Source organism: Cryptomeria japonica, chromosome 9, assembly GCF_030272615.1.
Source record: "Cryptomeria japonica chromosome 9, Sugi_1.0, whole genome shotgun sequence".
Taxonomy (NCBI): Eukaryota; Viridiplantae; Streptophyta; class Pinopsida; order Cupressales; family Cupressaceae; genus Cryptomeria; species Cryptomeria japonica.
In genome coordinates, this window is record NC_081413.1 from 74,632,456 (window position 1) to 74,704,544 (window position 72,089).

Genomic DNA, 72,089 nt, shown 5'->3' on the forward strand with positions numbered 1-72,089 from the left:
CTCTCATTTTATATCTCACTCCCCTCTCTCAATTATGGCCTCTCTCTCCTCTCTCTCCACCTGTCAAGGTATCGACCTCTATTGATCTTACATTGAGCTCTTGACTTATCCATATTCATCCATGTCCCATTACCCTTCTCTATGGACTAGATATCCCATTACCCACCTTTATCTCCCTTCACTCATAGTTCCATATCTCTCTATGAACCAGATCTCTTATTCTCTCTCCCCTTACCTCTTATCTCCCTTCATTCTTAATTCCCTACTCTTCTTTTCCCCTGCCCTCTCTAGCTTGCACAATTCCCTTATTCCCCTATCCCTCTATATCTCCCTCTCCATCCTTACACCCATCTCATTCCCTCTATCACCTCTTTCCCTAAGTCTCTCCCCCACTTTCTTCATGTTTACCTATCTATCCCCCCCACCCTCCTTAAATCCCCATGTCACCTCTCTCTCCCCTTTGAGCTTCTCACCTCCCTTCCCCTCTATGTCCTTTATCCCTAAGTATCTGTTTCCATTCACATTTACCTCTCTATCACCCCCACCCTCCTTAAACCCTCATCTCTCCTCTCCCTCCCCTCTAGGCCTCCCAACTCCCCTCCCCTATATGTCCTTTATCCCCAAGTCTCCCACCTCTCTCTCCCCTCTATTCTCTCACCTCCCTTCCCCTATATGTCCTTTTATCCCCAAGTATCTTATTCCCATCATGTTTACCTATGTATCCCCCTCATCCTCCTTATTATCTCATCTACGCCTCTCACATCTCTTCTTGTCTATGTTCTACATCCACAAATATGTCTTTTCCTTCAGGTTTACATCTCTATCCCCCAACCCTCCTCAAACCCCTATCTAACCTCTCTCTCCCCTCTAGGCCTTTGACCTCCCTTTCCCTCTATGTCCCTTATCCCCAAGTCTCTTTTTCCCTTCATGTATACCTCTCTATACCCTTCAACATCCTTAAACCTCAATACGTATCTCTCCCCTCTAGACCTCTTAACTCCCTTCCCATCTATACGCTTTATCACCAGGTCTCTTAGTCTCTTTCAATGTTTACCTCTATATCCCCCCCACCATCCTTAAACCTCCATATCACCCCTCTCTCCCCTCTAGGTTTCTCACCTCTCAAAATCTACCTCAGTAGTTAAATCTCCTTAGATTGGCCCATTTTTATCTCCCTTCACTCGTAGTTCCATCTCTCTCTATGAACTATATCTCATATTATCTCTCTCCCCTTACCTCTTCTCTCCCTTCATTCTTATAGATACATACTCTTCCTTGTCCCTCTCATCTCTAGCTCTCAGAACTCCCTTATTCTTCTATCCCTTGATCTATCTCCCTCTCCATCCTTATACCCATCTAATTCCCTCTCTCACTTCTTTCCCTCAATTTCTTTCTCACTGCCTCCTCTCTCTAGGTCTCTTCATAGTTTCTTCATGCTTACCTCTCTATCACCCAGAACCTTCCTTAAACCCCCATCTCATATCTTTGTCCCCTTTGTGCCTCTCACCTCCCTTCTCCTCTACATCTCCTTTATCCCATCCCTCTCTCTCTCTCTCTCTCTCTCTCTCTCTCCTCTAGGCCTCTTAGGTCTCCCTTCCCCTCTATGTCCTTTATGCCCAAGTATCTCATTCCCTTCATGTTTACCTTTGTATCCCCCTCATCCTCCTTATGGCCTTTTACCTCCCTTCCCCTCTATGTCCTTTATACCCAAGTCTCTCGTTCCCTTCATGTTTACCTCTCTATCCCCTCCACCTTCCCTAAACCTCAGTACCTATCTCTACCCTCTAGACCTCTCAACGCCCTTCCCTTCTATGCCCTTTATCACCAAGTCTCTTATTCCCTTTAAATGTTTACCTCTATATCTCCCCCCACTATCCTTAAACCCCCATATCACCCCTCTCCGCCCTCTAGGTTTCTCACCTCTCAAAATCTATCTCACTAGATCAATTTCCCTAGATTGGCCCATCTTTATCTCCCTTCCCTCCTAGTTCCATTTCTCTCTTTGAACTAGATCTCATATTCTATCTCTCCCCTTACCTCTTCTCTCTCTTCATTATTATAGATCCGTACTCTTCTTTGTCCCTCCCTCTCTAGCTCTCGCAATTCCCTTATTCCCCTATCCCTCTCTATCTCCCTCTCCATCCTTACACCCATTTAATTCCCTCTCTCACCTCTTTCCCTTAGTTTATTCCTCACTCTCTCCTCTCTCTAGGTCTCTCCCACACATTCATCATGCTTACCTCTCTATCACCCCCAACCTTCCTTAAACCACCATCTCACATGTCTCTCTGCTTTGTGCCTCTCACCTCCCTTCCCCTCTATATGTCCTTTATCCCACCTCTCTCTCTCTCCTCTAATACTCTCAGGTCTCCCTTCCCTATATGTCCATTATGCCCAAGTATCTCATTCCCTTCATGTTTACCTTTATATCCACCTCATCCTCCTTATGGCCTTTTACCTTCCTTCCCCTCTATGTCCTTTATACCCAAGTCTCTCATTCCCTTCATGTTTACCTCTCTATCCCCTCCACCCTCCTTAAACCTTAGTACCTATCTCTCTTCTCTAGACCTCTCAACTCTCTTCCCTTCTATGCCCTTTATCACCAATTCTCTTAGTCCCTTTGAATCTTCACCTCTATATCCCCCCCACTATTCTTAAACCCCCATATCACCCCTCTCCCCTCTAGGTTTCTCACTAGTTAAATCTCCCTATATTTACCCATATTTCTCTCTTCCCTCGTAGTTCCATCTCTCTCTATGAACTAGATCTCATATTCTCTCTCTCCCCTTACCTCTTCTCTCTCCTAGTTCTTATTGATCTGTACTCTTCTATGTCCCTCCCCTCCCTAGCTCTCACAATTCCCTTATTCCCCTATCCCTCTCTATCTCCCTCTCCATCCTTACACCCATCTAATTCCCTCTCTCACCTCTTTCCCTCAATTTATGGCTCACTCCCTCCTCTCTCTAGGTCTCTCCCACACTTTCTTCATGCTTACCTCTCTATCCCCCACAACCTTCCTTAAACCCCTATGTCACATCTCTCTCCCCTTTGTTCCTCTCACCTCCCTTCCCCTCTACATGTCCTTTATCCCACCTCTCTCTCTCCTCTTAGCCTCTTAGGTCTCCCTTCCCCTCTATGTCCTTTATCCCCAAGTATCTCATTCCCTTCATGTTTACCTTTGTATCCACCTCATCCTCCTTATGGACTTTTACCTCCCTTCCCCTCTATGTCCTTTATACCCAAATTTGTCGACCTCACTTTCTTACTCACACCCTTCCCTCTCTAGGTTTGTCCCTCACTTTCTTCCTCACTCTCTCTTCTCTGTAGGTATCTCCCTTTCTTTCTTCCTCATTCCTTCCCCTCTCTAGGTATCTGCATTCCCTCCTTACCCCTTTCTCTAACTCTCCCGCAATCCCCATTCTCTCTCTCTTTGTTCTTTTATCCATTGTCTTCTTTCTCTCTCCTTCTATAAGTGTTGTACCCCCTTTATTCCCTGCTCCCTCCATATCTCACCCTCCATCCTTACCTCATATGTTTTAGCATATCGAGTTATAGGCTCTATGGTTATTGTATAGGGTCAAGGATTTAGCAAATTGGATCATATGATCTAGGGTATTTGTTATAGGTTTTAAATGGTTTAATTGTTATGGTTATGGCTATCAAACTATAAGGTATATATTATAGATTATAGGGTTAATGGTATTGATTACATGGCTTATATTATTTGATGTATACTTGACTTTTTGGAGTATTTGTATAGAGTTTGGAGTTTTGATTGAGGACAAAAGGCTTATGGGTGAGGGTCACGTGTCTCTCACTTTTCACCTCCCTTCTCTATTTTTTTTTTCCTATCATAACTCTCCAAAAATTTTCCAAATTTATCAAAGGTTAAAAAATTTCAATGGAAGTCATTTGGCACTAGCCAAATGCGCTGCACTAAAAAATGGTTATATGGGACTCTTGACCTGTGATCCAAGCCCACATTCTCTCATTTTGTCTGCTTTCTGTGCATGATAAAACAAAAGAACGCTTTTTGCATGGTGTTGACATTTTATGCAAGGTTATTTTATACATTCCATCAGCTCTCCACCACCTTTTTTTTCATTTGGCAATGTTGAAGAGGAAGAACATAGTTTTTTTATTAAATTTGAATAATTGAGGTAATATTTTCTTGTTTTCAGAATTCATATACTTATTAAGTGTTATTTTTTTTAAATGTTAGAATAAAAGTGTTTTGTCAAAATTGATTATAATCCTATTAGATTTACATTAGATTTAACAATGCATTTGGAGGAAGTTGCATAAGAAAATTATTTATTTAGTGGTTTAAAACAAAATTTGCAATTTCATACATCCTTTTTAAGATCTTATGAAATAATTTAAAAAAGGAATACATGAAATAATTTCAATTTCATATATCCATTTTAACATATGCATAATTAAGATAGTCATAGATGCATTAGGACTGCCCCTTACGCCTCTTGAAATCTCTTTATGAATTAGCTTTATTCTCTTTTATGTGCATGTACATGTAGAAATCATCATCATGTCGAGGAAACGACCAAAAAATGTAACATTAGACAAGCATGAAGATAAGAATGTAGAAAAAAAGAGAAGGGATGAAGAAACTTTGTGAAGCAAAGAAATTGAATACCATAGAAGAAGAGGTGCCAATTGAATAGGAACATGAAATATCCATCCAATCTAAGAGAGAGACAAAATTGGCCACACAAAGGCAACAGATGCAAAATATTCCTGCAATGAGACAATTGAATCCCGAGGTTGAGAGCATTTCATCTACCACAATTCAAGTTGAAGGCACCCCATCTCTTACATCTCAAGTTGAAGGAACAAAATCTCATATTGAATGCACTCCCTCTATGACATTTGACGTTGCAATTACTTCATGATTGATATCAAATATTGGAGCTACACCATCTTGGACACCACAATTTCAAGGTATGTCATCATTTTCATCTCCGGTTGAAGGTATGCCACCTATCCCTAATGTTGTTGGCATTCCTAATCTTGAGGTAACTCAAAGTTTGAGAACACCTCCTAGAGTTTTTCATAGAAATCCTAAGTATTTGATTGATATTGATGCCAATTTTTTGAAACCAATGGTTGACAAGATTCTGAAGCGTACTTGTCAAAGACATCCTAACCGGATATGGAAAATATTTTTTGAGCCTTTAAATGAGATGAGAAGATATCAACTATTTGTTGAAATGATGAGAAATAAAAAAATTAGGCCCATAATGAAGATTTTTGGGCTAAGAACATTGATTGAATCAAGCAACAAATCTATTGTGAAGAATCTAATGAATGCATATGATACTATTGGTTCTAACTCACGCACAAAAGATAATAATGCCACACAATGTGTCATTACATCAACAATTTGCTGGCATATGTACAAGAGTATGATGACATGATGATATTGTATGTTGTCATTGATGTCAATATGCTGAGAAGTGAACCAGTATGTGTGCAATAAGTGAAGCGGTATGATTGTCCAAGTGAACCAGTATGATGTTGTGAACCAAAACTGGTAAGTCAGAATGAGAACCAGTACATGGAATGAGGTAGGACTACCGGCTGGTAGTCTTAGCTTCAGGGTTTTTGATTGAAGTGTTCCAAGGCTGTGTGATTCAACTGATGGCATTGTGTGATGAGTTAGCATTATAATGAAGATTAGATCATGTTTCCACATCAGCCTCATGGACGTGAATGATCTTGCATGAACGAGATTGATCCTATCTACCTCGGGAATGTGTGAAGTCTTTGCAAACGATGGGGAACATGTGATGGGTTATCGCCTCCATGAAGCGGTGAAGAATGAACGATGGAGAATGTCTTGAGATCTATTCAAGAATGTTGTATTCAAATGCAAAGTGCTCAATGGTTAGGAATGAACTGATCAATTTCTTAACCTAAGTGTTTAGGGCTTAGGGTTTATGTTGCTGACCTATCTGTGTTCTATAAGGTTGATGTTCTATTTCATGTTGAGGTTGTTGGAAAATGTTGTGTGTGTATCTAAGTGTAGAGATACGTGATTCTTGCCAAACTAGATAAGAGGATTGATACCTGCATACTGTGTGTGCAGAAGGAAGGAACTAAAGTGGATCTACATTGGCTTTGAGTGCTATTATAAGATCATTGTAATACTTGTTGATCTCTAACTACTTCAACAGTTGGAAAATCCCTTAACCGGGTAGCTTTAACCAGCTTGCTGTAAATCCTTTAATAGGGTGACTCAAAGCCATTGAGTTCATAAAATCATCTAACAAGGTAACCTCTAACAGGGTTTAACCCTTAACTAGGTATTCTAGCCATCCCTTAACCGGGTGATCCCTAACAAGATTGGTTCCTAACAGAACATGTTGTAACAGTCTTTAATTGGACTAGGCTCCTAGCAGAGTGAACATCTAAAGAGTTCAAAAATAGCTTGTGGGTATTCATCCCCACCATGATTTTTCCCAATTGGGTTTCCACATGGAAAATATGTGTGTCATGTGTGATGCCTCTTTCATGTGATGCTTTGTTATTTTTTGTCAAGCGGTGAATCATGTTATGCTAGTAAATTATTGTATCTCTGATGATAGATTATCTATTTATGCATAAGGATAAAGTAGAAATGAGGGATTAGGTTGTATGGAAAGATAAGTGTTGCCAGTTTATGTCTTTCTCTGTAGCATTGTGTTTAATCAGTAGTAATCTAGTTCTGACCAGTGTTAGTGATTGCCAGTCAAGTTCACAGTTTGTAGGAAAACCAGTTAAGAAGAAGTTATTATGCCTGTACTAATTCACCCCCCCCCCTCTTAGTACCAGTTTGGTACTCACCATTCATCATTGAGTTATCAATTGGTATCAGAGCATCCTCCAGGTCCTCTGTGTTGTAAGCTTAACCGCTTGGGGGAAAGATCCTATTGTAATGATGAAGAGGGAAGGTCCAAAGTTCAATAGAGATAACTTTAAAATATGGAAGGATAGAATGAAGATATACATTAGAAGCATGGGTGCTCAACATTGGAGCTATGTTGAGAACGTTTATGTTATCCCTACCGGTACTCTCACCGATGACCAAAAGAGAGAGATTCAAGAGAATGGGCAAGTCATGGAATCCCTAATCAGTAGCTTATCTGACATTTGAGTTTATTGATGTCTAGGATAAAGACAATCCCAAAGAAGTATGGGATACTCTTGAAAATATCTATGGTGGTGATGAGCATGTAAAAAAAGCTAAGGAAGAAAGCCTTAGAGGGAAGTTTGAAGACATGCAGATGGTTGAAGGTGAGACCATTCAACAATATGGAATATGAATCAAAACCATTGTTGGAGATATCAAGAGTGTAGGTGGTAAAATGGAAGATTCCACTATTGTCAGCAAAGTTTTGAGATCCTTATTACTAGTCTATGCAATAAGGGTTGTTGTTATTCAGGAGTTGAGATCTATAGACAAGACTAAGGTATCCCTAGACTCCATCATTGTAAAGTTGACAGCCTATGAGCTAAATAGTTTTGATTGAAGTATTCAAAAGATTGAATCAGCTTTTAGAGAATCTGTTGCACCATCCAAAAAAGGAAAAGAAGCAAGCACCAGTGTTGAACCAAGATAGAGCAGAGAAATGGATGATGAGGAGATTCTAATGGAATTTGAAGCTCTTCTTGCCAAGAGACTTCCTAAGGGAACTAGAAATTACAGAGGTCAGCTTCCTTTGAAATGTTTTTCTTGTAACCAGATAGGACACATTGCTATAAACTATCTGAATGGTGACAACAAGGACAAACTGGAAAGGTTCAAGAAGTTCAAAGGAGGAAACCGGATAAACTATTTTGTAGCAGTTGATGAAGGTATCACTGATGAGGAATCTGAAGATTAAGAAAATGAAGATATTTTGTTTGTTGCAGTCAAGGAAGATGTGTCAGACAAAAAGGCTCTTGTCTCCCACTTTGATAATTCAAATGACTGGATTATTAACAGTGGTTGTTCTCACCATATGACTAGTGACCGGAGCAAGTTTATATCTCTAGAAGAGTATGATGGTGGTGAGGTTCGCTTTGGTAATGATTCACCATGTATGGTCAAAGGTTATGGGTCCATCTCTCTAAATGGAAAGAGAAGTGCTAACAATGTGTATTGGGTGGAAGGTCTCAGAAACAGTCTATTGAGTGTCACCTAGCTGAATGATGGTGGACTCACTCTAGAATTCAAAAATGGAGTCTACCAAGTCAAAGGAAAGAATGGTGAACTGATGGTCACTGGTATGCAGACCAAAGGTAACTTATTTCAGCTAAATGCAAATATAAGTACATGTCTTATAGCTAAGTTTGATGATAGCTGGATATGGCATACGAGAGTCTTCCATGTAAACTTTGATAACATAATAAAGGCCAGTAAGATCAAGGCAGTTAGAGCACTGTTGATGCTAAGAAAACCGCAAAATCCTTTGTGCAGAGAATGTCAACTAGGGAAAATGTCTTCCTCAACCTTCAAAGGTAAATCTTTCACTGTTGACAACTTACTTGATCTTGTGCATACTGATTTGTGTGGTCTTATGAAAACTAGGAGTGTGAAAGAAGATAGGTATTTTATGATTCTTATAGATGATTACTCAAGAATGATGTGGGTCACATTCTTGAAGGACAAGTCTAAAGCCTTTGGAAAGTTCAAATCTTTCAGAGCACTGGTAGAAAAGGAAAGTGGTAGAAGAATCAAATGCCTTAGAACTGATCAAGGAGGGGAATTCACTTCCAGTGAATTCAAGAAATATTGTGAAGAGAATGGCATCAAGAGGCAATTGTTTGCCCCCCGGACTCCACAATAGAATGGCCTAGCAAAGAGAAACAACTAGACTATGGTTGAAGTAGCTAGAACTATGTTGATCCAAGGAAAGGTTGCTCACACCTTTTGGAAAGAAGCGGTGAGCACTGTAGTCTACACAATGAACTAGGTACTCATCAAAAAGGGAAAGGATAAGACTCCTTATGAGTACTGGACCATTAAGACACCAATGGTAAGCTACTTTAGAGTGTTTGGTAGTAAATGTTACATCAAGAGGAGTGAACATCAGAGCAATTTTGATGCTAAATGTGATGAGGGAATATTCCTAGGGTATTCTACTAAGAGAAAAGCCCTCAAATGTTTTAACAATAGGACTTAGAGAATTGTTGAAAGCATCAATGTTAGGATTGATGAAAACTCTAGGAAACCTAAGGAAACCGACAATGAGCAAGTAGGAGATGAACTGGTAGTAACCTTTTGGGAACCGGTTGCAAATTAGCCTAGTACTAGTAATTGTGCTCCTACAACGGTGGATGCTGATGCTGAAGAAGATGAGTATGAAGAAGAAAAGCAAGAGGAATCTTTTAAGAACATACCTAGGTATGTCAAACTCAATCATGATCCAAAGAAAATCATAGGAGACAAGGATGCAGGAATCCTTACAAGAAGAAAGGTCAGAGAAAACTCATGTATGATCTCTGAATTTGAGCCTAAATCATTCAAAGAGGCACATAAACATGAAGATTAGATAATGGAAGATGAACTTGATTAGATAGAAAAGTATGGTACATGGTCCTTGGTACCCAGACTGGAGCATAAAAATGTCATTGGTACCAAATGGGTTTTTAGAAATAAGCTAAATGAAGATGGGACAGTGATAAGAAACAAAGCCAGACTAATGTGTAAGGAGTATGCTCAAGAAGAAGGAGAAGACTATGGAGAAACCTTTTCTCTAGTAGCCAGAATGGAAGGAGTTTGTATGCTTCTTGCATATGCAGCTTTTAAAGGATTCAAGGTAAACCAAATGGATGTAAAATCTGCATTCCTAAATGGAATACTTGAAGAGGACGTGTATATAGAGCAACCAGATGGGTTTTCCCTATCAAAAGACAATGACATAGTGTGTAGGCTACATAAAGCCTTGTATGGACTAAAGCAACCACCTAGAGCATGGTATAAACGCTTGCACTCCCATCTTGTGAAGATTGGATTTGAAAGAACAAGTGAAGATAGCAATATCTACTTGAAATCAGAAGGAGATCAGATTTTGATCTGTGAATTATTTGTTGATGACATCATCTTTGGAGGAGATGACAAGATGAGTCATGATTTTGCAGATGAGATGAAGAAGGAATTTGAGATGTCACTCATAGGGGAGATTAAGTTCTTCATTGGACTACAAATTCAATAAATCAAAGATGGAATATTTATTACTTAGTCCAAGTATGTCAAAGTGGTGTTGAAGACCTTTGGCATGGAAGATAGTAAACCAGTTGGTACACCAATGGTGACCAGTTGTAAACTATCAAAAGAAGATGACTCAGCACTAGTAAATGAAAAGGAATACCAATCAATGATTGGTAAGTTGCATTATGTAGTGCATAGCAGACCGGACATTGCACATGCAGTGGGTATTACCGCTCAGTTTCAGCAAAGCCCAAGAGAATCCCACTTGGTAGCAGTCAAGCAGATTCTTAGATATCTGAAGGGAACTATTGACTATGGGTTATGGTATCCATATAATAATGATTTCAACCTGAAAGTGTTCACGAATGTTGATTGGGTTTGTAATGTAGATGATTGGAGTAGCACAACCGGTGGTGAATTTTTTCTTGGTGGTAGACTGGTCTCATGGATGAGTAAAAAGTAGAGCTGTATCTCTTAGTCTACAACAGAAGCAGGGTATGTTGCATCTTTTATGAACTGTACCCAGAAATGGATGAAGCATGTATTGAATGGCTTCAAACTTCTTGTATCTCAACTGGTAAGTATATTTTGTGACAATACAAGTGCAATTAACATATCCAAGAATCCGGTTTTACATGCTAGAACCAAGCACTTTGAACTCAAGTATCATTTCTTGAGGGAAAAGGTTCAGAACAAAGAGGTGGCATTGGAACATGTTTCCAGTAAGGAGCAGTTAGCAAACATATTCACCAAGCCTCTACTGAAGGCTACTTTTACCTATCTAAGAGGTGAGTTAGGGGTGTTGCCCCTTCAAGAGGTGATGTAAAGGTTTGTGCTCCACATCAGTCAGATCTTACTTTGCTATATCTCTTCACGATTGATGTATTGAAGGATGGTACTCCTCAGGGGGAGCAACATAGTGGAACAGGGAAGCTTGTGCCTCCACTTTGGCATTGTTGTCAAAGGGGGAGAAGATATGAAGTGGGGAAGATATCTGTAGCAATAGGGAGAAGATGTGATGCTAAGCGATATCTTTGTATATTGCCATCAATTCCAAAGGGGGAGATTGTTGGCATATGTGCAAGAGTATGATGACATGATGATATTGTATGTTGTCTTTGATGTCAATATGCTGAGAAGTGAACTAGTATATTGAAGTTAAGCAACTAGCAAAGAAGAACTGATATGGTGGTGTAAATTGGTATATGTGCAATAAGTGAAGTGGTATGCTTGTCCAAGTGAACTAGTATGATGTTGTGAACCAGAACTGGTATGTCAGAATGAGAAATGGTACATGGAATGTGGTAGGACTACTGGTTGGTAGTCTTAGCTTCAGAGTTTCCAGTTGAAGTGTTCCAAGCCTGTGTGATTCAACCGATAACATTGTGTGATGAGTTAGCATTATAATGAAGATCAGATCATGTTGCCACATCAACCTTGTGCACGTGAAGGATCTTGCATGAAGGAGATTGATCCTATCTACCTTGGGAATGTGCGAAGTCTTTGCAAATGGTGGAGAATGTGTGGTGGGTTATCGCCTACATGAAGCGGTGAAGAAGGAATGATGAAGAATGTCTTGAGATCTGTTCAAGACCATTGTATTCAAATGCAAAGTGCTCAATGGTCAGGATTGAACCGATCAATTTCTTAACCTAAGTGTTTAGGGTTTAGGTTTTATGCTACCGACCTATCTGTGTTCTATAAGGTCGATGTTGTGTTTCATGTTGACATTGTTGAAAAATGTTGTATGTGTATCTAAGTGCAGAGATACGTGATTCTTAATAGACCACATAAGAGGATTGATACCTACATAGTGTGTGTGCAGAAGGAAGGAACTAAAGCGGCCGAGACTACGGCCGCCGCGAGGGTCACAGTGAGCCGCGGCCTGCGCGAGAAGGGGGAGGAGGAGGCGGGTGGAGCTCCGCTCCCTGCCCTCCAAACCCCAATCTACATTTTTCTTTTTGTTTTAAATTTCGCTTTACCCAAAAAAATCGATTTCTTTAAATAATAGAAATGAGTTTTTATAAATTTCTTCCTAAACAGCAAAACCCCCATTCTCTTTTTTTTTTTTTTTTAAGGAACAGTCTCATAATGAGACTTAAAATATTATTTTCCAGAATGATAAGGTTTCTAAATTTAGAGGAGTTTATTAAATAACCCTCCAAAATAACCAATTTGGGACAAAGAGGAACTCATTCTTCATACAAAATTATCAGCAATCAGCCAAACTAACTAATTTCCACAATAGTTCTAAATCTTGGCAATCAATGGAGAATCTGGAACCAAGATAGCATGAAAAACATTCAACCCCTCTTTTTTTTATTTTTTTTTATTTTAAACAATAACTAAATTGATAAACAGATCCTACCTCAATAAGCATTCTTGGAAGGGATCTGATGGAGAGCCCAAACCTGCAGCTCCAGAAATCCTTCTCCTTCCAAAACCCCCAAATTTCATCCAAAAAATATCTTTCCAACAAACATTTTTCCAAAAATATCCATCGCCAATATTTTCCAAAAGTCTAGGTTATATGGGAAGGGTTGACCAAAAATTTCATTTTTGGAATTAAAATTTTTATTTAAAATAATTCAAAAAAATAATTCTTTTAAACTATATCAACAAATTAAACTTGCCTTTCAAATTTAAAATTGATTTTCTCAATTAATTAAATTTAACCTTTCCATTTCAAAAATGCCAAGAAGATAAAATTAATTCTATTTCAATTAAAATTAGATCTTTCTTTTCTTAGGCATAAACATAATACATTTAATTTTTAAATTTAACCATTTAATTGAACTTGCTCCCAATTTAACTCGAGCAATTCAGATTAACAATAAATCACATAAAGAAATCCTGTTTAATTTAGTCCATTAATCTTTAATGCACAAACACATATTTAATCATATTAAATACTAAGGACTATTTACTTAATTTAACCATACACACCAAACACGCAAACCAAGAAGGTCAACTAGACAAACGACTCAGAAACCCAAACAAAAGGGGAATACCGACGATGACTAACGATGCTCACTTGAGCACGACTATGGTCAACTAGGGTCTTACGACCACCTAATCCAACTCTAAGGATTAAAGAGGTACACTCAAACCTGCAAATCAAGGTGAAGACGAACCTTGCACTCGTGCGATGTTGTACCTAAAATCTCTTGCAACCAAGAGTCATACATGCATACATATATAAACTTAATGAGAGAATTAGCCCGATTTTAATACCATGAAATAGGAACACTAAGCAACTTTCATACAACTAGTGTGAAAACACATCGACAGCTATGCATTAAATCAAACATCTGACTATAACATTATATTATGATAAATTAACCAAGATTAAATTGAGATTAGAAATTGATTAGGGCAGGGGTACTACACTTTGACCCTGATTTTTTATCATAATAATTTACTAATCTAGATATATTCTTAAATTTTTATATAAGATTTAATAAAAAGAATGAAATGAACTTGTAATGAAATTCTCCTGGGTATCAATGCTAAATGTTTTGTTCAGTAAGTATTCTGTCATGACAATGTTCTCTGTAGCAAACTCTGCTTGTGCACGTGCATTTTTAGTACTATTAGGATCATAAGTGCAAAGAGAACCACAAGATAGACAAAAATGAGCTAGAACTCGATTTCTAGAAGAATCACCATAATCACTCGCATCACCCTCTACTAGAGGCCTAGCATACTATATAAAGGTCTGAGTGAGTGAGCTAATGGAGTCTAGAGTTTCAACCTCAACACTCTCCTTCACAATGGAAGGAATAATAACATGATCCACCATAGTTCTGGCCAAGGGTCTTTTTAGGAGATTTGGTTCATGCTGTGCACCCTCTCTATCATGTGAGAAACCCCCACCTCTACCTTGGAAATCTAGAAAATCAAAATAGTTTGGGATCTAATTAAGGAGAAACTCATAGTACAATTTTCTCAAAAAGTATTGGGGTACCTCATGATTATTGCATGGGGATTGATCAAATACCATCCACCACCTATCCCAAAAATTGTTCTTAATCTCTTCATGATAACACCAATGAATAGGGAATCTCCTACATTCAGGGTGTAAAGGTTGATTCGTTCGGTGGTCTGTAAAAAGAGCACACAAGTTACATTTATTAATTTTCTTTTTCTTCACTGCCACATATGATAATTTGTGAGCATAAATTTGCTTTTGTTCTTCCTTCTCACTAGACAAAAAATTTATCTTCGCACTCACGATTGTATGTGAGATACAATAGATTGCAAAGAACCAACAATGTTTGTCTAATGGGAGTTTGTTCCAATGGGATCTTTTAGCCTTATGATTAAACCTTCAAGCTCTTTTTGGCTATTCTCTATTTGATCTAATAGGTTTTCTTGTGTACCTATGGAATGTCTAGGGATTGTAGGAGGTTTTGATGTGCTTCTTCTTCAATATGGTCTTCATGAGGAGGTGATTGAGTGTTTTCAACATTTTCTTGTCTAATCTCATTTCTTGATAATGAAAATAAATTTAAATCAAGAAACCTAGTTTAATCTTCAAATTAATAAAAAAATGACAATAAGAAAACAAAAATACATACCTCTTTGAGCTCTTCGATGGTGTGGCAGCATTTTGATGAGAGATGGACAACTTAGTACCCAATTTCAAGCTTCTACAAAGGGCGAGTGCAAGAAAATGGAACCCCAAATCACCAAATTGCTTGTTTGGGAGTGCAAAATGCATCCAAAATATGGACTTATGCTTTTTTATAGTTTGAAAAGGCCATATGGCGTGCGCCTTATGATAATTTAATTTATTTTTTAAGTGTGGTACCTTTTTGGTACCACAACTTCGTGCATAAACCTAGTGGTTGTTCACATCATATGACTAGAAATAAAGGGAAGTTTCTATCTTTGCAAGAATTTGATGGTAGTCTAGTTAGATTTAAAGATGACAAAGCATGTATGATCAAAGGAAAAGGAACTATATCATTGGATGGTTAAAAAAATTAATGAAAATGTTTATTATGTTGAAGGTTTAAGGCATAATCTTTTGAGTGTAGGAAAATTGGTGGATAAGGGATTTCAATTACAGTTCAAGGATGAAAAATACAAAATCATTAATAGATCTAGCTTGGAGATTGCAACCAGTACACAGACAAAAGGTAATATATTTCATTTAAACTCCGGTGAGAAGACATGTTTGATTACATAGATTGATGAGAGTTGGCTATGACATAAAAGGTTGTGTCATGTGAATTTTGATTGCATTGTGAAGATCAGTTCAACTAAGATAGTTAGGGATATACCTAAGATTATGAAGCCCTATAATCTGGTATGTAAAGAATGTCGAATCGGTAAACATGTTAGAACCTCTTTTAGGAGTATACAAGATAAATCTAATGATGTTCTTGATCTTATTCATACTGATTTGTGTGGTTGTGCTAGAGTTAAATTTTTTCAAGGTGATAAATATTTTATGCTATTCATTGATAATTATTCTAGAATGATGTGGGTTACTTTTTTAAAAGAAAAATCTAAAGCATTTGAAAAGTTTAAAATCTCTGAGGCAAAAGTGGAAACTGAGATAGGATTGAAGATTAAATGTTTGAGGTCAAATCATGGTGGAGAATTCACATCCAGTGAGTTTAATAAATTTTGTGAGAAACATGGTATAAGAAGACAATTTTTTGCTCCCCGGACACCTCAACGGAATGGAGTTGTGGAAAGGAAGAACAAAACTATCTTGGATGCTGCTAGAACAATAATGATGGAAGCTAGTCCACCTCATATCTACTGGAGAGAACCAGTGAGCACAATGGTTTATACATTCAACAAAGTACATATCAAAGGAGAAATCATTAACACACCATATGAATTATGATTTGGCAATACACCTATAGTTAAGTATTTCAGAATACTTGGTAATAAATGTTATATCAGGAGAGATGATATGATTGGGAAATTTGATTCTAGATGTGATGAAGTCATATTTCTTCATTAATCTAATGAAAGTAAAGCATATAGATGTTATAACAAGAGATTGCATATAATTGTGGAGATTGCTAATGGCAAAGTAGATGAGCTGAACATAACTCAAATCAAAGTTTATGAGAAGGAATCGATAGTGGAAATGATTATATCTGAACCAGTAGCACCTTTACCGGAACAAAGTGTTGAACCAGTTACTCTGATAGTATTAGGGAATTATACAGTAACTGAAGAACAAGGAAGAGGAATATAGAGTTAGAGGGCTCTTAGGTATGTGAGATTGAATCATTCAAAAGATCAGATCATTGGGGATAAGAGCAATGAAGCGATGACAAAAAGAAGATTGGCAATTAATGAGGAATGTTTAATTTCACAAGTTGAATTGGTATCAGTAATTTGAGGTATGTAAAGATGAATATTGGTTGAAAGCTATGGGAGAAGAATTAGACTAGATTGAGAAAAATAACACATGGACTTTGCTTGCCCGACCTAAAAATAAAAATGTTATTGGAACTAAATGGACTTTTTAGGAATAAATTGAATGAGGATGGTCAAGCTATAAGAAATAAGGCTAGATTGGTTTGTAATGGATATTCTCAGAAGGAAGGAATTGATTATGGAGAGACTTTTGCACCTATAGCTAGGATTGAAGCTGTAAGATTATTTCTTGCCTATGTTGCTTATAAAAACTATAAGGTTTATCAGATGGATTTTAAATGTGCATTTTTGAATGGGGATCTTGATGAGGAAGTTTATATTGAGCAACCTAATGGTTTTCGACTATCAGATGATAGAAATATGGTTTGCAGGTTAAGGAAATCTTTAAATGGATTGAAACAAGCATCTAGAGCTTGGTATGAAATGTTGGATAAATAGCTTTTGAAGCTTGGTTTTAGTAAGGGCACTACTGACAATAATTTATATTATAAGATCACTGATGATGATATAATAATTATTCAAGTATTTGTTGATGACATTATTTTTGGAGGTGAAGATAAGTTATGCATAGAATTTTCTTAGAATATGGAGAAAGAATTTGAGATGCCCATAATTGGTGAGATGGAATTTTTCTTAGGTTTGCAAATTATTTAGACTGACAAAGGTATTTTCATCTATCAAAATAAATATGCTAAGGAATTATTGAAGAAATTTGGTATGGGAGATTCTAAACCGATAAGTACTCCTATCGTTATAAGTGATAAATTGACAAGAAAGGATGTTTCTACACCGGTAAATCCTACAAGATACAAATCTATGATTAGACATCTATTTTATTTGACTCAGACTAGGCCTGACTTAATGAATGTTGTTTGTATTGTTTCAATATTTTATAGTGATCCTAGAGAAAATCATGAGATTGTGGTGAAAATAATTTTTAGATACTTGCAAGGTACATCATAATATGGTTGATGGTACCCTCAGGATGATAACTTTACTTTATGTCCATATATAGATGTTGATTGGGCTAGAGATGTTGATGAATAGAAAAGTAATTCTGATGGAGATTTATTTCTTGGAAAGAAGTTGGTTTCACGGATAAGAAAGAAACAATCATGTGCTTCTTTATCTACTGTTGAAGCTGAGTATGTTGTTTTTGCTACTGACTGTACACAAGTTTTATGGATGAAGAAAATGTAGAAGGATAGAAAGGTGGATTATGATGCACCAGTAGTTATTCACTATGATAACTGTGCTTCTATTGATATATCAAAGAATCTGGTATTTCATTCTAAGACAAAGCACATATCTATCAAGTACAACTTTTTGAAAGAAAAGGTGGAAAAAAATGAAGTTAGACTAGTTTATGTGATCACTAAATAGAAGATTGCAGATATTTTCACTAAACCTTTGCCCAAGGAATAATTTGAGTACTTGAGAGACAGATTGGGAGTTTCTACCCCTATAGTAGATACTTGATTGATGCGGATTGGCATCAGTTCGACATGTATTATCAAAGATACAATTCATTTCACCATAGATGTGGGATGCTACTTCTCAGGGGGAGTGGCCAGCTTTGTGATTAAGTGGTTTATGTTTTTGCTTTGATATTTTTGTCAGATTTATGGCATTGATGCCGAAGGGGGAGAGATATTAATGTGAAAAAGAAAAAGAAAGAAAAAGAAAAAGTCAAAGAGGGAGAGATATGAATAAAAAACATAAGGGGGGGAGATATTGATAGAGAGATTCAAAGTTGTATGTGGGAGATTGTTGGTTTTCTTCCATTGGGGGAGACTTGTTTGGCATTTCTTGGTACTTAGATGCCATCAATGCCAAAGGGGGAGATTGTTGGCCATTTGGTGGAGTTGATTATGTGTTGCATTGATGTTTTGTCATTAATTCCAACACTAGTTGTTTGGATGATTTACTGACACCCTTCATGTCCCGCTAGGTTGAGTGGTTTCTAGTTGATTTGGAACTAGCATGATCTAGTAGGCTCCAATATAGTTTGGTGATGGAATTGGCTTGTTCATAATACTCATGCTTATATTCAAACAATTGGTCTCTTTCTAGTGATCGGATACTATCTTGTTTTCTTAGAATCTTGGTTTCTAGTTCCGGCGAAGGTTTCACCAGTAGAGATTTTGATGAAGATATTTGATGAATTCCATAAGTGGTGTTGGTGCAGCTTCTGGTGGAGTTTCAGGATGATGTTGCTAATCATGTTTGAGACTTGGCAGATGGAGATCATTTCTATAGCGTGTGGACCTATACTGGGTCCCGGTTGATCTAGGTTATGGACCACCTTTAATGTAACATGTGGATTGGACGTCTCGATGCATTTCTAGGATGTCCTGTGTTGGTTATTATTTTTTTGGTCTAAGGCCGACATGGTTTATAATTATGTAATTTCTTTATTATCATGGCCAACCTAATTATTTATGGTCGAGGGTTTGTATATATAGATGTAAGATCTCATTGTAGATCATCATGGTTATATTAGAAGGAATGTAATGTGAGAATAATGTAATATCATTCAGGGTGAATTTTTGGTCAATCATTAGAGATCGAATTGGGTTTATGTATGAGGATTTACTCCTCGGGTATTGAGCTTAACTGAAACTATACTCAGGCATAGGAGATGCTATCTTTTGTAGTTCAACACTTCTCCGGATTGTAGTCTAGATTTCTATGTAGTCAATGAGGCTCCTTTTTTGATGAGAAGTGCTCTCTAGGGTGTTGGCCTTCCTGCAAGTGCAAGCCCCTCACTTGTAATTCACATACTTACTACAAAAGTATTATTTGACTATGGTTAGGCTTCCCACCATGGTTTTTCTATTTATCGGGTTTTCCATGTATAAAAACTGATGTCATGTGGATGGTATTTATTCTATGATTATTGTTTATTCTTAATTGGTTTAACTGGTATTAATGTATTAATGTTTTGGGTTCTGGTATTAAAGTTATAATTGCTAATGGTTCCGGTAATCTGCGACAACTGATTCCCCCCCCCCCTTTTCAGTTGTCTTCTAGTTATTTAAACTCTCTAACATTCCTAATTTAAACCCTACTTTAGGAGTTAACCTTCAATTAAATATTACAAATATTGAGATAAATGTTAAGAAAATATACCTCAAATCTGCAATTATTGATGATGATGCAATTCTCTTTGAATGTAATCACAAATGTTGAATGTAATGACATGAAAAATTCATGAACATGAAAAACCCTAATCGTACATATATGTTTTCATAAAGACTGATGTGACTTTGCTCCATAATACTTGAATGATGAATACATGGCCTTGAGTCTTTGAAAATACTTGATAATGGATGCTTCATGAGTGCATGAATATTAGGGATGCAGTCTTAAATTACTTAGATGAAAATAGATTCATAAAATATCTTTATATAGGGTTCTCTTGCTAATTTACCGATTAGGCTGACCTCCAATAGTCATGTGTAGCCATGGGGATCAAATTCTGGTGGAGAGATATAACACCCACCCCAATTCAAATTAAGGCCCCATTGAGAGGGAATATCAAATTTTAAGGTGCCATGATCCGGACTAGGGAATTCCATGCTTTGGTCCTTCTGTGAACAAGACCAAGATAAGGCACAAAGGTGAAGGGTACCTCACTATAGGACCCACCAATGGGTGTTTATGACCTTAAATCTAGATAATGGGGTCAAATCAAACCTTAAGAAGAAATTGGGATATGACACGCTAGAGTGGGAGCCCAAACATGAGGTGTAAATTGGACTCGTGATAATTTACAATTATATATTTATCCCCCACTTTAATAGGAGTATGGGCATATGTAAATACTTGCAGTAAAGTAGATGAAATATGAGAGATAGAGGAGAAAGTAGGAGCACAATCACAAAGAGATAAGACATTGCTAATTTTGAGGAACTAAACCCCAAATTTTAGGATATTAACTCACACAATCTTATACAAGGACACACACAATAAGGGGTTAGCACTAAAAGAAAGGATCCAACTCAACTAGTTGAAGAGACCTTATAATCAAAATATCTCAACCGCTAATATCATTTTTGGAATGCTATCACAACAACACAAGTGATCAGATAAAAAGAGCAAGAGAATGCATCAAATGATGAACTATGATCTACCAATAGCAATGCTATGAGCTCATGTGAAAGATAAAAGAGAGAGGACATGGATGCATAGGGCTATTTGTGTTTTTCTAGGTGATCCATGTTGGTGAGGAGAGTTGGAATAGTTTAACTATTATTTTCTAGTTCCACTTATCTAGATGCATATGCAACTATATGGTTTCAAGGATTAAGTAGCTTGCATTAGAGTTTTTTTCTCTAGTTTCAAGCATGCCACAACCTATATAAGACATAAAATTAAAATTAAAATGTGTGACTGGTTTACATTGTCACACATAATAAGATTTTCTCTATCATATGTTACCTTCATATCGTTAAGAGTTTGTCTCATCCCAATTACTTGAGTACAACAAGATGTTGCTTCAATATAGTATGCTTAAATAGTAGATAGGAAAACTAAATATTGTTTCTTCCTAAACCAAGAGACCAATTTGTCCCATAAAAAGAATGCACCACCACCAATACTCTTCTGGTTATCAACACTTCTAGCCCAATCAATATCTATATAGGATTTTAACATAAAGTCTCCACCCTTTTTATGCAAAAGTCCATAATCCACAGTGCCTTTCAAGTATCTATAAATTATCTTTACAACTTTCTCATGTGCCAACTTTGGATTCACCTGAAATCTAGCTACAAAAAAAATAGCCTACATGATATCTAGTCTAGATGTAGTAAAATACAACAATCCACTAATCTTCAATGTGTACTTCTTTTGTTCAACCTCTAGAGACTCCAAATTTAAATTTAATGGTTTAAGGAGTTGTAACCGGTTTGCAATCATCAAAACCAAACTTTTTCAACATTTCCTTCACATACTTGCTATGAGAATTTTTTTTTTGATCTTTTGATTGAATAACTTGCAACCCAAGAAAGAAAGATAACTCACCAATCATTGACATTTCAAATTCTTTACAAAAACTATCATCTCCTCCAAATATAATTTCATCAACATAAACTATTAAAATTAACAACTTATCTCCATCAATCTTGAAATAAATATTACTATCTGCTATACCTTTCCTGAAATTTTGTTGAGGCAAATACCTATCTAATCTTGCATACTAGGCTCTGGGTGCCTGTTTAAGTCCATACAATGTCATCTTTTGTCTTTATATCATATCCAAATCTTCTATGAATCTAAATCCATCTGCTTACTCAATGTAAACTTGTTCTAGATCTCCATTCAAAAATGCTAATTTGACAGATCTATTTGATAAACTTTAAAGTTGTTGTAAGCAAAATATGCAAGAAACATATGAATAGCTTCCATCATTACTATCGGAGTTTGTTTGTCTTTTTGTGGTATTTTTTATCTTTGCATTGTTTTATGTGTCCTTGCATGTGATTGTGTGAGTTAAGATCTAAAGATTGGGGCTTGGTTCCTCAAAATTAGCAATGTCCTATCTCGTTGTGATCTCACTCCTAATCTTTCAATTTTACTGCAAGTATTTGCATAGGCTCATATTCCCATTAAAGTGGGGGCTAGCATCCATTCCAATTTACACCTCATATTTGTGATCCTATTTAAGTGTGTCATATCTCCATCCCCTCTGTAGGTTTGTTTTGGCTCTATTTACAACCCCTAATGTAATCAATACCATTGAGTGGGTTCCATCTTCGAGGTACCTTCCCTATTTTTTGATTCGTAGGTCCTATTTGCAAGAGGAACGAGACATGGAGTGCCTTGGTATAGACCAAGGACCCTCAAAACACCTTGGTCCCCCTTAAATAGGCCAGAATTTGAAATGGGATAGGTTATGTATGTCCTCGATGGATTCAAGTCCTTGTGGCTATGATCTACTGTTGGTGGGACTAGCCAAATTAGTAATTTACCTAGGGAACCTATATAAGGATATCCTATCAATTTATTTAGACATCACTCATATACCTAAAGTATTTGCAAATCTACAAAGGATTCATCACTAAGCATTTTCATAGATTCAAGGCTACATTTTATCAATCAAGCATTGTGGAGAAAAGTTATATCAATCTTCATGCATGAATGTGTGTGTTATTGCAGATTTCCATATTCATGTGTTTGGCATGCCATTATATTCAACATATATGATTGCATTCAAAGAGAATTACATCATCAATATTTCTATCAACGATTGCATATTTGAGGAATGTCTCCTTAGCCTTTATTTAAATATTTACATTATTTCATTTAAGTTTAATTTCTAAAAGGAAGTTTGACCTAAGGCAAACCCCTATCCACAATCGTATTTCCTTTCTTTTTATTTGTAAGAAGAAGCTCAAGAGATATACTTGAGAATTATAGTATAGTAGACAATGAAAAATACGTTCAACTTTTGACGGATGAATATTTTGAGAACTAGGGAGATTTTGTACTACCTATTCGTGAAAAATTAGGCTAGACTTTTGGGAATAGGTTCTAAATATCTTATTTTTCCTAGATCTTAGTTTCAGGTTGTTGTTGGTGATCATGTTCGAGACTTGGCAGATGGAGATAATTTTTGTAGTGTGTGGACCTATACTAGGTCCTGGTTGATATAGGTTATGGACCACCTTTAATGTAATGTGTGGATTGGACTTCTCAATGTGTTTCTAGAATGTCTTATGTGTTGATTATTATTTGTTTGGTCTAAGGCTGCCATGGTTTATAATTGTGTAATTGATTTATTGTCTGGTGGCCGACCTCATTGTTTATGGTGGAGGGTTTGTAAATATATGTAAGATCTCATTGTAGATCATCATGGTTATGTTAGGGGTCATGGTCAAGGAATGTACCATGAGAATAATATAATATCATTTAGGGTGAGGATTTGGTCGATCATTAGAGATCGAATTGGGTTAATGTAAGAGGATTTAGTCCTCCGGTAATAAGCTTAACTGAAACTGTACTTAGGCATTGGAGATGCTATCTTTTGTAGTTTAACACTTCTTCGTATTGTAGTCTGGATTTCCATGTAGTTAGTGAGGCTCCTTTTGTGATGAGAAATGTGCTCTAGGTTGTTGGCCTTCCTGGAAGTGTAGGCCCCTCAATTGTAATTCACATACTTACTGCAAAAGTATTATCTAACTATGGGTAGGCTTCCCACCATGGTTTTCCCATTTATCGGGTTTTCCATGTATAAATCTTGGTGTCATGTGGATGGTATTTATTCTATGATTATTGTTCATTCTTATTTGGTTTCACTGCTATTCCGATATTAATATTTTGGGTTCCGTTATTAAAGTTTTAATTGCTAATGGTTATGGTAATCTGTGACAACTAATTTACCCCCTCCCCCCTCTCAGTTCTCTTCTGGTTATTTGAACTATCTAACACTCCTAATTGAAACCCTACTTTAGGAATTAAACTTCAATGAAATATTACAAATATTGAAATAAATGTTAAGAAAATATACCTCAAATCTACAATTGTTGATGATGATGCAATTTTATTTGAATGTAATCACAAATGTTGAATGTAATGGTATGAAAAATGCATGAACATGAAAACCCTAATCGTACACATATGTTTGCATGAAGTCTAATGTGACTTTGCTCCATAATGCTTGAATGATGAATACATGGCCTTGAGACTCTGATAATACTTGATAATGGATGCTTCACGAGTGCATGAATATTAGGGATGTAGACTTAAATTACTTAGATGAAAATTGATTGATAAAATGTCTTTATAAAGGGTTAGCTAGCTAATTTACCAAATAGGGTGACCTCCAATAGTCTTGTGTAGCCATGGGAATCAAATTCTAGTGGAGAGATATAACGACCACCCCAATTCAAATTAAGGCCCCATTGAGAGGGACCATGGCATTCTAGAGTGCCATGATCCATAATAGGGCATTCCATGCTTTGGTCCCTCTACGAACAAGACCAAGATAAGGCACAAAGGGGAAGGGTACCTCAATATAGGACCCACCAATGGGTGTTTATGACCTTAAATATAGATAATGGGGTCAAATCAAACCTTAAGAGAAAATGGGGATATGACACATTAAAGTGGGAGCCCAAAAATGAGGTGTAAATTAGACTCGTAATAATTTAAAATGATATATTTATCCCCCACTTTAATAGGAGTATGCACCTATGTAAAAACTTGCAGTAAAGTAGATGAAATATGAGAGAGAGAGGATAAATTAGGAGCACAATCACAAGGAGATAAGACATCACTAATTTTGAGGAACTAAACCCCCAATCTTAGGATATTAACTCACACAATCTTATACAAGGACACACACAACAAGGGTTTAGCACTAAAAGAAAGGCTCCAACTCAACTAGTTGAAGAGACCTTTATAATCAGAATATCTCAACTGCTAATATAATTCTTGGAATGCTATCACAACAACACAAGTGATCAGATAAAAAGAGCAAGAGAATGCATCATATGATGAACCATGATCTACCAATAGCAACACTATGAGCTCATGTGGAAGAGAAAAGAAAGAGGACATGGATGCATACGGCTAGTTGTGTTTTTCTAGGTGATCCATGTTGGTGAGGAGAGTTGGAATAGTTTAACTATGTTTTTTTAGTTCCACTTATCTAGTTGCATATGCAACTGTATGGTTTCAAGGATTAAGTACCTCACATTAGAGTTGTTTTCTCTAGTTTCAAGCATGCGACAACCTATATAGGACATAAAATTCAAATTAAAATGTGTGACTGGTTTACATTGTCACACATAATAAGAATTGATTTATCATGTGTTACCTTCATATCCTTAAGAATTTGTCTCATTCCAATTAGTTCAGTACAACAAGATGCTTCAATAGTAGATAGGAAAACTGAATCTTATTTCTTACTAAACCAAGAGACCAATTTGTCCCATAAAAAGAATGCACAACCCCCAATACTCTTTTGGTTATTTATCAACACTTCTAGCCTATCAACATCAATATAGGCTTTTAACATTAACTCTCCACCCTTTTTATGCAAAAGTCCATAATCCATAGTGCCTTTCAAGTATCTATAAATTCTCTTTACAACTTTCTCATGTGCCAACTTTGGATTCACCTGAAATCTAGCTACAAAACAAATAGCCTACATGATATCTAGTCTAGATGTAGTAAAATACAACAATCCACCAATCATCAATCTGTACTTATTTTGTTCAACCTCTAGAGACTCATCATCTTTTCTCAACTTTAAATTTAATGGTTAAAGAAGTTGTAACCATTTTGCAATCATCAAAACCAAACTTCTTCAACATTTCCTTCACATACTTCCTTTGAGAAATAAATTTTTTATCTTTTGATTGAATAACTTGCAACCCAAGAAAGAAAGATAACTCACCAATCATTGACATTTCAAATTCTTTACATAAACTATCATCTCCTCCAAATATAATTTCATCAACATAAAATATAAGAATTGACAACTTATCTCCATCAATCTTGAAATAAATATTACTATCTGCTATACCTTTCCTGAATTTTGTTGAAGCAAACACCTATCCAATCTTGCATACTAGCCTTTGGGTGCCCGTTTAAGTCCATACAGTGCCTTATTTTGTCTTCCTATCATATCCTGATCTTCTCTAGATCTCCATTCAAAAATGCTAATTTGACAGATCTATTTGATAAACTTTAAAGTTGTTGTAAGCAGAAAATGCAAGAAACATATGAATAGCATCCATCGTTGCTATCGGAGTCTGTTTGTCTTTGTTTGGTTTTTTGGTCTTTGCATTGCTTTATGCATCCTTGCATGTGATTGTGTGAGTTAAGATCTAAAGATTGGAGGCTTGGTTCCTCAAAATTAGCAATGTCCTATCTCCTTGTGATCTCACTCCTAATCTTTCAATTTTACTACAAGTATTTGCATATGCTCATATTCCCATTAAAATAGGGGCTAGTATCTAGTCCAATTTACACCTCATACTTGTGTTCCTATTTAAATGTGTCCTATCTCCATCCCCTCTGTAGGTCTGTTTTGTCTCACTTTCCAACCCCTAATGTAATTAACACCATTGAGTGGGTCCCATCTTGGAGGTCCCTTCCCTAATTTTTGATTGGTAGGTCCTATTTGCAAGAGGTACGAGGCATGGAGTACCTTGGTCTAGACTAGGGAACCTCAAAACACCTTGGTCCCTCTTAAATAGGCCCCAATTTGAAATGGGATAGGTTATTTATGTCCTAGGTGGATTCTTGTCCTTGTGGCTATGCCTTACTGTGGGTGGGACTAGCCAAATCGATAATTTACATAGGGAACCTATATAAAGATATCCTATCAATTTATTTAGACATCACTCATATACCTAAAGTATTTGTGAATCTATGAAGCATTCATCATTAAGCATTTTCATAGATTCAAGGCTACATTTTATCAATCAAGCATTGTGGAGAAAAGTTACATCAATCTTCATGAATGAATGTGTGTGTTATTATGGATTTCGATATTCATGTGTTTGTTACGCCATTATACTCAACATATACGATTTCATTCAAAGAGAATTACTTCATCAATCTTTCTATCAATGATTTCATATTCTAGGTATGTCTTCTTAGCCTTTATTTAAATATTTACATTATTTCATTTAAGTTTAATTTCTAAACCAAAGTTTGACCTAAGGCAAACCCCTATCCACAATCGTATTTCCTTTCTTTTTATTTGTAAGAACAAGTTCAAGAGCTATACTTGGGAATTCTAGTATAGTAGACAATGACAAATATGTTCAACTTTCGACAGATGAATATTTTGAGAACTACGGAGATTTTGTACTACCTAGTCTTGAAAAATTAGGCTAGACTTATGGGAACAGGTTCTAAATATCTTATTTTTCCTAGATCTCAGTTAGTGATTTGGTGGGATATCTGTAACAATCTGTTTTCGGCACTTGACTTCACTATTCATGGTTTTAACCTAATTTCAAAATTATCATCCAATTTTCAGGTAGAAAGAAGGAGACCTACAAATTGGTAAATAAGATCAATATTATCAACCCCTTTTCCAATCAAATTCTGGCTAGATCTATTGGATTTACCCTTCTTACTAATGTATGGTGAATTTAGTTAGTTAGTGGGTTTATTTGTTGAAACCCTAATTCCAAATTTACACTGTTACAAAATAGAAGAGGAATTGAAGGGGCTCTATATTAAGATGGACTAGAAGAAGGACATAAAGGAGACAATGGAAGAAATTGAGGTTTTTCAAGACAATTAGGAATCTTTAAAAAGGAAAATGAAGGAAATGATATCTTAGAATAATGAAATGTTGAAGAAGAATTATGCATTTCTAGAAGCCATTCTAGAAGAAATCGATAGAAGGTAGACAAGAAAGAAACATCATTTGGATTCTTCCCTTTCTATTAGTTTAAATTCATTGGTGTCTAGGGTGCAAGCTACCCCACAATCTCTTGCTATTTCATCAGGTAAATGTGTGAACAAGAGGCTCTCCTTCTCTAAAAAAGTGAAAGTGATGAGCCAAGATTGGAAAGTTGGCAAGCCCTCCACTAGGTAGGCCATCAGTTTGTGTCTTCGGTAGGGGTGTGTCTATTGGTTTGTTTTTTGTTTTTTCTTAGTATAGTCTAGTCTCGTCTTTAGGTTTTGTGGTGTTTGGTTCTAAGTTTCTACTAGGTTCTATTCTTTTTGGTAGCTAGCACATTGGTTTAGGGCTCTTAGTTTTAATGAGACCCTGGGTTTCTTCACTTTAGAGGCTATGTAATGGTTTGGGCCTCTTATTGTTCAATCTTATCTTAACACAAATGGATCATGTGTAGCACATTACTTTTTGAGGTCAAATATTAATATTTTGTCTTAGATCTTAGCTTAGAAGTTCCTTTATTATAGACACCCCACTTGTGAGCATTTTTATTTCTTACCCTCAAATCATCCCATGTGTAGTCTAAATCAATAAAGAAACCATGAAACACGGCCTCAAATTCAACCTATCATGAAACATACCTAGTCTTAGTCATCTCCTTACATCCTCATTATTTGGTTATAATTCTCGTGGAAGCCTACTCTTCTTTGAATCAATGTTTCAACTAGCATGCCTTCTATAAGGTGCATATGAGCTATCATGAAATATATTTATATATTGTAACTCCCAGTTATTTCATTAGATCTTCATTTGATCTAATGTACTACTAAAATGTTAACATTCTAACACTCTACTCTAACTTCATTTTTAAGACCACAAACCACTCCCACATTTTCACATCAATTATTATCTAGCCAAAAAATATTTTTCCTATTCAAACATAACTTTGATGTCCTCAAAAAGGAAAAAAGAAAAACAGCTTCTCCAAAAATAAATAAATAAAAACTATAAATCTATTACTGAATATAAAACTATAATAATGCTACACAATTAAGGCAAAACCAATCAAACTAAATATGGTGGTGTCTGACCACATTGTTAATAAGATAATCCTATAGATAAAACAGTTAAATATATAAAGAATTCTAGAACTCTAAATATAATCTTGCTTAGCCTTGAGCAAATCCAAAAATATATAAAAATCATTTAAATATCTTCCATAGTCTTTCATTTAAAGAAATCGACTCGAGGTTCAAAGCAAAAAGGGATTAGCATATTTAGAAGTTCATGATTAGCAGGAGGAAAAAGTGTTCCATTAACTATTGGAATGGGATACATCTATTTTCAGTATTACGAGGTCTCGTTTTTAAAGAAGGTTTATTGACTTTTCAAGTTGAACAGATCAATGTAATTACAAGATATCAATATTTTATTTGTACCCCCAATAGATCGCTGAAGTATGTCCTCCACTCACGGATTCCCCGATTTAGTTTCGTATTATAACCTCATTCGGGCGTTATCTTCAGATACCTCCGTTTTAAGTAAAGTCGATGATAAAATATTTGTTTAGAGGAGATAGTGGAAGGCCGCGTGGGCGTGGGTATATTTCATGGCTAATATAATCAAGAGTGGGACAGTCCTTCACGTGGGTTGTTCAGGCTGTGGGGGCATCAATGGATTTGGAGCAAAAAAATAGAGATACTATTAACATTTGAGAAGAGGAACGAGGGCCGTGAATTTGATTCTATATTTTTACAGTTTTGCCAAATCCAATTCTTGCTATATATCGTTAGTTGGGTACGCATTGAAAGAATCAAGCTCTTTTCTTGTGAGGGTAAAAGCGGTAACTACTATAAAAAATTCCGAATGCTGTACTATATTGAACTCAAAACGATTTGCGGCACAATGATCTGACCTGTGTGGCTCTTCGAATCAATAAAAGATTTTTGTACTCTGCTTGGCTTTTGGGAATCTCTGTGTAAGAGGAAGAACGGAGAAGAGATCCGTCACCAGAAGTGTATTTGTCGGCTTTGCTTTGTGTAAGAATGAGTTTTCCGTTTTATTCTGTTGTAGCAGAACTGCTTCTGAGATCTGGCTAACTGATTAGGTGGGTTTTGTTGTTTTCAGCTAGATGGGGCGTGGGAAGATAGAAATAAAGAGGATCGAGAACAGAACAAACCGGCAGGTGACGTTCTCAAAGAGGCGAAGTGGGCTGATAAAAAAGGCGTATGAACTGTCGGTGCTGTGCCAGGCTGAAGTGGGTCTCATTATCTTTTCCAGCAGAGGTAAACTCTACGAGTATGGCAGTCATGGGTATGTATCCACCTCCTTCAAAGATATCATCTATCCTTCTAATGCTTGGGGTTATCGTTTTGTTTGAAAGATGCACTTATTCTACTGAATATCTACAATATTATTTAGATCCTTTCTGTCATAGATCATTTATGTTTATCTTTGAAAAATATAAATGGCGGAGAATGTATTTGGAGTCCTCTCTTTTTGGCGAGAATCTGGAAGAAAGCTCTAAGCTTGATGTTCTTTTCCAAATATGGATGGGACGATTCCATTCCTGGGAAGAGATGCCCACAAAAAATAGGAATACACTGTGAAATCTTAAGCAAATGTGATATACACATTATCACTCTTAATCTGTCAAAAAATTATCAAAACATAGCAGATGCACAGAAATGTCCGCGCCAAAACTTAAGAGAATACAAGAATTTTTCTTGAAGATGCTTATTCTTACATGTAATTGTAGATAACTATGAGATCCTCGGTAGTAAATTATGACAAAAAAAATGATAAATATGACAATAGCTAGTAGTCATCGTGACTTGAAAACATCGCCGTACGCTTAAAACACTAGTTAATTTTTTGGTAGACGATAAATGCAGAAAAAGCAAAGGAAGAATGGGAAATACTACGTAACACGTTGCAAACCCTAAAACGAAGCATTGTGCCACCCCCAGCTTTTAGGCTGTACACTGTAATTTGTAGGGTGTTGTATCTCGTGCGACACCATGTGATGAGGAAACTATGTCTGGTAGAATCCCTCATGCTTTCAATGTCATTTTTCTCTCTGGTAATGATGCTGCTCAGACAAATGAAAGAGATGGGGTTGTAGGGTAAGAAAGAGATAAAGATCTAGCAGAGGAACGTTTCCGAAACTAGTTATGGAAAGAAGTAAAGGTAACTCCGTCAACAGCAATACAAAATGTAAATGGAGGAGGTTTTTCCTCTTTAGGGTTGTGGGGAGTATAGTAGGGACCTCCTAAAGTACCTTGAAAGATCTCTCTATTGGAAATGCTATCTCAAGTTTCTAGGAAGACATGGGTTTGATATGTATGTTTATCAACCTATGGGCTATTCTTTTGTAGTTCAATAACGGGTTATTAAAATATAACAATTTTTTTTTTAATGGGAATTTAGTGTGACTTATGTCTGTGGTGTTTTCTTGGTGATAGTTTTTTAGGAAAATTATTATAATTTTAGAATTTAAAATTAAATGTACTACATTTGGATAAAGAGTTTATGGACATAGAAATGCATCTCTTTTTTAAAATTCTAATTTTAATATTTTAATCATTTCATAAAAAAATTTAAGAATGTTTTAATCTAGTTTAGATTGTGTAATTTGTAATGGTACTTTTGGATTCCTTTCACATGAAAAGAAACAAATTTTACTTTGTTAAATTTATCTTTTCTTCTTCACAAATCATAATGCCATTTCACTTTTTCTCTCAACATATTTTTGTAGATTTATATCTTTATTAGGGCCTTCTTTTAGAGATTTTGTTAAAAACTAGGAAAGTCAATTGGAAAGTGGTCCCTTGATTATGAGAAGTTATCATTTAGGTATAGGAACTATTTTTGGTTTGACTACCTACGAGATGTGTTCATTGAGAATAAAAATAAAGTTGGTTGGGCTACATGATGGCTAAAAGTGAATCCATGAAATTAAGAAGTTGTTTGTCCCTTTGATTGTACTTCTCTAAGTACCAGATTATCTTCACAAAGTAGGAATTTCATTTCATTGATAGAAGAAACATCAAAATTTATTATATATAGTGGACTTCAAGACTAATTGAAGACTAGAGTAGATGCTCTAGCAATCAAAGACATCATTATTCTCACTTCTACTCCACGTCTAAACATGTTGGTCTTGTCACTTCTCCTTTCTCTTTCGAGAATGCATATAAGATTAAAATATCAAAGCATTTATATACAATATATAAGGAAACTAAGTAATCTCTTTTGTTTGTGACTACCTATGGGGTAAGGCTACATGATGTGTGTTTTGGGATACATAATTTTATGCTCTACTACCTATTAAGTGTGTTTTTTGAGAAAACATAAAGTTAGTGGGACTACATGATGGATAAAAGTGAATCCATGAAATTAAGTAGTTATTTGTGCCTTTGATTGTACTCTTAGTAGTATGTTATCTTCACTAAGTGGGAATTTAATATTATTAATGAAATAAATATAAAAATTTATTGTAGATAGTGGACTTCAAGACTAGGTGAAGCCTAGAGTAGATGATCTAGCAATCAAATACATCATTATTCTCACTTCTAGTCAACCTCTGAACATGTGGGTCTTGTTGGTTTCTCCTTTTTGTCTCTAGAATGCATATAAGATTAAAATGTTAAAGAATAAATAGATATAATATATAGGGAAATTAAATAATCTCTTTTTATTCATCTAGGGAAGATGTGATAAATTTAATCACAAATATTTTATGATCACCTATGTTGGTGATTAAGTCAAAAGAAAATAAACTACTTTTTTTCTTCACTTGTATAGATGGAAAATTACCTCTATTGCAAAGAAAACAATCACCCTCCATGTAAACAAAAATGCCTTACCCTACCTCCAAATAATGAATAAACTAAATCAGGTTTTAAATTCCCTTTAATCAATTGACATAGGACTTCACCATATGTGAGATTATACATAAGTTCAACTTATGCATGTACACAAATTATGCAAAGAGATTAACATATATCATGCCTGAAAGGGAATAAGAATCACCCTCTAAGTTATTGTGCCTCTATTTGTGTTCCACTACATAATCCTTTAGGTAAGACATTAAAAAAAAACATTGAATTACTTTTTTGAGGAACTTGTAAATTTTTTGAGAAACATTCAAATAAACTTGTTGTAATTATGATACCAAATTCTATCTAGAACAATGCTTTGATACAATCTCATATTGACCAAATATCTTTGAATGAAAATGAGTATGAATAGAGTGACTAAAAATAATGAAGAGTGTGCACAATTTGCCAAAAAAACTACTTGCAAATGATGGGCACTTAGAATGCAAATAATGGGACAAATTGTTAGCTTAAATAAGATGAATATATATAGTAAATAGGATGAGAAAATACCAACTAGATAATGGTATGCAACCCCATGCAACCAAGCACATGTAAACAATATTATTCATCAGAGATAATATCAACTAGCAAGATTATTGAGAGGAATTCTCTAGGAGGAATTTTCTACACTAATGAAAACTTTAATTTCATTGATGATATCTTTTGATAATATACATTTGTATAAGATTTATTTTATCAATGTGATTAAAGAATGACTATATTTGTTTACTATCTCAGAAAAAATCCCATTGGGGAATAAGGATTTGGATAAACATAAAGTTGAGAGATTACATAATAAGATCAACAAAATATAAAAAATAGATTAACATAATAACCATGGGGACTCTAAATGATAGAGCCCTAAGCTCCCACAATGTATTCTAGAGTATTACCCCAAGCCAGTGAAGAAGTATTTTTTTCCCATTATTCTTTTCTTCATTACTAATCTTTGGTCCATTTTTATTCTTCTTCCTAACAATATTTCCCCCAATCGTGACCATAGAAATAATGGACCTATGCATTCGACTATTATTGTTCTTGATTAGTCTTCCTATGTCTCTTTCTAATTGAGAAATAAACTCCATGTTCCTTTTGCATCTAATGCATTTGTATGGAGTCTCCAAATTCTCAACTCTAACACTAAGGTCTTCCAACGCTACTACAGGAATTTTCCAATTCTGAGAATTTTTCACATTGCTAGTAGGTCCTTGGTAAATTTGAGAATCAAAGGGAAAATACTGGAGCTAAATATGGTGGTAAAAAACCTACTCTCGAATGTAGAAATATTCAACCTCTATGTGCTTGGTACCTTCATAAAAAACTGGGTTCTTAACAAGTTTCAACACTCCCTGATTGTCTTGGAAGGATGGTGTCCTTCATTCCTTTGGCCTCAATTTGGAAATTAATGAGGAACTTGTGGCCAAGGTTTCCAAGACCTCGATGTATGGGTCTAAATTTTATAGGGGCAAGAAATGTACCATTGAAGCATTTAAGACCCTCCTCAGGTTGAAGCAGAGGGAGAAAATGAAGAACATGAATGGGGGTTGGGATAGAACTGCACTTCCTGAGCCTTGGAAGATGATTTTAGAGGTCATCATTCAATACCTCACTTTGGATGGTAAATATTGCAATCTTTTCAGTTACCATTTTGTTATTTTGAACCACTTTGCCATGACAAATGTATTTCCCTACCCTTTTTCTTTGGTGGCTTCCCTAAATCATAGTATGTGGGCTCATGAAAAGAGGGTTTCCTCCCCTCTTCTCCATGAGGTCTTGATACTTTTGATCATTAAACATGTCAAAGCCCTTCATGTGGAGAGGAACCTTAGGGATAAGACAGGCATTGAATTTCAAAAGAATGTCCAAGTGCATTATTGGGATATGTCCTCAGATGAGGAGGAGGATGCTTGCCATATCTATGAAAACCAGGGCCCGGTGTTGTCCTCTTCCAAAAACCCCAATCTCAGGGCTAAGAAATTTGTGATTTTTGACAAAGATGATGACCCTGATTTTATTCCCAATTTCATGGACCCTAGCAGTGATGTCAAGGAGAATAAGGTAGCTAGGGCCTCTATTGTTAGTATGAAAGGGAAATCGAAGATTTTTGGGTCTCCGATGGTTAATGCTTGTAAAGTATTGGTGAAAAAAAGAAAGGTGAGTCATATGGATTCTGGCAGTCAAGAGATGGAATAGGATGTCAATTTCAACATATTTGGTGATGGGGGTAGGGCTATGGCGAAGGAAGTGGGTTCCTTTATCCACGATACCATGATCTCCAACATTTTTCTACGTAACTTTCAAGAGCATCAAAACTCTCTATTTTCTTGGATTATTCAGGACCTTCATTTGCATCCTCATTATCATCCTCATATACATCCTTGTCTAGACTTCATATACGTTTGTCTTAGTCTATCGTCATTTGCCTAATCATCCTGGAAAGTCATACCCCAAACATTCAAGGGTGATTTGGATCACCTTGAGAAGGACCATGAGAGCTGAAACAAAGCTTTGGAAGAGGATAGTCACAAACTCAAATAAAGCTTTGCTTCTGTGGTGGCGGTTAGTGAGGCGGCTATGGATAATGCTAATGAAGGTCTCCACAAGATGAATGACTAGGCCAAAGTGTTTCATGTCACTTTCTAGGACATTTCCCCTTCGAGCAGTACGAAGATGGGTAAGATTACTAAGGTTACTAGTGCAGGGACAAACAAGATTCCCAGAAAGCCTTCAGATAGCATGAAGGATGATATGGAGGATATCGAGGCTCCCCAACTGGGTCCTGTGACTAGGCTTTGCAACAAACATAAGGGTATGACTCCTATTGATGGTATTTGTAAATAAGTATTGTTGATCAACAAAGAGGTCATTAGGAAGAACGATGAATTAATAAAACTTTTGTAAGTTTATTAGGTTGTTTTGTTTTTTGTTCGAGCTATTGCTCTCTGTTTTGTTGGGTTGTTTTGTGTCTTATTGTTTTCTAGGTCCTAGTTGTTTCTGATTTATTTTTCTTTTTATACTCTGGGTTTCTGGTCCCTATAAAACTAGTTTTCCCCCTTAATCAAAACACTCCTTGATTATCATAAAAGAATTGGTTGTTGATTCTAAACAATACCTGAATCAACTAAAATGTGACGTAACCCAGTCACCTCGCACACAACTGCTAATGCGGCATGATATTTAGCCTCGATGGATGAGAGAGTAACAATAGTCTACTTCTTACTAATCCATGAAATAGGACCAAATCCAAGATGACAAATATAGTCTAGTGTTGATTTTTGATCATCTAGAGACCCAACAGAGTCTGAGTCAACATATCCTTGTAAGAAGAACTGATCATTCCTCTTATATTCCAAATCATATTAAAGAGTACCTTGGAAATAGCACAAAATATGCTTGGCTAAAACCCAGTGACATTTCTTTCTCTCGTACAGGATAGATAACTGACAACAAAGCATAAATTTGGTATGGTATATTTCAAGTAGATGATACTCCCAATAAGCTACTGATAGAGAGTCATATCAACTTAGGGAGAATCCTAGAAATGAGATAGTTGCAAAACTTTCTCAATAGGTGTGGCCAAATGTTTACAATCAGACATACCAAATTGGTCTAGGAGTGTCTTGGTATATTTCAATTGAGAGATAAAGATATGATGTTCCTTCTGCCATACCTCCAAGACAAGACAATTATGAAGTTACCACAAATTTGTCATGTCGAAAGATTGTTTAAGATCACTCTTGATGATATCAATGAGATTGTCAGAGCTACATGTGAGCACATGATCATCGACATATAATAAAAGTATGATCGAATTGTTAGGATTTCCACAGATACTGAGAAGGGGGGGTGAATCAATATCTAACCGGTAAAAGCAATTTCTTAACTTAAAACATGTAGAACATATTAATACTGTATACCGGTAAATAGAAAGTAATGCAATAAACAGAGATAACAGCAACCACATGAAAACCACACCATAACACAATATTTTAACAAGGAAACCCAGTGTGGGAAAAACCTAGGTGGGATTTGTGACCCACAATATTCACTTACTAGCCAATAAGAGAATATTACTGCTACAATAGGAGCCTGCACATGCAGGAAGGCCAAGTGCTTAGAGCTCACTACTCAAATACAAAATAGGAAGTCTCATTGACTTACAAAATGGATTATATAAATCTAGTGTCTTGTACTACTTCAAAATAGCATCTATAATGCCAGATCCAGTACTGGTTTCTACTCTACTTCTTAAATAAACCCTTAACCTATAATTTGCATAATAGGTTTGCCTTATTTTCTTCCTTCACTCTTGCTTAAAATGTTCTATAATGATTTCTTATATATATTAGTCATTTTACAATATTGCCAAGTTGGCTTATAATGATTTTACAATAATAAACAAAATATATTACAACAAAAATTCTGCTAGCCTTTGTGCTGGTATGCTTCCTTTCACTGTTGGTGCCGGTGGTATGAGTGCCAGTGTAGAGTCTAATCTTGCTAGTGCCAGTGGAATGCCTTGTCGGTGTCATGGGATTGTAAGGTTGCCATCAATGACAAAACCTTCAATCACCTGCAATGTCTCATTGGAGTGTGCATTTGCCAACAATCTCCCCCTTTGGCATTGATGGCAACACTCATGAGAAAATTCAAAAAGTGTAGTCCAAAAATATGTTACCAAAAATGTGTGAACCCAAAATGTGTGAACTCCCCCTGAGTAGATGAGTCTTTAGCTGATTATTTTCTCATACCACTACTCCCCCTTTGGCATCAATGACAAAGGTTGTCAAAGTGTCAATAGAGTATGGTTTCCTGTCTCAACCTTGTAACTGGGTGGTTACAATTTGAAAAAGATCTGCCAAAACCAAATTTAGGCTTTCAAGAAACTTTTTATTATCTTTTATTGTTGCCTCTGTTCTTTGAACTGTACCGGTGAGGTGTTTCATTTGCTCTGCCGATGTTTTCTATCCTTGAACTAATGCATCAGATATTTCTTTCCTTAAACATGCGAGGTAGTCCAACTTTGGACTTAATCTCCATTTCAGATCATTAGCCTTACTTTTTATTTTCTCCTTTTCTCTTTCTAGCTTTAGTAACTCTTCCTCAAAACCTATTACTTTTTGCTCAAAAATTGATAATGAATCAGATGAATTAATAAAATTGTCAACTAGCTTATTAATTTCCTCCTGTATCTTGCTCATTTTCTTGTCTATGTCAACTGTCAAAAAGTTTGTCTTACAAGTGTCTCTGTACAAAGTTTTGAACTCCTTAAGTGTGTTGCACAGTTCTAGTAGAGTGTGTCAAACTACCTTGTACACTTCTTTATTTGTTCCTCAACGAATTTCTATTTTTCTTTATCTAACCTCTCTTTGAATGCTTCTTCCTTTATTTTCTCATTTGTCATTGTGTTGTCAGTAATATACTTAGACAAAGTGTCAAGTTGACTCAAAGAATCCATATTATCTACATTGCATTTTGGAGCTATCATCTTCAAAATTGGAATTGTGTCATCTATAGCTTTATATGCTTGTGAACTACAATCTGTTATTTTCTTTATAGAATCTGAAAGAACTTTAGTTACATTTGTTGATTTAAATCCTGCAGTTGAAGGGTCAACACTCTGAATTCCACTAGTGGGAGCAATATTCTTTCTTGTAGTGACCTTTGGTAGGTCAGTCTATGTTTCCATTTCCTTAAGCAAAGGTTTTGTTGCTCTCCTATTGCCAGTGGCACTTGTTCTACATGATCCTATTGCTGAGAGGGAGCCTGTTGCTCTATGTTACCATCTGTTGGTTTTCCTTGTGTGTTATCTATTTCATTATTTACCGGTGGCTCACTAGCCATATATATCTCACCGGTTGTGTCCTTGTCTATCATAATTTTGACTTTCTGAGTATCAACATCAACTGTGTATAGTACCTCAGAATTAGGATTTGTATCCTCTTGTGATACATCCATACTCTCATTAGCTAGTTGATCTTTAGTTGTTGTTACCGGTGGAGTAACCAAAGGTGGTGGGGATAAATTATCTCTTATTTTGATGCTTGGAGGTCCACCAACCTTTCCTTTTCCCTTATCCTTATCTTTCTAATATACCTTGATTGGTTTAGGGTTTCTATACTCTTCCTATTTTTCCTTCTCAACAAGGAATATATCCCATGCATTTTTCAGTTTCCTCTGCAACCTCATTTACTCTTCCAACCATTAGTGCAATATGTTAGTGTGTAGTAGAGAATACTGAACGGTTAGCCTCTGAAATTAGATCATCTATTTCTTTTGGAGAGTTAACTGGGTAGATAGCAAGTAATTTTTCAACTTTTATTTTCTTGTCAAGCTCTACAACAACTTGTCTTCTTGCTTCCGGTCTCTTGAATAGTTCATCTAGTAGTTCATCTACCACTTGCATCAAGAACTTCTTGTAGATATCCAAGTGTAAAATAACATTGTTTTCAACCTTTTCTTTATCATCGACTGATAGTGAGTCATATAGTTTGTTGATGTTTTTAAGTTTTCCTTCTTCTGTGATTTCATCCAATAGTCGGTCAATCGAAGTAATATTTTGTTGAGTCCTTTTCTTTGGTGTCAACTTCTTCTTCTTAGGTGTTGTCTTCTTGACCAGGGGCCTCACTGCCTGTTATTTTTGCCTAGTTCTTCTAGGTGAAGGTGTGGACACTGGTGAAGGTTCCCTTTTCCTTACAACTCTTTTAAATGCTATAGGCATATCACTCTCTGAAGAAGTAGCTACCGGTGAAAGGTGAGTTTCAGGCTGCAGTGCTTCTAACTCATCTTCAGTGATGCCGGTTTTCTTGAGTACATCTTCCTTTATAGCCTTTTCCTATCGGGGTCCCCTTCTTATTGTTGCCTCAGCCTTCTTTACATTTTTCTTTGGTTGGATCTATTTTTCAATGGTTTCAGCACTACCGAATACCTCTTCCTTAGGTTCCTTGGGTGCTTCTAGAAGGGCTTTTGCATATGTTTCAATGATGTAGTCATTGGTCTCATAACCCATTTCAGTAACCCAAATTGTTCTTGGGATAACTGCTTCCATCCAGATCTCATCCTTCTTGATGAAAAAACATATCTCATCCTTGTATTTATTTACAATTTCATGTGACAGTCTGACTCTATTTTTCATCCGAGCCTTCAATGCTAGAAAATACTCATTGATATTCTTCTCTTTGTTTTCACCCATATTGTTCAATAAGTCAGATAACTATTCCCCTACTGGTATGTCAAATCCAAGGTTCTTCTTGCCTATACCGGGCACCTATTTTGTTATATGTAGCATTAAACATACAAGTAAATTGCCAAACCTAAATGTCCCTTTCTTATCCTTCTTGATCTTTCCCAGATTGTCAATTTTCACATTATCTTTAACCATATCATGAGCACTTTTTATGCATAAGCTAGAAACTGAGTTAAGTCTGTTTGCATGAGTTGTTTTGTAACCTAGAATCATGCTAATGAATCTCACATTTATGTCAGTTACATCATTCTCCTTTAAAGACCTTTTGTCAGATGTTGCACCTGTTAGGTTCATTACGAGGTCATTTGAGACCTTCTTTGTCTTGTTTGGTCTGTTATTGGTGGAAGGTAACCCTTTTACAGCTTTCATTGTTTCCTTGGTAATTTTATGAACCGAATCTAGCCAAAAAAGTGCACCATGTACCCCACTCAAAACTATCCTAATAACTTCCTTAGGGAAATCCAGAATGCTTTGGATTTCAGTGAATCCTAGGATTTCAATAATTTTGTGTTCAGGTTTCACATTACCAGAATCATCACATATGACAGTCTTGTACATGTTTTTGATTTCCTCATCACCTAATTCTTCTATGTGGCAATGGATGTACATTCTAGGGTCTTCTGCAAAAATAACTCCTTTGGGGATTTGGGAAAATGCACCAACATTATCATCCTTTTTAGCTATCTCGGGAGCTAGATGAAATACGAGCCTGGGGCATTTGATTACCTCGACTACAATAGGGTTTTCTATGAATTCAGGTACAAAAGAAGATGCCATGAATATAAATACCTTTTTCTGCCTTTGGAAAGATTGATTGCTGAAATGCTTTGCCTCTTTGCTCGAAATGCCTTAGCTCTGGAAATTTCGCGCTCTTCGAATGTTTGAATGTTCAGTGAAGTAAAATGGAGCCAAAATCACTAATTTATAATGTTAATTCACCAACTACCACATTTAATGCATGCCGGTTAAGTAGTCACTTAACTTTATTTGCCGGTATAGAAGTAATTTCTACTTCTCACCATCAACCAAGGGAATAATAGCATATTTCACATTTGATTGCCAAACCCTCAAAGAAATTTTCTTCAATTAGATGAAGAGACTTCTGTTGGTGGAGTGCTACTCTGTTTTGTCGGTGGAGTGTTGCTTGGTTCTACCGGTGGAGGAGTATTCCCAACATTATTTAGGTCTGACTTTCTAATCCATTGTTTTGAGAACTCTTGCTTAACTTCTTCAACTTTTTCTTTTCCTTTCAAACTAGAACCTTTTTTGTGTGCCGGTGGAGCCTTACTTCTGTAGAATTTTGCAATATGTCCAATCTTGCTACAAGCATAACAAGTCACATTATTTTTTTGAATATCCTTCCCATAACCTATGCTGGTTTGTGTTCTACATTGATTAGATAAGTGTCCAAATCTTCCACAAACATAACATCTTACATTCATTCTGCAATTTTTAGAGTTATGACCAATTTTGTTGCATTTTGAACATTGACCGGTGGGTGCATTGGTATTATGATTACTTCTAGATCTACATTGATTGTCTCTATGACCATACTTGTAACAGTTAAAGCATTTGGCATTGAATTTATAAGTAGTAGGTTGTCTTACTGGTTTTCTATGATCCTGTGTGTTTGCAGTACCGGAGCTTTCTCCAACTTCAAAGCCAATTCCACAAGTGTCACCTTTAGGTTTTTGATTCTTCGGCAAGTTACGAAGTTCTTCTAAGATTTTCTTGAATTTCTCTTTATGTTGATTTGCATTATCTAGTTCTCTTTCTAAGATTTCTTTCTGCCTCATCAGTTCATTTGAGTCATTTTGTGTGTGCATTAGATTTGTCTTCAACAAATCATTTTCATAGCTAAGTCTTGTGTTTTCATTTGCAGCATCACTTAGTCTTCTAGTCAAATCTTCTTCATTCTTCTTTCTATCTTTAGTTTCTTTACAAAATCTCATAGTCATATCCTACATCTCATTCTTTGTTGTCATGTTCTCTTGCTTCAACTTGTTTATCATATCATTAAGAGTTTCATTTTCATCATTCTCAAATCGCATCTTTTCACAAAGTTCTCTTCTCTTGTTTCTTGCAATAGTAATATTTTCTTGAAGTGCTTGAATAATATCCCAAGCTACTTTTAGATCATCTTCAAGTTTGATATTTTTCAATTTTTCTCCATCATAGTCTGAGAGAGCTGCTTCATGTTGCTTCATCAGGTTTTCCATCTCTACCGATGTCAAGATCTTTCTCAAGTTGTTAGGCTTCTGATACCAATTGTTAGGATTTCCACAGATACTGAAAGGGGGGGGTGAATCAGTATCTAACTAGTAAATGAAATTTCTAAACTTAAAACATGCAGAACTTATTAATACTATATACCGGTAAATAGAAAGTAATGCAATAAATAGAGATAACAACAACCACATGAAAACCACACCATAACACAATATTTTAACGAGGAAACACAGTGTGGGAAAAACCTCAGTGGGATTTGTGACCCACAATATTCACTTACTAGCCAATAACAGAATATTACTGCTACAATAGGGGCCTGCACATGCAGGAAGGCCAAGTGCCTAGAGCTCACTGCTCAAATACAAAATAGGAAGTCTCACTGACTTAGAAAATGGATTATATAAATCCAGTGTCTTGTACTGCTTCAAAATAGCATCTATAATGCCAAATCTAGTACCGGTTTCTGCTCTGCTTCTTAAATAAACCCTTAACCTATAATTCACATAATAGGTCTGCCTTATTACCTTCCTTCACTCTTTCTTAAAATTCTCTACAATGATCTCTTATATATATGAGTCATTTTACAATATTCCCAAGTCGTCTTATAATGATTTTACAATAATAAACAAAATATATTACAACAAAATCCTGTCGGCCTCTATGCCGGTATGCCTCCTTTCATTGCTGGTGCCGGTTGTCTGAGTGCTGGTGTAGAGTCTGATCTTGCTAGTGCTGGTGGAATGTCTTGGCAGTGTCATGGGATTGTAAGGTTATCATCAATGACAAACCTTCAATCACCTACAATGTCTTATTGGAATGTGCACTTGCTAACACTAATCTCTGTTCCAGCCTTTTTGATATGCAAATTAGAATCAAGGGGACTTTGAATAAAACTCTGCTACAAAAGATGACGATATATTTTAATGCACCAAGCCTAAGGGGATTTTTTTAGCCAATAAAGTGACTTGATCAGATGGCATACCTTATGAGAACTATATTCACCGATGACTCCTTCAGGTTAGACCATGTATACTTCCTTTGCAAGATCACCTTTCAAGAAAGCACTCTTGACATCCATCTAATGAAGTCACCACCCATTATGTGTAGCTAAAGTAGACACAACTCGAATGGTCTTGAGAATTGCACTGAGGGAAAAAGTCTCCTCATAATCAATGCCTTCTTGTTGAGCATACCCCTTTTCTACAAGACATACCTTGTATTTGTCGATGGACCCATCTACTTTGTATTTGATTTTGAAAACCCATTTTCATCCTATGGGTTTCTTACCTAAAAGTATATTGACGAGCTTCCATGTATGATTTTTCATTAGAGATTCATTTTTATCATCCATAGATTTCTTCCAGTGGGGTTGATTGAGGGTCTCACAAGAAGTTGGAGGCTCAATATTATTCATAACTGAACTCATCAATGCTACTTTCACCTTATTCCTAGGCCGACTACGTGTCCTTAGTCTTGTGGAGAGGCATAGAAGTTTTCTTAGGTGGGAATCACTGATGGTAGTTTGAGCCCATTTTGGATGTGGAGTATGTTGTGATTTCAAAGAGATTTTCTAAAGCACCAAGATCAACAAACAATTCTCTGGGAAGCTCGCCTTAATTTCTATGTAAATAACAATTCTCAATCACATCATTAGATTGTGAGAGAAGTTTATGTGAAGAGGATGGAGTGGTGTGATGCAACTAAGATTCAAAAGATGTCTCATCACAAACCACATCTCTACTCTCATAAATATCTTGTGTCTTAGGATCCATTAGACGATAAGCTTTGGAAGTCAAACTATAACCCAAAAATATACACTCAAGAATTTTGGAATCAAGTTTCTTCCTCTTCTGAGATGGAACATGCATATATGTAGTACAACCAAAAACTTGAAGATGAGAAATTGATGGTTTGTGACCACTCCATTCCTTTTTTGGTGTCTTGTCTTTTAAGATCTTTGTAGGAGCTCAATTGAGAAGGTACATGGCTATATGAACTACTTCTATGAAAAAATGATCCTCCAACATAGTTGTAGAAAGAATGCATAAAACCATCTCCATAATGGTCCGATTATGATGTTTGGCAACACCATTTTGTTGAGGTGTATAGGGTGCTATCAAATATTGTTTGATGCCATGAGACTTCAAGAACTCCATAAACTCCTTAGAGGTGAATTTCCCCTCCCCTCAATCTAAATAGAGAAGGACAAGAGGCTTGGTAGAATCTCAGACAACTTGATGGTATAAACCTTGAAAATAGGAAAAAAAGTCACTCTTCTATGGAAGAACATACACCTAATCCTTGCAAGGGAAATCATCCATGAACAACTGAAAATATTTGCATCCTTAAAAGGATATAGGCAATGGTCAACATAAATCAGTATGGACAACTGCAAGATGTTCTATGGCATGAAATGTGCTAGACTTGAAGGGATCCTAATGCTATTTTCCTACAAGGCAGTTAGAACAAACTAGAAAGGAAGAAGGAAGAAGAGAAAGATCACTTACCATCACTTGGGAGCTAACAAAATGGAGAGAACGAGAAGAAAGATGGCCATATCTATAATGCCAAAGATAAGTGGATGCAACTATAAAAGCACAAAGAGAAAATTCAAAGGTGTAAACAACATCAAGAGGAAAAAGATGACCCTTCTTGAAACCTCTAGCAACAACCTCACCATCTCAGGAGATGAGACAAGAATTGACACCATCTTCAACTTGAAATTCCACCTTAAGCTTATGGTTCAAAAGTTGACACAGACAAAAGATTGGATGTCAAACATAGAACATAGAGAACATTGGTGAGAGAACAACTTCTAATGCCAAGTGGAATGGTGATGGAATCAATGCCTTCAACAACATACTCCTTATCATTAGCTATCTAAATGAGGTCACCAATAGGCTATGTAGTGAGAGTATCAAATAACTCTTTTTTTCCAGTTATATGCTTCCTTGTGCTAGAGTCAATGAACCAAACATCCCCTAATGATAGAGTAGTTTGGGAGACTAGGATAAGTTCATATTGATAATAAAGTTTGCAATTATATGTGTATCCTCATCAATTTTTGAGAACGAATTTAACTGGATGGACCTTTCTTACTAGGAATTTTCTTGTGTAAGACCATTGTACCAACAATGATTAGTATCATGTGTGTCAGGAGGATATACGTGACACCAATGATTCCCTTTGGAAGACTATTGCGGCTATGAAGAATTCTTTTGAGATAATGGTTTCTTTTGAGAGGGTCCCTTGTGAGTCTTCTTCCCCCGCTATTGCTGAGAGATGAGAGCTTTGTCTCCAAAATCATCTTGAATAGATTGAATGACCTCTTATTGTTGAAGCAAGTTTCCTCATTTCTCAAAAGTTACTTTCTGTTTGGTGATATTCAAAGTTGTGACAAATGTCTGGAATTGCAAAGGAAGGGATCACAAGGTTATTAGGACAAGAATTTTGTCTTCTACTTTCTCACCAAGGGCAAGAAGCTCTGTTAAAAGAGCAGGCACATGACACAAAAAGCTCTCAACTTTCTTGCTAGCTTGCATACAAATTGTATGAAGCTTATACTGAAGATGGACAATCTTATTCTGGTTATTTACCTCATAGATGGCAGAAAGCGCATCCCAAGTTGCCTTTGATGTTGTTGTATATCGAGCATATAGATAAACTTCATTTGTTATGCTAAGAGTTATCAACACCAAGGCTTTTATATTTTACTTGTCAAACTTCTTCTGCTCATCAACATTGTTAGGACGGGTGATGGCTCCAGTAACAATCTCCCATAAGTTTTCAAACTAAAGGATTGTGCCCATTTTAGTCTTCCAAATAGCATAATTGGATCCTTTTATAAGTTATGCATTGTAGAGTATAATTTTTGGAGCAACCATGATAAACACCCAAGAAAGAAGAAAAACTCCATAATTTTTTTTATTAATGGTGTAATGATCTATAGATTCTTACTCAGAGAAATATATTCTTTTATGAATGATGAGAATCATTAAAGTGAGTGTGATAGGCTCTTACTATAAGATAGGGACGCTTATGAGGGCATTATAAATCATCTTCAATATCAATAACATAACCTTCTTCTAGCTAAACACATAGTTTTCATGCTTGATAATGTACATTGAATATGGAATATTCTAGAAGACCTTGTCATATAAGTTCATCAAATTGTAGGTTTCTAGTATGGTGAAGAGCATCTAACAAGGCGAAATAAAAACCACTACTCTCTGATACTGCATTCTAGACACCATGATTTCTATCAAAACTACAGACACTATGATGTAGATTAGACATTCAAAACAAAAATAACTTCAAACCTTGATGACCTTTCTACAATGTAAGCCTCCACACAGCACTAAAAGTAATCTTTGAAGGAAGCAATTTCATGTAGACTTCTTCATATGATTTCACACATAATTCTTCATACTGGAAGACTTCTTCATAGGTGGACTACTTTAAATGAACTGGAAGTGAATGTGTATCCCATGCTTCCTTCATGTAGGCTTCCCATACTCCAACATCCTATCTATACTCTGATACAACATAAAAGAGCATAAGAGGAGAAAATAATTCCATATCTAGATTATTAGTAGATAAAAATATATACAAAGCACAAACCATTGAAGAATGATAGGAGACAAATAGTTATACTACCATTGAGAAACTAGAGATACCATTGTAGAATGAAACTAGAAATAATAGAATTACACTAACATTTGTTTAGAAAAATCCCCATTAAAAATGTTAATCCCAAGAAAAAGTTGAGGTGAAATAGCTAGCATACTTTCAAGGGATTTGTCTGTTCATTTTCCTTTGCTAGTAGTAGTATTTTTGGAGCTGCTTATGGGATTGAGCACATTTTTTCCCTTATTAGTCATAGGTTTTGGTTCAAGTTCTACAACTCGAAGAGGTGTATCAAACCAAGGCTTAATTTATTTTTAGGGAAGTATAGAATTTTTCAAGGAAATGCCTCTAAAACAAGAGGGAGTGTCATTCATAACAACAATTTTCTCTTGGTACAACCATATTTCTCCATAGAGGAAAAATAAAAATAACGAAAGATGACAAACTTATGGTGCCTAAGATGATTATGTAAAAGAAAATTATGCCCATGCACCATTGAAAACCTCACCTCAAGAGTGACATATTTAATCAAGTGGTAGATCACAATTTCCCAAGGAAGAGGCAGGTCGTCCCTACTAAACCCATTCTAGTGTCATTTGTGTTTTTCCCCTCTCTTAAGAAATATAGTGATGTAATATTCATAAGATTTCTTCTGGCTCAGTTGGGGAATATTTTTACCTTCCCAAATTAAACCAGTCACCTATGCAATGAGCTCCTCAAACACCTACATTTTTAGACTAGTGACAACATGTAGCCTTTGTCCATCAATAGTGGCCTTAGATTAACATAAATTTGGATTTTGATATGGCACAAACCTTGTTACAATTTAAAAATAAGAAGGTTACCAAAGTAGTAATCAACACTAGGTTTGAACAATATTTGAAACTATCTTTCACACACCTTTCTTATACCTCTTAAGAATTGTCCAACTTGAGATAACTTATGAATGCAAAGAACTTAGAAAAGAAGGAACCTTACAACAACCACAACTAAGGGCACCACAACCCAAGGGAAAACAAGGGGGAAAAATTTCTTGAGGATAATTATAAACTTTAACAATCAAATTAGAGAAGAGGATGTATAGGAAAAAAAACAACAACATAAAGTGAACAAGGGGGTGAATTTATGCCCCCATTAACTACCAAGGTAGGACCAACAAAAGACTTGAAGGGAGACATAAAGGGATTTGGAGAAATAGAAAACTCCAATTGACATAGATTTTGATAAATCAACATCCACCAATATTGAAGCAAAGGATGTGTGAGAAATTAATGGTCGCTTCATCCATCTTTCAAAAATGACTTAAGATATTTCCAGTTGCCTCATAGGTAGATTTACACTAGACCTATAATGGGAGATAAGTTTGATTAGATAAGCATAAGAAGGTATGACACCCATTAAAATTCATCGATCAAGGAAAAAGGGATGAATCTCACAAGGTGTTAGATTAGGAAAAAGTAAAATCAACACTTATCATATACACAAAAAATACTTAAAAGCTAGGGAAAGGCCAATAGACAACTAACTATAACTAAGAGATTTTAGGCCCTTAATGACATACCATTCTTTCTATAATATATCCACGTAGTCTTTAAAAGATACCTTGCTTTATTTATAAGATGAACGAGCAACAATATTAGCTTGAGTACAAGAGCAGGGATTCTCTAACATATGTTTTGGTCTTGTTTGCACCTCCTTCAAGAGACAACTATAGAGTGAGAGAACCATATCCCTTCTCATCAACTTCTCATTTATTCTAAAGAGTTATTTCTCATAATTTGAATGGTATTAGCCATGCCTTTTATTGAGTGTCTATGATAATCAATGATTTCCTAAATGTTATTTTGTAGGGTCCTTTAGTTCTCCCTCAATTGGACACCTCCTCCTCAAGCAGAATGTTCCTATTCACACCCATGTCCTTTTTAATTTCCTATGCTTCCTTTTCAATCAACACATAATTGTTAAAAATATTTGTTACATTTTTGTGAGCTCCCAAATCCCCTCTAGTTGTAATTCCTTTAGCCAATCTTGAGCCATCTTATATAGAAACATCTTCAATGTTTGGATTTTTTCTTCTTCATTAATCTAAGATAATTACCATTTGGATATTCCCAGATGAGTATTGAAGGGAGTAGACAAGTCCTCTATTTTATTTAGACCTTGATGCATAGAATGCATTGGGATTGGGTTCGTCAAAAATAGGGTACCACTTCCTACTTAGGGGATATTTTTTAAGAGAAGAATGGGGTGGGGCATCCAAGTGGAGTTTAAGGAAAGGAAAATCAATCCTAGAAGGGGAGCTAGTCTCAAAACGATATGAGAAATTAGCAAAAATATCAGTATCAAGAAAAAAAATAATCTCTAGTTGGTCAACGAACAACACATTTTTTTCCTTGGAGGAATCAAGAGGCATGTCCACCAAGATATTTTGAGTGTCGAAGGTGTAATTAGATGTTAGCAGGGATAAATGTAGGTTGGTTTTAGAGGTAGGGGCCAAAATGTTTGGAGAAGAAGAAAAACCTGAGGTTGGTAAATTGGGATAACATATTGCACCAAAATTAAAGGGTTAATAATTGTAGGGTTGGGCTTGAAGGCTAGCTTAAATTAAAAGAGGAAAAGAATCAAACCCTATTGGAGGGGGTTTTCCTTCAAGTCAATAGCTCTTGCAACTGAATCCCCAGGGGAAGAATAAATTTGAAGGGTAAAATTAAGCCAAACCTAGTGCAAAAAATTCTTAAGAATGGGAAATAAAAAGGCACAAAATATTTTTTCGAGACCTTATACTATTAGATACCTTATGAGAACATCAAAAAACCTTGGCTAGACACAAGGAAGATATTTTTGACTTAAATAATTCTATAGAAGGTTAACCTTCTCCCCAATCTTAAGAAATTTTCTCATAACCTCACTAAAGTCACCTTTAGGATTTCCTGTGATCTAATTTCCTTCATTAGAAATTGCAATTCAATTCGCTATGACCTCCACTAAGACTTAAGAGTAAATGCCTCTAATTGTCACCATACCCTCTTTCGAGGAGGTACAATATTTTGATGGGGTAGGCTTGCCATCAAGAAGAATTCCCATGAGGAAGAATTTCTTAGAGCTCTTTGTTATTTTCTAGGATATCATACTCCTTTGGTTCTATTGAGATAAGGTTTACACCCATAGTCACAATATGAGAGAAAACCCAAAACATGAAGAAAAGCAACAAAGACAAGGGAAAGATATTCAAAGGATGGGTTCCAGTACAATGGGGATTGTAGGAAATGAGCTAGGATAGAAAATAAATAAAGTTGGTAAGAGGAAAGATTCATCAAAAGTGGTAGAGGGTTCATTTGTGTCTCCATGAGGATTAACATCCGAGTGTAATCTTTGAGTGACATGAAGTGGAAGAGAGGAATGTCAAACTAGCTATCAGATCCATGAGCTTGTTGCATTTCATATGCATGTGCTCACCATATCATTGTCCAATGAAGTGACATTGATCAAGGCACCAAGTATCATATTATGGATAAGCCAGCTAGACTTGTCACTATCATTGAAAATGTTCATCACAGTCTATGAATCTCCTTAAATAATAATATTTTTTAACCTCATACTTTTGGCAATTAGGATGCCATGGAAAGTTATTGCCAACTAAGTAATTTTTGAGATCTGAATCCCTAGGTTGATGATGTTGGTGAAGATAATTTTTTCTTTATGGTCTTTCATAATGCCACCCTCACCTAACTATCCTAGAATTTTGTGAGACGAGATATAAAAATTAAGTTAATATGACTCACGCAAGGGAAAAAATTATGGACTCCCTTAAAGGGTTAAAATAAGGCAACAAGGAATAAGTTGGTAGAGGTTGCAGATCCCACATGCAATCTCCCATAGTTAAAATACAATCTCTATCTTGGGAAGAATCAAAGAAAACAACAAGAAAACCTATATACAAAGGGTAGATCTACATCTTATCCTCAATTGTAGGAACCTATTACTAAGGTATCCAATTGTGAAGGTCAATAATTGATAAAGACATGTGGCAAAACTTGCAAACCAAACCATTAATCAAGATGAAACCTTCATTGACAATAATTTATTTATCTAGTATCACCATAGGAGTAGAAAAATTAAAAGGAATAGGAACCTTAGCCTTCACTAAGGAAACATTAAGAAAAAATATTTAAAAAGGGTAGATCTCTATCGTACCCTCAATTGCAGGAATCTATTACTAAGGTATCCACTTGTGAAGGTGTATAATTGAAAAAAAAATAATGGCAATTAACTTCAAAACCAAACCACTAATCAAGATGAAACCTTCATTGACAAGAAACTATTGATGTAGTATCACCATAGTAGTAGACAAAAGACAAGGAAGAGGAACATTAATCTTAGTTGATGTTAGGATAAGCGAAATTCTCCATAGTAGATTATTTTTAATGGGGACATTGATGGAAGAAAATAATGGATATTGTCCCTATATTACAAGTAACAACTAGCCCAAAAGAAATAACCCCACAACTAAGTAAAGCACTGAAATTTACTTTATGCACAAGAGGTGACTATAGACTAGGCAAGAGAATTATAACTAGAAGAAGTAGGAAACCCCAAATTTGAAGCCTCATAGCAACCAACCACAATGGTAATAAAAACTATTCATGGTGCATCTGAAAGCCCAATAAATGTAGCAAGAGAATCAACCTTTCCTGTTAACCTCAAATCAATCACCAAATCTACCAAAAGCAAAGAACTTGCATGTAGAAGAGGTAGCTTTAAAATATTCTTGAGAAGGAATAAGAAGGAATCCATCAAGAGTAATTTTATTATTGTAATATGTTATTTCTTAATAATTAAATAGTTTTTAATATTATTAAAATCTAACAACACCCATGATTATTTAGTCAACACTAGATGAAAAAAATATTACTAATAAATCCTTAAGCCATTTGAAAGTGGAGAAAAACTACTAGGTATGCTGTTAAAAAAAGGTTGAGAAAATATTGATGATCGAACCCATCATAATAAGATTGTTAACTACCTCTTGGTTCCTAAGATTGAGAGAGCAGTGTAAGCAATATAAAATTACATTAAAAATATTATAATTTTTTAGGATGTCATTTTCTCTTAGAAAACATTAATCTATGAGACATTTTGGTAGCTGAATTTATTCTACAATTAAAATAAATAAAATGATTAAGCAAAATTATCCTATGCAAATTATTACTATATTTTATCGAACAATTTTAAATTTTAGGGTATGCTATTGCACCTTCTCTTTTTACCCCTTTTTTATCTACCTTATCTAAAATGAAAAGATAAACTTGTGCATAAGTCAAATTCTTGAAAAAGAATTTATTATTCCCTTTCATTATTCTTGTAATACCATTTATTTATATCTTCCTCTATATAGTTGTAAAGGTACCTTTTATATTGTATTGTTTGTTAATGTATATGTATTTTCTCTTCCATTGTGCATACTAGTTTTTGCAAACAAAATGTGACAAATATCAATAGATGTGATATCTCTTGGAAATTTATTTTCATAAACTTCAATTTTAAGATTTATAAGATATTATTCTCCACATAAAATGTTTATGATTTTGTAACAATAATACATTATATGAATAAATAACTAATTTTATTCATATTCAAATTTATTTTTATTCTAATTGAAACAAAAATATGAGTACAACCAATTTAAATTTCCACCTTGGCATATTTACCTCCATATTTACATACAATTCTAACCAAATCTTTTTCTTATATAAGGTCACTTAACTTTTAGAAGGATTAAATAATTTCACTTAAAGTAATAATGACTCACCATTCCTTTTATATATTTGCGTACTTTCTATTAGAAGTAACATAATTATAAAAAAGTTGTACTTTTAGGGTTCTCTAGATATTTAAAGTCCTTGAACTTCATCTCCACGTTTGAAACAAATTATGGTGATCTTACACTGCCTTTTCCAAATCTGTTTCTACCTCTTTGACAGTTATTATATGTATTACTATAGCTAATTCTTAATTTTTTCTTTAGAATTAACATCATGATTTTAAGTTCCTCCTCTATTGTATGTATTCTACCTTTGAAAAATTATTTTCTCTTTTCATATTATTTTTCTTAATTTAAATTTTTTATTCAGCTTCTTGTTATTGTTTGATGTAAATTGATATGCTTCATCAATAGAATAAATATTTGAAATACTCAATTATTCCTATATTTATCCTATTAAACCATCCATTAACATAACTTCTTCTTCATTAATCAAACATTATGACCTACGTTAATAGATAACTTATGATATTCCTCAATATATCCTTCAACATTTAGGTCTTTAGATTTTGAATTTTGTGATTTCTTTAATAAAATTAATGCATGAAATTTAAAAATAATTTATCTGTTACTTTTCTTACCATCCCATCTTATTTACTAATTTTAAAATTACTTATTATTTTAATCTCTAATTATTTTCCTGTACATGAGAATTTTTTTCAGCAAAATGCAATTGTATAATTATATTAATATAATAGAAGTTACATACTGAGTATTGCAGAAAAGAGCCTTATTTCAAAAAGGAACCAACTAAAAGTCAGAAATAGAGGCTTCCTCGCCCTCTATATAGCTATGGTAGACCAAGGAGATGGTGGGAGAACACCCAACCAGCCTGCAATATAGTGAATTAGGAGAAAACGTAAACACAAGACCCAAATAAAATGCACAGCCCAAAATAAACGTAATTACACGTAATTACGATAGAAGGAGAAAACATTGAAGCACAAAACATGATATTTCCACTTTTTCATTACAAAATTTTGTTTGTTACAGTTTAAATTAACATACTTAACATACTGAACAAAATATTCAAGATCAAAATTACACAAATAATGATTCAAATTCATTATAGTTTTCTTATAATTCTTGTGAGATATTTAAACATATTAATTTTTTTTATCCACTTTTAAATATAAATGACTCAAAATTCTCTATTTCAATACTCCTTTACATTACTTATTTTGATCAAAGTCTTACAATACCTATTATAATATCTTCTTTTATCATATCCAAACATACATGGAAATGTAGGTCATCATAGAGAACACTTTTTAATATTGATTTTTACTTCTCTACATCCTTCTATGTGGGATCTTTAGAACTATTATTAGTGACCTCAAAATTTGGCAATCTATAATTTTATTTTTTTTCTCAAGAATCTTCTATCCAACTCTCTTTTTCTTAAAAAATTATGGTATTCATATTTTATTAACATGATCTATTTTATCAATCATATGTCCTAACATATAAAATCTTTTAAGATCATCCAACAACAAATGCTAGCTACCTTTGATACCAAGTACTGTGGTAAATCTGATAAGTTCTATCTTATCATTATACAATGCTCAACAAATTTATTCTCATTATCAGAAATTTCATTCAATTCTATAAAACAATTAGAAATTAGAGAAAAAAACTATAAAAAAATATCATTCATTAAAGATCTATATTACAAGTTCTAGGAATCATCCTTGATAACATTAGATAAAAACAAATGATATCATTTAATATATATGTTTGTTCATAGATTTTATTATATTTATTTTGTTAACCATATCTTCTATATTGTACCTTTACCACTATTATATTCCATTTTGTGGAGTAATATCATACCTCTCACATATAGGAGATGATGTAATAGTTAATATAATGTACGTATCTACTAAGGTAAGGTTATTAGGTTTATCATCCCAAAAATATTAATTTCATTTGTATTGGTTTATTGATGTATATTTATTGGTATTTGTGTACTCTTATTCTCAATTAACTAGGAGTTTTTAAATATAATGTGATATTTTTTCTAGTACATATATATAGTTAAATAAAAATAAAACTTTATGATAGTTAGAAATACTTTCACAATGCAGAGATTTATATAGACGCATCACAACAAAAAACTAAACTAAAATGAAGAAAAGAAAATAAAATTATATTAAATTAGATACCAAGAAGACATAACTAAATTTTCAATTTTCCCACTAAAAAAGCGAGACAAAAAAAAAAAGACAAAAGACAAGAAAAAAGCCAACAACAAAAAAAAAAAAATAGTTGCGAAAAGATGAACTCTCCACTAGACATATGAAATTAAGAAGCTCAATTATATGTTACAATCTAAAACCAAGGCAACTGGAGGTTCCAATTCAGAATAGCTAGGGCTTTGAAATATTTTTTTATAATGATGATTGAAAAATTAATTGATGAATTTAATAACCTAGTCAACCCCATCATTAGTTTTTTATTATTACCCAACTTAACTACATGGTTCAATAATATTAGGTTCCACACTCAACATGAAGTGACGGGTTGGGGATCCATCATTCTAATTAAACTAGGTAAAAGCAACTATTAGGGATAAGGGATGAGGTTTCTTAGATGATAAAATGATCAGCCCTAAACACCAACACATGTAGAAACAAAAGGAAATAGAGACACATCACAAAATAAAAGGACATAAGAGGAAAAGTAAAAGAAAAGGGGCTCATATTTAGTCAATTAACCAATAGCATATGGGTGTGAGACACAACACTTCTTAGACCTCCTCCTCATTTGAAGAGAAATAATATTGCAATTTAATATATTGAAAATACACTATATTTTATTTAAGATATCTTTCTTTTTATTTTTTATAATTTTTTTTTTTCGAAAGAATGAACATGAGTTACTCCAATTCTACGTAAAATTGAAAACCCTTGGAAAAATGGCTTTAGGAAATATCATACTCATTGGAGTAATTTCACTCTAGGTTAACTTGTTGCTAAAATTATAAATTTTAGTTGTAGGTTTTATTTAATATATGTTGTATGAAATATTTGAAAAATATAAAATATATTTTATGTGTTTTCATTGTTTGTATTTTCAAATAATATTTTTATATGAAGATATTTTTTTTCTTTTTCAAATTTTAAACTTTATTTATAGTAATCCATAATGTTTCTATAATAATATATACCATTTCTATGTTGATTCATATGAATGTTATAGTGATTTGTACTATAACAATACTACGCTATATTTGAATATGTTGTTAGTGTGGAGATCTTACAAGTTTGATGTGAATATTTCATATTGTTTCAACTTTCAATTTCTAGAGAGATATCAATCTAGATTCTAAGATATTGTATTTATGGTTCTAATCATTTGTTGTACCACTTTGCCAAAGTTTCATAACATTATTTTTTTTATGAAATATTTAACAAAACAACATAAATGACTCCATATTATGTAGTATTTGACTTAAGGAAAAGTTTTGTAAGATTTTTATGATTGTTTATTTAAATTTACGAGATCATTTTATTTTTCTTTTAAGACATGAATATTTAATGAAACTTTGATTTCCATGCTTATTTTATTAAATTATAATAACTAAAAATAAAAATCATAAACAAGTTGTTATCAAGTAGCTTTTCTTATTATGTATTAGTTTTATATTGATTACACTTATTGTAATATTCCTATTTAGCATTAACCAAGTCTAGTTGATATTTGTCATTGTGGTATTTATAAAATCAACTTAAAATTTATCAATAACTACTACTTATCTTTGATTATAAAGTAAATGGCTTGCCACTAATTTTTTTTAATAATTTATTATTTTACATATCCCAATATCTTCATGTTCAAACCTAGTCCACATAGAGCTCTTAGTGATAAAGAGAAATTGGATTTATCTTGATTATGAGAATTCGATAAAAACTAGCTAACATTCTTACTAAGGACACTAGAAAAACTAATTTTTTTAGATTTATTTAATCATTGTAGATTTCTTATATTATATTTTTTTAACAAAAATGTATATATATTAGATTTTTACATAATCATATTTATTTTTATATATGTATAACATGTGTTGGCCTAGTGGTAAAGAACTTATACTCTTGAAGTAGAGGTCACAAGTTCAAATCCCACAAAGAAGATAGGGTATTTACACCTTATTGGCTTCAGTCCATTACCTAATAATAACAATATTTTATGTAATTTAGTTAATCAATGTCTTTTGTTTAATTTTTAAGTTAACAAATAGATAAAATGCATGTGGAAAATAAATTATTTATAAAATTATGCTTTTTTATACTAACTGTTTTTTGTTTTTCATGAAAAGTGTTACTAGAACAATTGAGAGATACAAGAGGACTTATACAAAAGGAAAAGAATGTGAAGAAAATACAAATTTGAACATAGAGGTATTTGTGTTTTAAATTTTATTTGATTAGAAATTGAATTTGTGTAAATTAATGTCTTTTGAAATATTCATTATGATTTTGTAAATGATATCTTAAATTTTGTAAATTTTAATTAAAGATTTGTTAGTCATAATACAATTTTTAAATTAATTGTAAATGTGTACTTTTAATAATGTAAATTAAAGTTATATTTTAAATGAATTATACATATTAGGTGAATTTATTTGATTATTTCCTTATCCATGAATTTAGAATCTCAAGGTGGAAGTCACAAAGTTGAGGCACCAAGTTGATATTTTAAATAATGAAAAAAGGTTTGTTTATTTTTTTACCATTATAAATGAAAATTTTCTTTTTAAATTCATTCAAATTAAAAAAACGTTTTAACTTAAAGTATATATTTAATATATTATTGTGTAATTTTCTGTTAAAATTTCATTCGGTATGTTTTAATTATTACTAATAAATTTTTGTTCAATATTAAATAGGAATTTAGAAGGAGAAAACATTTCATCTCTAGACATCAAGCAACTTAAACAACTCGAAATCTATCTTGAACAGGGGCTAGATAGAGTGCGATCAAACAAGGTAAAAAAGAGAATGTCATATATTTTTTTATATATAATTAAATTTAGAGTATAATAAATATAAACATCTATATATTTTAGATATATTTTAGAGAGAAATAAGTTATTAACATTTGGTTTATGATACCTTTTAAAACATCAAGGATAAAATGCTTCTTCAAGAGATTGAGGCAATACAAAAAAAGGTACAATACATTTTATCAAATAATCATAAACTTTTATACCTTCTTAATATAGTTTTATTTCTATAATGCTATTTAATCATGATTTCAAATAAATTTAAAATTAATAGAATTGATGAAAAATGTTATGTTTTTTCACAGAAGCAATTTCTACTATTTCAAAATCAATTACTCCATAACAAGGTACCATTTGCTTTTATATATTATAATTCTTTTATACATTAGTTTTGTTAGTTTAATTTCTAATTTTATATTTCTAGATTTACAGATATCACAATCTCAGAGTGCAAAATTTTCGAATGCATCGCATTACTCCAACAACTTCTTGCTTCAAATGGATCCCAATAGAACTACTATGAATGGGAATTTAATTGAGATAGTTCCTCAATATTCCCCAGAAGATTCAACTAGCACTCACACTGCTCTTCAGCTAGGAGGTGCACGTAACTAAGTTTAGCTACAATATATTTTATTTAAGGTAAGACTGTTACTCTAAATGTTTAATTTAATAAACATATTCTATATAAATGTATATATAAAAGTTGTTGTTAAATGATCTTTAAAACTCCAGATGGTAGAATATATAGATTAATAAATAGCATTGTATTATCAATTTTTTCTATGAATAGAATAATTTTATCAAAAATAAAATAGTAATGTTGCATGTAAATGAATAAAATTATATTATCAATTTAAATAAATTTAAAACAAAAATAAAGTTACTATTACAATATTCCAAACATAGATTATTTAAAAACAAAATAATAAACCTCTATAAAAAATTAAAAATAATAGAATCAATGTTTTTTCATAATATTATTTAAAAAATAAATCTTAACTATCTATTATTTGATTTAAGAGCATAATATAGAAATCAAATTTATTATGATGTTTTAATTTACTATTTAAAAATGAATTATTAAATTAAATTTGTTATATTTATTCAAAATGTAACATATAATAAAATCACAATCTGTTATTATTTTTTTTTTTTGTTTTCAATTATATTTTGTTTTATTTAATAATTTATATAAGAATAAAATTAGAAATCACATTTGATTCATTTTCTAAAAATCAAGATTTAATTATTTTAGATCCTCTCATCAATTTGATCTTATTTGATAATATTATTGATATTCAAGTATCTTTTTAGTAGATGAGTGACCTTTAGATTTATATTTGCATCTATTTAGTTATATTTAATTAGAGACTTTTTCTCTTTTCTTCTGAATTCATGTATTTATGAAACTTTAGACATTTGTTGCATACTTATCCTTTAGACACGTGGAGTATTCATGTACATTTGAATTTTATTCGTTGCATACAATAATGTTGTTTCCTTATTTTTTATAAATGGTTGTTTGTTATAAACAATTATTTGATATTGTGTTTATTTGATATTGTACGAAATTCTACATTCTTGTGCAATTTCTCAAAGTGATTTCAACATGATATTATGTCCCTAAATTTATAATCCGATTCTAGTTTTTGATAAAGATAAATGAGTTTTACATGGAACTGAAACCAAGAGTTTTATAGAACCTGGCCATTAGCCAACGAAACAGAAACCAATAGCAAAACAAGGGAGCACCCCAGACCGAACACAAAAGAAAAAAGTAACAACAGGAAACAAAAACACTCAAATAAGTGAGTACACTAGCTCCTTGTTCTTCTAAATGGTAACCTTGTTGATTTCCTCCAATTCTTCCATAATGAACATGGAGGTACCCTTATTGTTGCTCCTTCTTCTGGTCCTGGAACTAGGGCTCGTAGTTTTATTGCTGGCAACAACAGAGTCTTCACCGCCCAAATCTTTGTTTATGTTACTGTCATCAAGATCATTGTCAATATGATTGGATCTGTACTCTGCCACCATGGCATTGATCTTTTCCAACCCCTCCATACTATTATTCATGGCCTCCTTGCTTATGTCAACCAGATTCTTAAGGTTTTTCTTGATCTCCTCCACAGACTACTCAACCTTCATAATTATTTGATCATGTTTTCATTTCATAACCTCGACATCATGGGAAAGCTTTTGGGTCATGATCATGAGCTTCTCTAATTTGCTAGGCTCATGCGAATCAGTGAAGATATCAATTATCTCCTTAATCCTCTCTTTGAGGGTATCAATCTCCTTCCCCACCCACTTCTAGTAGTTCTCCTGGTTTCTAGTCACTTCCATCACTAGATTCACTAGAGAAATTTCCTTCCATAAACTACTATCCACAGGTTTAGGAAGAGTCCCCTGCTTCTCCTTTAGGACATTAAGAGGAATTTCCAATTTTATTTCCTGGTCCAAGGTCTTGGGACCATAGTCTTTAGCAACAAACTTCTTTTTAGAATAAGGCTCAGTTTTAGAAATCATCTTGCTAGTCGATTTATATTTACTTCCAGCCCATCTTGGGGGGTTCTTGCTGCTATGGGTTCAAGGAGTGACCAACATCTTACCCTCTTCAATCGGCTTATAATCAGGGTCAACAAGAGGTTTGGCGCTCTCACTATCCTCCATCTCCATATTAGAATTAGAGACATCTTGAACATTAGTATTAGGGATTTGGCCTTTCTCAGAGAGAGAGGGCACAACTTCGTGGGCTTTGGCATGCTCCATAATGAGCACAATAAGCCCTTCATGCAGGACCAGATTATTAGGATTCTTAGCATGTTTTTCAACACTATTCTCCAAAGAAGAAACCAGATAGAAAGGAATTGAAATAACTTTTCCATGCCTAAAGTGATTCAAGATGGTTAAATGATAAGAAAAGATACTGGCATATCTGCCATCAAGTGTAATGTAGCTCATGATGAATTCGGCCATATCCGTCCAGGGAGCCATTAGATCCTTTCTGTTGTAGCCACCATCAGCCATTTTATTAACTCTTGAATAGTCCTTATCTTTATCAAATAAATTCACCATGTCTTCCTCCCCTATTTTTTTGTCTCTGTGAAACCTTTTGCCATTCATATCTAAACCCGTAACCGTAGCCACCAGGGTTTTATCCATCTGAAATTCAGCACCATAAGCCCTCAAACCCCCTTTCTTCCACCCATTGACAAATGCTTCTGTGAGTAGAGGAGAAGGGCCATGGAGTATTTCTAAGAAGGGAATCATTCCCCCATCAACAAATTCCTGCCACACCTCCTTATTTTTCTTCCATTTATCAAAAGTGGGCGGTTCTTGCCTATTCTTGTCCCCACCCATAATGGTCTGGATTGCCAAACAAAAGTAGTAAATGGGCCACACTAGACAAGTCTCCAAACGGAAGCAAGATAGGGGCCACACAAGAAGACAAAAAATCCAGGCACAAGGGAAATTTCTAGATCTTCGGATAGGGAAATCGAAAGGCAACCATTTCCCCAACAACTTAATCAAATCATGATTGTTCTTCATTGATTACCTCAAGTGGATGGGATCTTAAATTTGTTGTTCATGGTAACTTAATCAAATCATGATTGTTCTTCATTGATTCTAGTTGTTCATAATATTTTGTCAATATTTTTTAATGGTGCGTGATATCTTAAATTTGACCTCATGATACAGACTAAAAATCTCAAAAAAAATTAAAAATTAATGGATTTTAGATCCCTTATTAAATGGTAATCTTAGATAGTCTCAATTATTTGAGTTGTAACATCTATTATACTTGCATGTTGTTGTAGTACCATATTTATGTTATAAATATGCATCCTCTATATCATCTTTTTCCAACAAAATCTCAAACTATACCTCCTTTTGCATATGTTAAGGTTTTAAAACTAAATCATGATTGTTATTCATTGATTCTAGTTGTTCATAATATTTTGTCAATATTTTTTATTGGCGCATGATATCTTACATTTGACCTCATGATGTAGCCTAAAAATCTAAAAAAAAATTAAAAATTGATGGATTTTAGATCTCTTTTTAAATGGCAATCTTAGATAGTCTCTATTATTTGAGTTGTAACATCTATTATACTTTTATGTTGTCGTAGTACCATATTTATGTTATAAATATGAATCCTCTATATCATCTTATGCCAACAAAATCTCAAACTATTCCTCCTTTTGCATATGTTAAGGTTTTAAAATTTAAAATATTAAAATATTTTTATTATTTATGCTATGGGATCCCTTGATCAATATACTAATAAGTTCAATTATTATTTTTTTAATAAATTTTAATTTACATTCTAAAAGAAATCAATAATGAAATCAAAAAGAAAATAAAAATTTAATAACAGTAAAATGAATGACACTTATTTAAAAAATCTTGTTTCAAAGTTTAAAATGCAGTATAAATACCCACAATTGAATACTTCTTTTTAAAGTCATGTTTATTGATTTAAGTAATATAGCTCAATATTCTTGACTAAAAAGTTATTAAAATATACCTTATAGAATCTTGTGTAGCCCACTAACAACACATGCCATTTTTTTCTAGCTAGTGCTTAATCGAAGTACTAAACAGTTAACCCAAACACTCTTAAAAAGGAACACGAGTACTTGCTAAGATTTAATGGGAGAAAAAACTCTTTCCAAATCTTGACACAATTGTCATAGTAACCCATTGCTACCACTTCTTTTTGGGTTGTATGTGGTATTTTTTTTAACAAAAGGTGATACTATGAGAGATCACTAAAATTTTACAATTAAAATTTTAAATATTTTCACCTTAATTATAATGTTCTAATAGTTTTATTTAATGTCGTTATGTTTTAAATTTTAAAATAATGTAAATAAATGAGATGTATAATTTTGATTAAGGTTACACTCACAATTTAAATAAGAATTGAATTTATTTTTTATTTTTTATAAATTTAAGAGAAAAAACAAAATTGTTGGAAATTTGAGAAAAAAGTATTGTTATTAAGACATCACAAAAGAAAAACATTTAAATCAATAAAAAAAATAACCTTTACAAAAATGTATATTTAGATTTTCATTAAGGTACCTCTAGTAAAATAATTTCAAAATTGAAATTGACTTTTTTCTTAATTTGTGCCAAAAAAAGAGTTAAACTATCACATAGACAATCAAATAAACTATTGCTATGAAATGGTTTCAATTGAATTCATTCCAAACAAAAATAATGCACCTACATGAAAACATAAATGCCATGTTTTTTTATGTGAATTTGTTTCCTAAAACCATTTATGATGAAATAGTTTTAGTAGAAACTATTTTGTTAATTAAAAGTATGACACAAATGTGTGATTTTAAATTTAATTGAATGTATTTTTCCTACAAAATTAACACTATAATTTAGTGATAGTAAAATTTTGAAAGAAAATATTGAATGTGACACAATTTTATATATACTATTATTATTTTTATTAAATATATTTCGAAGATGAATACCTCTTGTAATTCATATATGACCTAATATAGTATATTTATGTAGACATTAAATAAAAAGTTAATTATTATTTTACTATTCACTTATATATATGTACAAATTTTATTTTTATATATTTTCAAAATATTATTAGATGTGTAAGACTTGTAAGAGCATAATGTTTTTTTATATAGTTTTCTATTTGGTAAATTAGCCTCAAAGGTATTCTACAAATGTATTCAGTGGGCACTTTCAATTGAAAACTTGTGGCAAATAGGTAATCTCTCTATAATGAATCCAATTATAACATATGTTTGATCAAAACTAGCATAAATTGACCTAAAGTGGATCCCAACTTTGAGAGTTTATTGCAAACTAGATTTAAATTTGTAAATTTGTCAATAAAAAAATTTCATATTGTTATGTGATTTCTTGATTAATCCTTATCAATTATTTTTTTATTGAAATAATGTGGAATTCAGATCTACTCAATTAGTGTAATCTAGGAATATTGATAGTTTAATTGTAAAATTGAGAGACAAATAGGCTTAGCTAGAGTCATGGAAGGAGAGATGAGTCCTTGGATTTTGTCACTTTGTTACAAAAAGTATTAAGATTGTGAAGTGTGTAAATCTAAAATAAATAATGCTCATGACAACCATTTAGGCTGGGATATAGGTACCGATTAATAATGTAATTTTATAATATAAAAATTTGTCAATTGAAACATATCACAATGAGGGGCTAATAATGTAATTTTTATAATATATAAATTTGTAATTTTTTATTAATCATTAATTTTTTCTGGTAGCTCAATACCAAGCATATCAGTAGTTTGGTGTTAAATATTTAGATTAATTAGTTTTATTGATGTTTTTAATAAAAATATTATCATATAAAATTTATTTTATTTAATAAATATACATAAAAAACTAAAAAGTCATGACAATTAATCTTGAACTATGATCTATTAGGAATTATATTTTATTTTTTAAATATATATTATTTATCATATGTTTATAATACTAAATAAAAAATTCATATTGAAAATTTACTTGATAACAAAATTAATACAAAAAATAATAATAAATCATAATTTATCATATATTTATAATATTAAATAAAAAATTCATATTGAAAATTTACTTGATAACAAAATTAATATAAAAAATAATAATAAATCAATTTATTATTGTAAAACATAAGGAGAGTAGGGGTCTTGGCAAAATGAAATACTAAAGATTAGCTTGATTGAGTTTTTTTTTTATCTTACAACTCAAATTATTTAAGATTTCAATTACACTCGATTAAAAAATTATCAAAGGCAAGTACACACCACTATGTGGCACTTGTTTTCTTATTGAAACAATGTGGAATTCAGATCTCCTCAATTAGTGTAATCTAGGAATATTGATAGTTTAATTATAAAATTGAGAGACAAATAGGCTTAGCTAGAGTCATGGAAGGAGAGATGAGCCCTTGGATTTTGTCACTTTGTTACAAAAAGTATTAAGATTGTGAAGTGTGTATATATGATCAAAGTTAACTATGAAAAAATTAGTGAAATTGATAATAAATAACAAATACAAGAAGTGGAGATGCAATAAGGAGCTTAGATCTAAAATCTAAAATCTAGAATACAAAGTGTCAATGCAATAAGGAGCTTAGATCTAAAATCTAAAATATAGAATACAAAGTGCTAGACTTGGATGTTGGGTTCCCTAGTCTAAAAGTGTCCAAAACTAAAGGAGGTCATTTGAAATAAAGTTAGGAGACTTTGAAACACTATTTCCCAAAAATTAAGCATAAAACAATAGGATAGGTGGCATTGGGTGAATTAGTCCAAGTTTATCTATTTGCTTGAAGTCTACTACTAGTTGTAATTGTCTACTCTTTACTCTTATAATAATTTTACTATCAAATTTAATCTTACATTCACCAAAATCAACAAAATCAACGAAAAAGGATTGTATATAAGAGCTTGCCTAATTCAAAACTATGATGATATTCCCACCTCCAAAATAAATATGATGATGAAAGAGAGTGCATGTCATTGCAAGGACATAGGCTGAATAGTAATGACATGTTGAAATGAAACAATGTTACCTCAAGCATGAAACTCTCTTGTCAAATCTCACACAAGTATTAATGAATTCCTACTATATGTTAGTGTATGATTTCAACATGAAGAAACACAATTGATCATAATTGCTATAATAAAATTGAATGCTTGAATACTCCTTGAATGCAGATCTAAACTTGAATGATTGTTATAATATGCTTGAGAGTGATGCATGAGCATCTAGGTTTATTGGCGATCTTGCATTGCCCAAAAACAGTTTTTGATTTTTTTCTTCAGTTTTGATGTGTTCGGTGGTCTCGTTGGCATCTCTCCGTCTGTTTGCAGAAGTTTCATTTGAAGAGGCATATGGATCTTATCGCATAAATTGTCACATTTCATGATGAAGTAAAATGTAGAAACATAGAGACGGCATATGAACTGTTTGACAGAATGTCGTAAAAGATGTCTTGTGGATGCGATGATAGCAGCGCATGCACAAATTGAATTTGTCTGAAAGTCTTAAGAAACTCTTAAGCAATTGCCTCAACTTTGTCAGTAGCACCCTATGGAGTTCAAACTGGGCATTGAAGTCCATCAAACCGTATGGGATATTTTACTGCTTGACAGATATGATGAGGCCCGTGAAATTGTTTAATATCGCCTAAATGAACTATGGTTTCAGTCAAATGCAATTGGTTGGTGTCAATACCAATTGTGGTAACCTTTGTTAACATGTGCGAAAATGGGAGCTTCTAAACTAGAACTGAATATCTGATGGGCTTTATCAAAGGCATTTTAAAACGAAATTTTGTAACCTTTGTCAGCGTCCGTGCAGTATGTGTGGAATTTTGCAGCTATCCCTGCAAAATAAAATAGATTTAGTTGGAAAATAAAGAAGCAAAACTTGCAAACAAATTAAAGAAAAAAATCAAAATTGAATTAATGCAATTCAATTATCTTCATTACAAATCTGTATGATTACAAATGATACATAGATCACAGGAGCAGAAATTGTGCATGAGAGGCATGAAATTTCTGAAGATGTAGATTAGTTAAACTGAAATAATGAGGTAGATTGAGTTTAAAACTCTTTAGTTAGCTTACATTCACAATGCATATGCAATGCCTGTTCTCTATAAATCATGTGCATAACAGAAAGTTTACTGTGCGCTAACACTCCGCCTTAAGTCTAACTATGGAGAGATATGGGTTAAAGCAACAAAGCTTGATCAGAAACCCAATTACAAAGAAGAAAGGAGAAAACCCAATTGGGAAAAACTCCTAACCATTATTCTAATTATAGAAGAAAGCTGCAATTGTCAATGAAAAAGAACTGCAAATGAATCCACACTGCAACAGGATTGTACAAAATCATAGAAACCACTGCATGAGTACCTCTGGGATACTTTGAAAATCGGTTGTACATATTTTGCATTGCTCACATGGATGAAGAAGCAGGTACACGGTCTCTAAATATAGAAACTGATCATCTGAAGATGAGAAGATATGCATATGCATAAATATGCTCCAAGCTAAAGAACTGCAAAGATGACCTCCGGTTGGGATGATGCCATTGTATATCCATTGCTCAATAATGTCCCACTAGAAAGAAACTCTGGCAAATGTGACTCTAGAATCTCATTTAGTCAGGAACCCTGCTAGAAAGAATCTCTAGGAGCAAACAAAGTTGCAACATTGGAATCACATGTAGACAGGAATTTTAAGCTAGCAAAAGAACACTTTTAGCTACCAATAGAAAAAGAGTGCAAAGCTTATTGGTTAATAACAACTTTAATCTTCTATTTTACTCAAGAAGAGTGCATGTATCTAGAAAAATAAATTTACATCTTCCTCCATGATGATGACAACCTTCATAGAAATTTTCCTGATGCTTCTTCTTTCTAGCAATCTAGCTCTAATACCATGTGGAATTTTGCAGCTATCCCTGCAAAAAAAAAAAGATCTAGCTAGAAAACAAAGAAGCAAAACTTGCAAACAAATTAAAGAAAAAAAATTAAAAAGTGAAGTAATGCAATTGAATCATCTTCATTACAAATATGTATGATTACAAATTATATATAGATTATAGTAGCAGAAATTATGCATGCGATACATGAAATTTGTAAGATGTAGATCAATTAAACTGAAATAATGAGGTAGATTGAGTTTAAAACTCTTTAGTTAGCTTACATTCACAATGCATATGCAACGCCTCTTCTCCGTAAATCATGGGCATAACAAAAAGTTTATTGTGTGCTAATAGTATGTGTTAGAGTCCTGGAATAGCCAAAATTCAAGGAAAGGGAAGAGTTAATAGTAAACCAAAGGACAAGCAGCTGTAGGAGAATAGATAGCTATGCAAATAGAAAAGACAGTGAATATATGAAAAGACGTGGATAGAAAGAAAGACATGAGAATATGAAAATGAAAGGTCACAAAAAATGAAGTGATTAGGGGAAACAAATACAGGGTGATGTGGCTGGAGGAAGAGTGGAGGTTAGAAAATACTTAAATTTCAGCCTATACATTGCTCTAAATAACAATGGATAGTGTGGGAAAAGGAAAAGAGGTGGAGCGTAGAAAAGTTAGCAGCTGCATAAGAGTGAGAGTGTGGAGAATAAAAGAAGCCATGTAGGAGAAGACACTAAGTAGAGAGTCTAGAACAAGTGAGGTTTAGTTTATAGTTGGTATTAATCGTGTGTTAGTAGTGATAAAAGAAAAGGATTTATTGTGTCAAGACCAAGTGGGTGGTCAGAATCAAATTGTTGATTAAAAAATGAAGCTTAGGATTGAGAAGGGAATGTAGTGATTATATGAATATAGTAATTATGGACAATCCTAGATTTGTTTCAAATAAATTGGAGAGTTTTGGTTTGTTTTAACCTCATATTATTTTGATACTATTACTGTAATTTTGAATTCACATTTAGTTATAGAAAGATTCTGCCAGTTGTGTGTTATTTGTGTTTGGTTTTTTCCTGAAGACAAAGGTAATGTCTTGAATTAATTCATATCAGAGCCAAATCTTTTGAGTGCAAAGGTAGAGTGTCAAACATGAGGCAGCCTATGGTAAACCTATAATTGTGAAGAGAGTGAAGAAGTGAGAGTTTGAGAGGAGCTCGAGAGATTGGTGGAAGTGTGGAGAAGTCCTACAATAGTGAGAGCTAGAAAGACTCAAATCTATTTATGAAGAAAATAAAGAAGAAGAGAGAGTTTTTGACTGGTTGGGTTTTAATGATCCCTCTATTGGAAATGGGGAGAAAGAAGAGATGGATAACTGCATTTGACAGGGAAGCACCAAAATTAAGAAAAGAGGCACGAGATTCCATGGAGGAGATAAAGTGGAAGATGATAAAGGGCAAAGAGGAAATAGGAGTTGTAGAAACAACATGCTTGGATTAGAGCATAGCATAAGGAAAATTTGGAACAATGGAGAAATTCCCTTTGGAGGACATGGATGCAGTAAATGAGTATAAGTTTCAGATAGAGTGTTTAGTCATGCATAAATGTTAATTTTTTAATTATGAACTTGGTGAAGAGTGAGTGTTGCTTGTGCGATGGTGAAAAATGGAATCGAGTAAACTTGGACCTAACCCAACTTTACACAATACATTGGAATACGAAAGAGTCTAAGGAGATGATTCACTTTGACTTCCTCTTATGAAAGAGAGTCAAGGAATATCTTTAAGGTTTCTATTCCTTTGTTTTTTATTATTGTAAAAATAGTTTTTGAAGGGACTTGAAACCCTTTACATGTTAGGTCCTGTAGACAACTGAGACGGGGGGGTGAATCAGTTGTCAGATAAATTCAAACCAAAAACAACTTAACCAACCTTAATGCTTAATATCAGTAAACCAAACTTTATACTGGTAGACAGTTTATCAGTTAATTGCAGTACTGGTAAAGATTAATGCATGAAATAGAAAGACAATAACATCCACAACACATAACACCAATATTTGTATGTGGAAACCCTGTAAGATGAAAAACCATGGCGGGAAACCTTACCCACAATCAGATGATACTATTGCAGGTAATATGTGTATACAAATGGGGTCTGCACATGCAGAAAGGCCAAGCACCTAGAACTCACTGCTCAAACACAAATAGGAGTCACACTGATTACAATTGAATGGTTAAATCCAATAATGATGTATTGCTCAAAATAGCATCTTCATATGCTGGATTCAATATCAGTTCAGTTTTGATATGCCTTTACAAAAACCTTGCTTCACCTTCAAATGATGTCTGCATGTATAGCTCTTCTTATTCTCGCATATACCTTCTTAAAATTTCTTTTCTTAATTGCATACCGATCTTACAAATAAGATCTTACATATATACCATAACCTAAGACCAATTTTAGTAGGCCGGCTCTAAAAGATATTACAATAAAACAATTACAAGTAAATCAATAACCGATGCAATATCCGATTCAACATTTCGGCTTAATTCATTTACAATAACAACAAAAACATTTCCAAAGCATGTCATGCTGATTTGGAATAGATAAGCTTGTTGGTGCTTATTCTAGACCTATTTGCCGGTAACAACAAATATGCAAATACAAATATACCAATGAACAAATATCCAAGATAGGGTGTCCAAATGATGTCTTCAACATAACCAAGTGTTTTCCATGTTATTCCAAGTGCCAGTGAACATTATATCCTGTCGGTGAACCAGATAACGGTGACTGTGCATAAGTCACTTGCTTACCGGCGAACACTGCCAATTCTCCAAAGTGTCAAAGTTGATAAGTGTTAATAGGTGTTGACATCAATGACAAAAGCATATCAACATAACCAAAATACCAACAATCTCCCCCTTTGGTATTGATGGCAACACAAGATGGAAAAATAATCAAAGTGCCAAAATAGAAATGCCAAATACCAAAAACCAACAATCTCCCAAAAGAGATCATAACCAGAAATCAAAATTCAGATATAGAGAGTAATCAATCTCTCCCAAAGTAACAATCTCTCCCTTGAGAGTAACATGTGTTTTCCTTGTGTTTTTTCATATCAATCTCTCCCCCTTTGACATCAAATGCCAAAGTTGCTACAAAACCAAGTTCAAATACAAAATACCAACCAATTGAGTATACCAACTACTCCCCCTGAGAAGTAGATCTCATCATCAAAGCTAGAATAAAAGATTTATTTGTTAATTCTGTCCATTGATGACAAACATCGACTGTCTAAGTTTCTATCGGTGGTGGTATGACCCCAAGCTAATCTCTAAGATATTCAAAAGTCTTTTTAGGCAAAGGCTTGGTGAAAATATCCACAATGTGCTCTTTAGTATTCACATAAACCAATTTTACTTCTTTTGCTTCAACATTCTCTTTCAGAAAATTCAATTTGATAGAAACATGTTTAGTTTTAGAATGTAGTACCGGATTCTTAGATATATCAATTGTTGCAGCGTTATCACAATAGATAGTTATAGGTTCCTTGCATTTGATCTTTATGTCCTTCAACATTTGCTTCAGCCATAATACCTGTGTATAGTTAGTTGCTGCTGCAACATATTCTAATTCTGCTATTGATAAAGATGTGCAGCTTTGTTTCTTACTCAACCAAGAAATTAATCTGCTTCCAAGAAAATATGCTTTGTCGGTGGTGTTTTTTCTGTCATCCACATCTCTAGCCCAATTTACATCTGTGGATGCACATAATTCAGAATTTTTATCTCTAGGATACAATAAACCAAGATTTGTAGTGCCTTGTAAGTACCGAAAAATCCTTTTTACTGTTGATTAATGATTTTATTTAGGATTACTCTGAAATTTTGAAACAATACATACTGCATTCATAATATCAGACCTTGTTTGTGTCAAATATAGTAAACCTCCTATCATAGATTTGTATCTATTTAGATTAATAGGTCTAGATTCATCCCTTAGTGATATTTTGTCATTTGTAGTCATAGGTGTTCTTATCGGTTTAGATTTCTCCATCCCAAATTTATTTAGTAACTCCTTCAAGTACTTTGATTGACTCAAGAATATACCTTTATCAGTTTGTGAAATCTGCAATCCTAAATTTTTTTTTATCTCTCCATTCATAGACATTTCAAATTCTTGTTGCATTTCAATAGAAAAGTCTTTACATAATTTATCTTCTCCTCCAAAGATTATATCATCAACAAAAACTTCTATAACCAAGATGTCATCATTAGTCACTTTATAGTATAAGTTGTTGTCAGCATTACCTTTAGAAAAACCAATTTTCGAAAGATATTTATCCAGTCTAGCATACCAAGCTCTTGGAGCTTGCTTCAACCCATACAAAGCTTTCCTTAACCTGCAAACCATATCTTTGATATCTGTCAAATAAAATCCATCAGGTTGCTCAATGCAAACTTCTTCTTCAAGATCTCCATTCAAAAATCCACATTTAATATCCATTTGATATACTTTGTAGTTCTTATGTGCTGCAAAAGCCAAGAATAATCTAACTTCCTCAATTCTAGCTACCGGTGCAAAGGTTTCATTATAATCAATTCCTTGTTTATGAGAATATGCCTTACACACTAGTCTTGCTTTATTTCTGATTACCTTACCATCTTCATTAAGTTTGTTTCTAAATAACCATTTTGTTCTAATCACATTTTTGTCTTTAGGCTGGGGAACTAATGTCCATGTGTTGTTCTTCTCAATTTGTTCTAGTTCCTCTTCCATAGCTTTAATCCAGTGCTTATCTTCACATGCCTCATTAATTGATGATGGTTCAATTTGAAAAATAAGACATACCTCTTCA

General features: G+C 33.8%; 1 protein-coding gene across 1 annotated transcript; it reads left to right on the forward strand.

The window, feature by feature from the left end:
• The first annotated feature begins 29,618 nt into the window (after nucleotides 1-29,618).
• On the forward strand, nucleotides 29,619-58,486 carry LOC131030221 (agamous-like MADS-box protein AGL11). Its single transcript, XM_059211207.1, has 8 exons — nucleotides 29,619-30,010; nucleotides 30,099-30,284; nucleotides 57,095-57,176; nucleotides 57,429-57,490; nucleotides 57,665-57,764; nucleotides 57,907-57,948; nucleotides 58,087-58,128; nucleotides 58,214-58,486. The coding sequence occupies exons 2-8, from the start codon at nucleotides 30,103-30,105 to the stop codon at nucleotides 58,394-58,396; spliced, it is 693 nt and encodes a 230-aa protein (XP_059067190.1). The 5' UTR covers nucleotides 29,619-30,010; nucleotides 30,099-30,102; the 3' UTR covers nucleotides 58,397-58,486.
• Nucleotides 58,487-72,089: the final 13,603 nt, after the last annotated feature.

Coding starts and splice junctions, on each gene's coding strand:
- LOC131030221 (XM_059211207.1), top strand. CDS start 30,103: ATGGGGCGTGGGAAGATAGAAATAAAGAGGATCGAGAACAGAACAAAC. Junction 30,285..57,094: donor TACGAGTATGGCAGTCATGG/GTATGTATCCAC, acceptor TTTCATGAAAAG/TGTTACTAGAACAATTGAGA. Junction 57,949..58,086: donor TTGAGGCAATACAAAAAAAG/GTACAATACATT, acceptor GTTTTTTCACAG/AAGCAATTTCTACTATTTCA.